Here is a 72089-nt window from a genome sequence, read left to right on the forward strand (position 1 = left end):
ATTGGAGAAGATGCTTACAGGTAGTTATGTATTCTGTAAGTAGTGATAGGATTTTTTTTATTGTGAACACTTTGGACTCGAGGCTCAAGGCTGTTTCAGTGGTGCAAATAATTGTAACAGTATTTCAATCTTTATTCACAGATACAAATGAGGTAGATCAGCCCTTTAAGCAAATTACTGTAATCTAATTGGGTGAACAGTGGATTCCTAAGGCTTATGACATAAACCGGATCTCTTTCTAGAATGTTATTAAATCTAATGATTCCATCTTATAAGATTTTATTAATGATGTTTGTTTTAATGTTAGTGCTATCTTTATCAATTATTTCATCTCATATTCTGTTATTTCACTGAATAATGGCTTGTGCAGTTACACTGTTCCATAAATGCAGAAACTGTGCAATCCATCTCTTTGATGTCAAATTCAGAAACCTTGATAAATTTAGCTACTGGTTCTGGGTTATTTATTTAATGATAACCCTTGTAACTTGCCTTGAAAAATATTATCTCAGTATAAAATTAATTTTAACAAAAATCCAGTGGTGGAAAGTCGCAAAATCCTTTTGCTTAAAAAGGTTAAAGTGATACAGTGTTTTTTCTGTGATGCATTCAGTTTATTTTGGTCGGTAACCAACTTGCAGTAGCTTCCATTGGGCATCAGAAACCTCAGGGAAAATTTCTTGCTCCACTTGATAACCCTTCTTTGGGTAATCTCGAATTCGTTCCAAAACAGCTGGAGAAAAATATATAACAAACTTAAAGCTGAACTAAAATCCTTTTTCACTGTATATATAAAATAAATGCAACATTAAGATGATGCCTATCCTGTAGATGTAAACAATTCCATGACGCTATTTAAAGAGAAGGGAGTTATCCCAGTATTGTGGCCAACATTCCTCCCTTACCTGATACCACCAAAAACAGAAGAACTAATCATTCATTTCACTTGTTGTTAGCAGGACCTTGCTATATGCAAATTAGCTGCCATATTTACCCACATGCCAAAAAGTAATTAATTGGACGTTAAGTGCTTTGGGACATTCTGATAGTTGCAATAAGCATCTTTCTTTTGTCACTTACCCCGAACTTAACAATTCAGCCAGATATTTCTCTTTCTCATTCACTCGTTACTCCTGCCCAATCTATTTATATCCTCTTCCTTTAGCTCAGCTATTTCAAAGCCTCCTGAATTTTTCTCTCATGCTCACTTTTAAAAACTGTGTGTGTTTTTGTCCTCTTATGTTTAAACTGTTGTATCTGCTTGGCACTCCCTATTACTCAGTGCAGTACCAAGGGAGTGCTGCTTTGTTGGAATCCTGTTATTTGAGTAAGAACTTAAACTGAGACTCCAGCTGTTCATTCTGGTGGTTTGGTTGAATGTCAGTTTCACACGGCACTATTCACTGAAGAGAAGGAAGGTTTCAATATCTGGCCAACAACATTCCTCCAGCAACACAACCAAAAATAGATTAACTGGTCATTAACCTCATTGCTGTTTGCAAATACCTTGATATATGCAAAATGGCTGCCATAGATACCCACATAACAACAGTTACTCCACAATGTAATTAATTCCATATGAAGTAGTTTGAGATATTTCTGAGACATATGATAAGAAGCTATGTAAATGTAAGTTCTTCTCCTTCTAAACTCGACCAAATTAGTCTGCCTTCACATTTCTAACCTTGAAAATTATCAATTTACTGAATACCCAGATCTTATCAACTTGCCCATTCCCTACTCCCATTAGTTTCTTCCAGTTTACTAGTACGAACATTGTGACAAGTTCTGGCTGTTGTGAAGAAAGAATGAAACTTAATAACATGTAAAGCCCACAGTAATGTTATGAGAGTGCTTCGACTTTTTTTTTAAAATATGTTTTTAAGGACTCATTTAAATTGTGGAAATGGATTCATTTGGAAGCCTGAAGAATTGCTGGACTTTGTTTTTTCACTGGGGTCATTGAAAGGACTCTTGACTGAAAACACTTACTGGAAGAATCAAGGAGTGTGAAAAACCTCTAATGGAGATCACCTGCCTTAAGATAAATAAACAGGAACCTTGGACTAAGGGGAGATGTTTACAGAGAAGCCACGTGTCAAGGTTTATGGAGGTCAAGAGGTTAACTTTCTGTTTGGGGTTTGGATTGTTTTCAGTTCAGTTGGGGTGTTATCTGTTTTGAAGACAGTTGGGGTTTTTGCCTGCCAAGGAAAAAGACACCCCCTGCTCATCTTTCCTGTACCTCTCTAAGAGACCCTGAGAAGTCCAATGTGTCAACTCCTCTTTCCTCCTGACTTTGGAAAAACCCTGTGATTCAAGTGTGTGCTGGCTGAAATCCCTGATGCCATATTTCTCCTGGAAAAACCTGCCAGATTAATTCACAACGCTGCTTGAAAAGAACTGCTCCAGAAAAGATCCCAGTGACCCGACACCATATACCTGGACACCAGGTCAAAAGGCACAACTTACTTCCTTCCATATCTTCTCTTTCTTCTTCAAGAATTAGCAAGCATTTGGTCAAAATATTCTTTTTTTTGTCTTTTTCTACGCAGAGAGAATTTCTGTATTTTTTCAGTGTGTGTGTGGGGGGGGGGGGGAGGCTTTTAAAAGAGAACTTTCATATTTCAATCTGTGTGTTAATGCTTCGCTTCATTACTGGATAAGCCTTGCTTTATAATAAACTGATAATTTTGTTGTTTATAAAAGAAATGTGGTTGGTGTAGTTTATTCTGGCATAAGGAATAGAGCATAGGATTGACTGTATTGGTAACTAGGTAAACATTTAAATATGTTGTGACCTGTGGAGAAGTAGAACCAGAAAAGACAGTGTACTCCTCACACCTCAGTTGTAACAGTAATTACAATTTATTTCCTTTCTGTAATAGTAATTGTACATTATGTTCTCCATTATAAATGAACCAGTTGTAGATCATGACTATGAAAAGGTGATCATGTGTCAATGAATTGTAGCTGTTACTATTGGAGTTTTCAATATTTAGATATTGACACTAGCTGGAGTATATTTCCAGGAGTGAGTCCTCCTCGTGATGTCATTTTCATGTATGATCCCACACAGTGAGTATCAGCAGACTAATTAATGATGTAGGGCATCATGGCCAAAATCAGTCTTGTTCTTGCCAATAGCCCAGACATGTAAACTGGGATTTTACCAGCCCTCTGGAGGTGGGCTGGGAGGCAGGAGGGCTGGTAAAATGGTGACGGAAGGAGTTGAGAGGGAAGTCCAAAGTCTTCCCACCACCACAGGATATTCCCAAAGGCAGAAACGGCAGCTGCTCGGTCAGCCACTTAATTAACAGGCCAATAACGGCCAGCTTACGCGCCTGCCAGCATTTTACAAGTGTCGAGAGGGCCCCCCGCCATGTGGGGAGACTGCCAGGTACATTGAGGTGGCCTCCCAGCAGCTTCCCGGGTGGTGGGGGCGGGGGGGGGGGCCTTCCTTTCTGGGTGCCCCGCTGCTGGAAGGGTTACCCCTCCCATCGCCGGGATAAAGTAACAGTTCATACTTATCTGCGAGGGCACCTCAAAATGGAGGCACCTCTCTTTACCCTTGCAGCCTCACCAGTGGCCATATCTGTTGGTGGCGCTGCCAAGTCTACAGAGCAGCCAGCCATCGTCCTTAATTGGATGGCGGTCCCGGCTGCGGCCCCTTAACTGGGACCCATGGCGGTGCTGGTAAAACTCCAGCCATAGATGTAGATTTACCCCCAGTGCAGACTCTGGGAGATGGCAGTTCCGTCAAGAAGCCTGGTCCACCTAGAATGCCAGAAGTTATTAGCTTTTGGCTCAGGCTGCGGGAGGAATACAGGAGCCCCAGGACAGTGTTCGGGCCACTGCAATATTGGGCAGCTTGCTTGGCTTTTTGGCTGGAATAAGGCAGATCTGTGAGGGTTCATCTGATTTTGGGAGGAGGGGGGGGGGGTCTCAGGCTTATCTTGTGTTGCCCAGGATAGTGGTTCTCCCCGCATGGCCCTAAGGAATACAGTAAAACTTATCATTGGACTCCTCTTTGGCTAGCCCACCAGCTGGCACTGGGGTTGGGGGGGTAGGGAAGTATGGGCACTGCATGCTCTGCCCAGTACTGTCCTAAAATGGCATATGAGGTTCAATGTGTGTCATAGCATCCTAATTTGCACATTAAAAAGTCCTACCACTTGACTCAGGCAGGCATACCAGCTGCACAGACCTGGGGGAAGATTGTAATGGCTACAACAACAGCAGGAATGGAATAAGTCATTGCCCATCATTTTCGGGGCACTACCATCCCATTTCCTGGGTAGAAAGCTGAAAAGCTTTACCAATTGTCTTTCCCGCATGAATCATTAGCTAGCAATCAGAAACAGGAAGCCTAAGTAATTCTTCCCCTTGCTGCCTCAAAGTAGCTAAGGTTAATCATAGCACCCCAACTGCCACTGAGATCAGTTAACTCATTAATTGAACCTGGGACCTTTCTGGTCTGTATAGCTCAGTAACACATCAGTTGGGTTTAGGAGACTTTCTAAGTCATCCAGTGTGAGGTAAAGGCTCGACCCGACCCGACCCAACCCGAACCCAATGGGACCCAACGACATGTGTTGGGTTCGGGTTGGGTCGGGTTGCACTTCCGGATCCGGCACGCGGGCTCAGGTCGGGCCGGGTTGGACACGCTCTATCACAGGTAAGTGGCTCCAATGTTAATTTAATTTTTGGACTAGAAAGGTGGTTTTGTTAGTTATTTTAAGCTTGTGCAGATCAGCAAGAAAGTGAAAAATGGAAGGTAAGTTAACTGATGGTCGGGTCAGGTTGGGCGCGGGAAAAAAAAAATGTAAGGACTCTGATCGGGTCGGGCTCGGATCAGATGTGGTTCTGTCGGGCTTGGCTCGGAGTTTTTTTTGCAGACCCGAGCAGGCCTTTCGTATGAGTTCTTTTTTTTACATGAAATATACTCTCTAAACCACAGCTTCAGAGACAATGGCTGCAATTTTACATCCCCCCCCTCAAATGAGTGGGCTTGGGGCTGCAGAAGGAGGGAGGCCGTAAAATTGAGTGGGAGGCGGGGTCCCCATTCCCAACGCCTTCTCGCCCCCGCTGCAATTTTACGTAGGGTGGTACCGGCGAGAAACAGCCTGCCTGCCCCAAGCCAATCAAGGCCCATTAGTGGCCAATTAACTGTCACTTAAGGGCCTCCTCCCACCGCCGCTGGTATTTTACCCGCGATGGCCAGATGGCAAATGCCACAAGAACATCTCTCCCCTCTTGCGAGCTGGGAGCCCTGCTGATCGGGCACCCTCTGCTCCAAGGAGGGCCACCCCTGAAGCCCCAACCGCCCCAAATGCACAACACTCCACCTACCTAACCAACCACCACCCTTGCCTCGCCAGGGCCTGGCTGATTGTCCCCAGCGAGGCCCCAAAAACTTACTACCTTTCGGGGACTGTCGTCCCTTCTTGCGGCCGTTGGCTGAGTGTAGTCCCAGCAGTGGCCACTGCTCCCAGTGGTACTGCTCGGACTGAGCTCTCAGCCCACTGATTGGCTAGCAGCCAAGGAGGTGGAAGTCTCGCCCAAGGCCAACTAAGGGCCTGGGGGCGAAAAATCTTGGCATGGCTCCCCAGGCCCAGTGGAGGTGGGCTCACCACCGACTTTTCAGCCGGTGTGTGGGGCCTCCCACTCTACTTAAATTCCAGCCAATATTTATTTAATGTTTAAAGATACATTAGAAAGTAGAAAGAGATCAGCATTCTCAGCTCCCATTAGCTGAGAGGACCTGCTCTCATACACTGATTGAAAACCTTGCTCCTCATGCCGCACTGCACATGTTTTCACTGTACATGTTTTCACATGTAAAATATCAACATAAGGGATTATGAAATTAGCACTAATGTTCATAGAATAGCAACTAATACTTTTGAAGAAGTTATTTTAGCTTGAAATCTCAGTTTGGAACCTTCAAATTTCCCAACTTACCTAACATGTACCCAATTAAGTTGTCCATATTGCCCACATGGCTGTTTGGGTATTCATCAAGTTCCACTGTCGGAGAAGTGACTACAGCCTGCACGTTCTCTTTGTCTTCTGGCCACTGTCGAAGGTAGGTAGCATAAACCCTACGCTCCATAAAAGGCTGTTGGACGAGAATAATCCTCTTCACTGGAAAAAAAAATAGAAAATTCACAAAAATATATCTGGACAACAACTTGCATTTATATAGTCCCTTTAAAGAGTGCCAAAATACTGCACCGAGGCAAAAGTGGACACAAGTATTGGACGGAGAGGAGGTAGTGAAGGTTACCAAAGCCATGGTCAAAGACATTAGTTTTAGTAAGGCTATTAAAAAGAGGGCAGAGTGGCAAGGTGAAGCAGGTTAGAAAGCATGTTCCAGAGTATGGCACCAGGATGAGTAGAGGCTGCCTGACCAAGGATGGAGCACAGAGAGGGAGATATAAAGGAAGTCCAAATCAGAAGAGTGGAGGACATATGATAGAACATGCAATTTCTAGGAGGTTGTACAAGTAAAGAAAATCAAGGTCTTGGAAGCTATTGTAGATGAAGCAAAATTTCACCATCTAAACCTGGGCCAACTGGCTATTTTGCCAATGGAATAAATGTGGTCTATTTTTGAAATGATTAATTGACATTCACAAACATTAACCTTTCATGGCCAAGATACAATATCCTAAGTAAATGGGCATTCCATGTCTTTCACACAGTGATGTGTTAATGTCAAGCTGGAGGAACCCTGCTCCAAGATGTTCCATGTTACAGTTTATTGTTAGATTACTAGCAGAGCTGCTAACATTAAATTAAGAACAAAAGCATATACCAAAAGCTTTTCTTGCTCATGAGCTGTGTTATCAGTCAATCAAAATCAAAGCCACAGCTACCTGGACGACACTTCCTCGCACCCCACTTTCTGCAAGGACTCGATTCCATTCTCCCAGTTTCTCCATCTCCGTCACATCTGTTCGGACGATGCAACCTTCCATACTAGCGCCTCCGATATATCTTCCTTTTTACTCAACTGAGAATTCCCCCATGGTGGTTGACAGGGCCCTCAACCGTGTCCGATCTGTTTCACGCAATTCTGCTCTCACCCATACCTCTCCCTCCCAGAACCATGATAAGTTTCCCCTTGTCATCACCTTCCACTCCACCAGCCTCCGTATTCAACAGATCATCCTCCACTATTTCCACCACCTTCGGCGTGATGCCACCACCAAACACATCTTCCCCTCCCCTCCCAGCATTCCGAAGGGACTGTTCCCTCCACGAGACCCTGGTCAACTCCTTAGTCACCCCAACCTCTCACCCCTCTCCTAATAGCAACTTTCTATTAAAGTGCAGGAGATGCAACACCTGCCCTTTTACCTCCTCCCTTCTCACCATCCAAGGCCCCAAACACTCCTTTCAAGTGAAACAGCAATTTACTTGTACTTCTTTCAACTTAGTATATTGTATTTACTGCTCGCGATGTGGGCTCCTCTGTATTGTGGAGACCAAATGCAGATAGGGTGACCACTTTGTGGAACACCTCCGTTCAGTCTGCAAGCATGACCCCAAGCTTCCCGTCATATGTCATTTCAATTCTCAACCTTGCTTCCACTCTGACCTCTCTGTCCTTAGCCTGCTACAGGATTCCTATGAAACTCAACGCAAGCTCGAGGAACAGCACCTCATCTTTCAATTGGGCACTTTACAGCCTTACAGGCTCAATACTGAGTTCAATAATTTTGGATCATAATTTCTGCTCCTATTTGTTTTCGTGTGTTTTGCTGGTTTGTTTTTTTCCCCTTCTTGTTTGTTTCTTAATCCATTGACTTTGTGTTTGCTCGACTGCTATCCTGCCATTCACACCTCATCCAGATATATCTTATGTTTCTTTACTTGTCCCATTTCCGCTCGCTTTGGCTTTGTACTATGAAACCTTTTGTTATTTAAACTCTCCTGCTATCAGAGACCTTCCCTTTAGTTCTTTTTCACCCGCACCACCCCTCCCCTCCCCTCCCCCACCCAACACCCACCCCCTTTCACTTGCTCAAAACCTAATTTTTGACAGTCTGATGAAAAGTCAGAGACCTGAAATGTTAACTCTGTTTATCTCTCCACAGATGCTGCCTGACCTGTTGTGTATTTCCAGCATTTACTGTTTTTGTGTTAAAGTTCTTAATTGTGACTCTGCTGTCTCCCACATTGTTGTTTCTTCCATTTTGGAACTGATTTCAACCATCCCTTTTATTTGTCTTTCATTGCTTTACATGACTTTATCTTCTAATGCGTTTTAATTGACCGATGATTGAGATGATCTTTGTCTGTCATTCAAGAATTTTTTCCAACCTCCTTCCAGCTTTTTAAACAGCTTGTTTTCAGTCTGTTGAAGTCAATAGTGTTTTTTGTGACAGCAGGCAACATTATCTGACTCTTAATTTAACCACTTCTTAGCCCATTTTTGTTTTGTTTGTTCCTAAAAGGAAGCTTGTTCATGAAGGACCTGCACCCAAAATGTTAATCCAATGTTTCGATGACAATGAACCTATCATGTGTGTTCAGCAATTTTTATTGTTGTTTTGTATCATTTTTTGATCTCTGGCCACTGGAAGTCAATATTTTTAGGAGTGTTATCGTCAGGAGCAGAGTGGCACTGCAGCCTTGAAATACAGTCCACTGCCCTTACATTTTTTGATGCTTTCTTTTGGATAATGTGTGTTAAAACATTGCATAAAATTATTACAGAAAAATCACAATGAAATCCTGCAGGTTTCTGTGTCGCTACCTTCTGGGTACAAAGGACTTATTGCAGAGATGATGGTGGGCAACTCCCACGATGACTGACTGACCTATGCCACACGCACACTTTTTTTAAATTTGATTTTTTACAATGGCCTGGATTTTGCTGTCAGCAATGAAGGAACAGTGCTGGCTGTTCACCTTGATCACAACTGCCCACAGAATTTTCGCAGGCTTCTCAATATAGATTTCCTCTAATCCACCTCTTTTCCAGTGCAGTGTCCCCTACATAGGATCTGTGACACATGTGAGCCGGGCAAGAAACAGAGTGATTCTTCAACCAGATTGAAGAATCCTCACTGAGACATGCAAAGTCCAAACCAGTTTTAAAGCACAAAATATAAATTAGATTTAAATGATATGCAGAAAGCAAAGTTTGGGAATTACAGATATGATTAAGGGAGAAAGATAGGAAACAGCCAGAAAAGTAAGAATTTTTTTTCAATCTCCAGTACTAATTTTCTTCTGAGGGAATAAGACTCCATGCTTGTAAAATTAATTTTTCAGGACCAGAGAGGTTGTTCAATAGTAATTATCACTTAATACACCATTAAAAACTCACTTACTCCTGAATGTACCCGCCCTAACTTTTTCAGCTGTTTTTAGTATGGAACAAGTGAGCAAATGTAGCACTTTTCTGCTGTTGCACTCAATTCAATGCCGAATCTATTGGCGAGGATTGCAACAACACAGTTGTGGAGGAGCAGGGTATCTCTGACAAAAACTTCCAGATTTCCGCATTTAACTGCGCAGGTGCAGATTCCAGCAGCTGCTGTCCAATTTACCCAGTAATAATAAGGAACACTGATGGTCTCACCGTTATTATTACCGCAAAATCTGGGATTAACTCTGCATCATGTCCTGAAGGATGTTGTCTGTATACAACAACATGATACTGAAACTGTGACATTAGTCCTCCATACCACCTGAAACCAGCTGTATGTCATCCTCTGTCTGCCACTGAATTATAGAAATTTACAGCACAGAAGGAAGCCATTTGGCCCATCATGTCCACACCAGCTGACAATAGCCATCCAGCCTAATCCGACTTTCCAGCTCTTGGTCCGTAGCCTTGTAGGTTATGGCACTTCAAGTGCATTTCCAAGTACTTTTTAAATGTTATGACAGTTTCTGCATCAACCACCCTTTCAGGCAGTAAGTTCCAGAACCTCACCACACTCTGTGAAAACATTCCCCCTCAAATCCTCCTACCACTTACCCTAAATCTATGTTCCTGGCGATGGATTCCTCAACCAAGAGGGGTGGGGCCTTCCTATGCACTCTATCTAGGCCCCTCAAAATTTTATATACACCAATTGGTCTCCCCTCAGCCTCCTCTGTTCCAAAGAAAACAACCCTAGCCTATCCAATCTTTCCTCATAACTAAAATTCTCCGGTCCAGACAACATCCTCGTAAATCACCTCTGTACCCTCTCTAGTGCAACCATACATTTCCTACAGTGTGGTGACCAGAACTGTATGTAGTACTCCAGTTATGGCCTAACTAGAGTGTTTTGTATAGTTCCAGCATAACCTCCCAGCTCTTATAGTCTATGCCTTGGAAAGTATCCCATATTCCTTCTTGACCACCTTATCAACCTGTAACTGCTGGCTACAGATCCTAGTTATTAACAATCTGTTAAAACACTTAAGTTCAACTTAAAAAACGAGAGCAGCACAATTACAATCTTGCCTTTTCTTTAGATAATTGACTCTTAGATATGCAATTTTGTTAACTCAACATCTATTCTATTTCCCTCCACAATTCTCCTAAGGTTGTTTACAATTGACCCTCAACAAAGCTTTAAGAGTCATTAACAAGCAATTTTTGTTCTACTAACTTCTATTTACATATTTAGGCAGAGGAAGAATTCTCAGAATATTGCTACAATTGGGAGAAAATTTTGGAACTGCTTTATACAGTCTTGCTGAACTGTTTGCTCACTTCTATTTGTTTTGTAAGAGATAAAGAAAAGTACGTTATAGGTTTGGAACTTGATTAGGATGAACCTGTGGCTGTTGTACAGCAAATGCCCCCTCTCTGCCCCTTTTAGTCATTGGGGTGACTCAACTTCAATGCAAAGATTTTTTTAAATTGTATATTTCATTATTTCAAATCCTACTAAACTATTGTAAGATAGCATCACAAGAACATGATATAATTTACATACATTTTTGTTTTTGAAATTATTTCAATGACCCCTCCCAATTATATCACAATATAATAATCTGAAAGGCCTATATACCTTATGGACTGTTCACTACTAGCTTCAATTTGTAATGATTATTTTCCTCCTCATAACCTGTGTAATCACTGATTTCATTGCAACTCCTCATGAAAATATATTGCTGCCATTTGGATTCTATGTTAGTCGATCAGAAAAAGTTTTGTATTCCTCGTCCAGTAGTTCCTGCTGTTTTCAGTTGTCACAAAGGTGTACAGCAGCTAGAGACTTAAATTTGGATTTGGTGACTTCCTTTCGGGAACATTTTCCTTTGACTCCCTCTAAATTTTTAAAGGACTACAGAATCTGATATATCTTTCATTAGATAAAAGGGATTATGTTTGAATTTAGCAGCCTCTCATTATGAAAAGCACAATTCATATTGTTTTGTGGTTCTTTGTTGTATGATTTCAAATGGAATGAATGTACATATCAAATAATAGAGATATTAAGTATTAAAAATTAATTAAATATTAAATAAAATATAAATGTTTTGGCTGTAGAATTGTCATTAATTAGAAATAATAAAAGCTCAGGTTGTTATATACCTGGGATGTTGTTTTCCTTCAGTGTTTGATATGCAAACCTTATATTCTCGCCTGTATTAGTGGCCTTTTTTTCCAATAGGATCTTGTCAACTGGCACACCCAGTTTAATCGCGGCTTCAGCAAAAACATCTGCCTCTGGTTGTTGCCATACTCCTGTTTTTAAAAGTCATATTTATGATGACAAGTGAGAGGAATAAATTTCTATATTTCATTAACAATAAGAAAATAGGTGTTTGCATTATTCATCTGTCAATTTCATTGTCACTATGACAAACTTAATTAAAAATGCAGTTAATGAAGTTAAAGTGTAAATGAAAGAAAGCAGCAATATCTGAAATCCAGGGCAGGATTCAAGGTGCTCGCATGAGTGGGTTGCGAGGTGGTGGGGGTGGGGGGAACTGTAGAATCTGGAGGGAAGGTGGGGGATGGAGGACCCGTCACCTTCCCGATGCCGTGCAATTTTATCAGCCTTCCCAGCCAATTGAGGCCCTTAAGTGGCCAATTAAGGATTGCGTAAGGACCTCTTCCCGCCGCTGCTGGCAGGGGCCCTCCTCTGTGTGGGGAGACCACCCAGGCAGCCTCCCTGGGGGCTCGGGGTGGCAGCCCTCTCAATCAGGCACCCTGTGGCCCATTGGGGCCCCCCCCCCTGCAAAACACCCCTCCACCCTCAACAACAACCCAGCCCCACCACCCCCCATTTCGCCAGGGTCTGCCGGTCTGACTGGCCCCAGCTACCCTGATTCCATTTACCTGGGTTCCAAGGTGGCGTCCATGATGCTGCTACAGGCCGGGTGCAGTCCCAGCTCCCCTTGGTGCTGCTGGGACTGAAGAGCTGCCTGCCCTCCAATTGGCCAACAGCTCCTGGAGGAGAGATCTCAGCCTGTAGAGGGACGGGAGCCCCGTGCCAGGCAGTGAATTGCCTGATGGGCACAGAACTGGGTCGGGGCTCCTGGAAATGGTTAAGATGGGGTTGCTCCCAGCTTTCCAGCCTACTGTCAGTGCCACCGCTGCTAGTATTAAATTCAGCCCCCTGTGTCACTAATGAGGCATATTGTATAGAAAGTAAGGAATATCTGTCAGTTATATCAACAAATGCAACAACTTGAATTTATATAGTGCCTTTAACATATTAAAGCATTCCAAGGTGCTTCACAGGAGCTTAATAAGGTAGTAATCCAGTCAATATATGTACTGGGCCTAATAGCTGTAAAATAAATGTTTACGTGTTTAACCATTATTGAAGACTCTTCTACATAGATTTTAGTTTTGTTTGTGCTACCTGCATCTATCAATGCAGATACTCTCTACCATTTCACATCATATTATTGATGCATGATGTTCACAATAGGATTAATGATTGTTTTGGACCAAATTTGTAGTAATGGATTGACAATGAAAATGGAATACTTAAAAACTGGGAAGAAAGAACTCGCATTTATATGGCATCTTTCAGGACCTCAGGACATCCTAAAGTACTTTACAGACAATGACATACTTTTGAAATGTGTTAGTTTAGTTTAGTTTAGAGATACAGCACCGAAACAGGCCCTTCGGCCCACCGAGTCTGTGCCGACCATCAACCACCCATTTATACTAATCCTACACTAATCCCATATTCCTACCACATCCCCACCTGTCCCTATATTTCCCTACCACCTACCTATACTAGGGGCAATTGCTAATGGCCAATTTACCTATCAACCTGCAAGTCTTTGGCATGTGGGAGGAAACCGGAGCACCCGGAGGAAACCCACGTAGACACAGGGAGAACTTGCAAACTCCACACAGGCAGTACCCAGAATTGAACCCGGGTCGCTGGAGCTGTGAGGCTGCGGTGCTAACCACTGCGCCGCCCTTACAGCTGTAACACAGGGAAACACAACAGCTAACATGTGCACAATAACGTTCCACAAACAACAATGACACAAATGACCAAATCATCTGTTTTTGGTGTTGGATGAGGGATAAATGTTGGCCAGGACACTGGAAGAATTCCCCATCTCTTTTTGAAATAGTGCCTGGGGACGGTAGCATCATGGCAATGTTACTGGTCTAGTAATCCAGAGGCCCAGACTGATATGCCAGAGACATGAGTTCAAATCCCAACATGGCAGCTGTGGGAATTTTAATTAAATTAATTAATAAATCCAGAATAAAATGCTAGATTCATTAATCATAAAACAATTGGATTTTGTAAAAAAAACATGTGGTTCATTAATGTCCTAAATGGAAGGAAATCTGCCATCCTTACCCGGTCTGGACTACACATGAAATGGTCTAGCAAACCATTCACTTGCATCAAATGGCTACAGGAAAAAAAAACACCGTGGGTGTGCCTACACCACATGAACTGCAGAGGTTCAAGAAGGTGGTTCACTGCCACCTTCTCAAGGGTAATTAGGGATGGGCAATAAATGCTAGCCTTGCTAGTGACGCTCACATCCCAAGAACGAATAAAAAAAAGGATGCCCTAAGAGGCCAGATAGGATCTCCATTTATATTTTAATGTAAAGTACAACATCTGACAGTGCAGCTTGCTCTCAGTACTACAATGAAGTGTTTGCCTAGATTATGCACTCAACTGTGGTGTGGGATTTGAACCCACAACCTTCTGCCTGAGAGGTGAGAAAGCTACCACTGAACTAAAGTGGATACCTAAATAATTGGTAGCTGCTTTGCAGAAAATGTAAAATTAATTATTGATTAGAACAGAATCTTGCATTAATTTTGGCCTGTCTAACCGAAATACTGGCATCTTAATTTTTTTAATGCAGTTATTAATTTTGTTAATTTTAAATATAATTGACAAAATGAATTTATTATCTTCTTCACCAATGATGTCGACAGTCCAGTAGGGTTAAATAAGGCATCTGATACAATGAGAATGCTTGTGAAGCACTCGTCCATTTTGTGAGCCTGTCTCAGAGCTGCAGGTGTTCTCAAACAGCAGCTGCTGAGAAGCTGGAGGATTATTGATTTACAGTGAAAGGTTATTCTTGAAATCAGGAATGCAACGTCTTCCACAGTGTCTTCTAGAAAAACAGGGAAATCTTCCGATTCCATGTTTAAAATTTTAAGCTTTTTTTTCAGTGTGATATGGAAGATTTGAATGTGCTGGGAAGTATTTGTTTCATGACATATATATATATATATATATATATATATCTTTCTTTTTCTTTTGGGCCTCCTTATCTCGAGAGACAATGGATACGCGCCTGGAGGTGGTCAGTGGTTTATATATATATATATATAGAAAGACAATACCTTAAATCAGAAGGTATTTGTAGTGATGTGCTTTTTTTGTAATTAATGTCTAATGATTTTGTTAAAGTACAGACTGAATTGCACAGTGAGAAAACAGAGAAACTTTTGCTAATCAATGCCTACCAGGCAGAGCGGCTCAAACTCTACTCTCTGCACCTTAATCTCGCAATATAAGTCCTTTCCCAGGGGTTGAAACTGCAGTTTATGGACTTAGTTTTAAATTTTATTTATCTTTTACTTTAAAAGCAGTATACTAAAGAATTATGTAAATAATTGATAACGTAGTCTTATCAACAGGTTGTGAAAATATCTATTACATTTGGGACGATTTTCAACTACTGGCCGCCTACTTCTTCCCTGAAAAAAGGGCAGCCAGCAGCTTGAAATCGATTGTTGGTGGTGGTGGGGGCGGGGTGCGGAGGGGAAGGAGATTAGCGGCTGTCATGGAGATTGCATTGTATCCATTGTCGTCTTGTTGCAACTTTCAGCTGGGCCTGTAATGGACAAACAGCCCAACTGCTTGATAAAGGCACGAGACTGTTTAAACATGCAAATCGGAGTCCTACGCTGGTTATTGGACCCCAAGTGCAATTTAGATACACAAATGGGTGCAATGAGCTTTGATGGCTGGATGCATTCGTCTCATCCCCGATTTTCATAAATAAGTTTATAAAATGCTGAGTTTAAGCAAATTTATTTACCATTTGTATATTTAGGAATAGTAGAAACTTGTTCATCTGTAAATTTTTGAATTTGAAGAGACACAACAAAACTTAAATAGAAATCTTTCAAACATTGTTCCTACAAACACAGCAGAACAATTCTAAGTGCAAAGAGGCAAACCTGTAACATCACACTACGAACTACAGCAGAAAAAGCAGTAATGACAGGAAAAAAAGTTATGCCACATATGCAATCGAACTACTATTTTATCTGGATATAATTAAGTAATATTTCTTACCCGCAGTATGGTTTCCCAGGTAACCAGTAAATAGTATCTGTGGAGCCCAATTTTCCAAGTAAAGATTTGCAGCTCTTTCAGCCACTCGAATATCATGACACCCCAGACCTATTATGACGTCACTCTGGAAACACAAAAGACACTCAAACAGCCTTCTTGCACTTACTATCAGCAGTCTCGACATCAATAGTAAAAGATTCTAAAAAAAACAATTTGAGTGTTATCAAAAAACACATTTTTTAATTCATTCTCGAGATGTGAGCATCGCTGGCAAGGTCAGGATTTACTGCCCATTCCTAATTGCGCTAGAGAAGGTAGTGGTCAGCTGCCTTCTTGAACTGCTGCAGTCCATATATTATAGGCACACCCACAATGCTTTCTGTAGCAGTTTGATACAACTGAGTGGCTTGTAGGCCATTTCAGAGGGCAGTTAAGAGTCAACCACATTGCTGTGGATCTGAGGTCGCGTGTAGGCCAGACCAGGTAAGGACAGCAGATTTCCTCCCCTGAAGGACATCAGGAACTAGATGGGTTTTTACAACAATCCAGTAAACGCATGATTATTATTAATGAGACTAGCATTTTATTTCAGATTTATTAATGGAATGTAAATTCCCCAGCTGCTGTGGTGGGATTTGAACTCACGCTGCTGAAGCATTAATCCAGGTCTCTGGATTACTAGTCCAGTAACATTACCACTATGAAACCGTTGAGAATAACGAACGGAAATTGAAGTGTATGCATCAGGACTGAAAATTTTACTTGTCAACTTAAAGCGATACGAGGTCATTGACCTGAAACTTTAACTCTGTTTCTCTCTCCACAGATGTTACCAGACCTGCTGAGTATTTCAAACATTTTTTGTTTTTATTTGACATTTCCAGATTCTGCAGTATCTTGCTTTTGTGTTTGAGTTACCTTCTCACTGGATTTGCTCAGTCAATCCCACCTGTACATTTCTCTCTTCATCGCGACTGTATCTTTGTCTCATTCGCTGCTTTCCTGTTGCCTCTTATTAACCCTTTGCACTGCGCAGCAGTTCCTCCACCCCTAACTGTCTAGATATCTGAAGATGCATTTTATTAGGGACTGAATAGTAAAGTAAGTCAGGAAACTATTCTTTCACCTCTGGTTCCTTGGTTTGAATTCTGCCCAGAAAAATGGCTAAAAAAAAAAATTTCCACCAGCTGAAAGAATACTACATGAGCTGAGTTTGTGCAATTTCATCTCATCCTCTTCATGGATATGGGGGATCACAGCATAAAACTGACCATAGCTTGACACTAAAAATGGAAATTTTCTACTTGCCTCATGCCACAAGTTTATATTGGGAAACGACACACCATTTGCTTGTGATTTTCTATCCAGACATAGCAAAGCAAAAAATCTCCCCTTAAAATTGGCAATGTCATTCAAACAGGATGGTGTAGGAAATGGAAATGGCACACCAAGGTAGCAGACGTTTCCAGAATGGGGCTAAGGCACATTGTTGGAATAGAACTTCACTTCTGTCCCATGCTATACCTGACCTGCAAATGCTTGATGTTACCATCAAGTGGAAAAGTGTTTCTCTCACCAGCATCAACCTCTCTCAATGTAATGAATACATAAACTCACCCAAAATATCCAAAACTTTATTCCTTTATGGGATTAATGTCTTCTAATTCTACCAATGGGAAGTTTTATTTCATACAGCACAATACAAAATAGATTCCTGCTTCTTCCTCCAGGAGTTTACACAATTATGAGGGGCATTGATAGGATAGATAGGAAGAAACTTTTTCCCTTAGCGGAGGGGTCAATAACCAGGGGGCATAGATTTAAGGTAAGGGGCAGGAGGTTTAGGAGGGGATTTGAGGAAAATAATTTTCACCCAGAGGGTGGTTGGAATCTGCATTGCACTGCCTGAAGGGGTGGTAGAGACAGGAACCCTCACAACATTTAAGAAGTATTTAGTTGAGCACTTGAAATGCCATAGCATACAAGGCTACGGGCCAAGTGCTGGAAAATGGGATTAGAATAGTTAAGTGCTTGATGGCCGGCACAGACATGATGGGCCGAAGGGCCTGTTTCTATGCTGTATAACTCTATGACTCCCTTCACAGAATATGATGAACATGACACCCTGGTGTGTATAATAGTTTTCTTGCTCAAATTGCATTCTTGCAATTGCCACATGTTTCAGAAACATCAATTCCCTTAAGCCACTAGGGTTAAGGTCTCTAAAACTGCAGCTATTTAGGTAAATATCTGGAATTAATATGGCATGACAAATACAGATAATCTTTCACATGTTAAACAAAAATAATTTGTATTTGCTTCTCTATGAATATTATTTTAACAGGATTTCATTTGAACAAAAATACGAGGTGTGGCAAAAGAAAGATGAGTTTTGTGCACATGTTTTGAGCTGTTTAAATGTGCCCATTTATGCTGGTGAAGGGTATGTGAGGAACCTCTAGTTTTATACATAACTTCTGTACACTACTGACTTTCTTTTCCATCTGTGCAAAACACTAACCAAGTCTGCCATGAAAACAAGAGTACAATAAACCATGCATATATATGATATTAATGGAGGTCAAAAGAATCTGCTATATAGCTGAGAAATTCATGATGGATGCTGAAATGATAGCCAATACAACATAGGGTCTGCTGACCCTGGAGGATTCTCAAGAACATGCACCAGTATACATCTATTTTTCACTAACCATCTTGAAGCTGAATTTGCTTTCTATGAGATTTGAACAACTTGAATCTTTAACAGATTAAAATGTTACAAGGCACTCCCTAGGAGCATTATCACACCAAACTGACTGTGCTAAACAAAGAGATATTAGGAGCAATGACTGAAAACTTAATGATGTAAGTTTTAAGGTGGGTCTGAAAGGGAAGAGAAGGGTGGAGAAGTGGAAAGGTTAAGGGAAGACATTTCAGAGCTTAGGACCTAGATGGCTGAAGACATAGTAGTAGGGCAAAAGGAGTGGGGGATGTGCAAGAGGCCAGAGTTGGAGGAATGCAGAATTCTTGGAGGTTTTCAAGGTTGAGGCGATTAAAGGATTTGAACATAAGGATGAGAATTTTAAGTTGGAGGCATTGTAGTTCAGCAAGCACTTGGCGCTATTTAGGATATAGGCAGCAGAGTTTTAGATCAGTTGAAGGCCATGGAGGGAGGAGGATGGGAGGCCAACTGAGAGAGCTTTGGAATAGTTAAGCCTGGAGGTGACAAAAGCATGGATGAAGGCTTTGGCAGCAGATGAGCTAAGGCAGGGTCAGAGACAAACGATGTTATGGAGGTGGAAGTAGTTCATCTTTATGATGTTATGTTACATTTAGCTCATGGTCAAGTAGCACACCGAGATTGCAAAGTCTGTTTCATCCAGAGATAGGGGGATGGAATTGGTTATGAGTGAATGGTGCTGGTGAAATAACTTTATAACAATTAATTAGAATGATTATCTTTGTAGCTGTGCCAATGCACCATTTGTCTTTCTGCCAGTCATTTACCAAGCTCTCCTACCTTTACAAGAGGTTGTCCCAATCGAAGGTAGTTCCATAACACTTGTGCCCATTGTTTGCAGTCATTATCCATGCCACTCACATCATCTCCATCAGCTAAAATAAACAACCAAACATTTTTCAGTGCACTGTTATTGAGGGAGTAGCATATGGAAGTTCCATTAGCCAGCAGTCCTATTGCAGCTACCAGTCTTGGATTAGTAGGTGTGGATGATAATGAGGAGCTATCCGATCTAAGATATACTGCCAACTATGCATAGCAATGGGTCACACTGACACAAAAGAGCTCCACAAGTGTGTGCTTGTATACATCTGTACTCCCCGGACAGCTAATTTTTGTTCCTGAATCAGGGGTGGGAGCATCGGCCTTCTCCATAGAGTAAAAACATTGAAACACCAGTTTACAAAGTATCCAAGAAATTTAACAGTCTTCTCTAACACTTTTAAAATGTGACTTTGCACTAGACTAGAGCTATAATTCACCTGAAGTGTGCTCACCCCTGTATGAGTTGGTCCCTGAATAAAGTTCACACTGCTTGGTTTTAATGTGCTCAGATTGTGACCTCACTTCCCAGCAATATTACTACTTTTAAATGAAAATATACACTTGCATCAAACGAACGACCCTCAAACTAAATATGTTTCAAGTAAGGAAGTAGCCATCTTAGCAACATTAGGACAGTAGTAATGGGGTTTATTTCAGTGACATGAAAAACTGGCCAACCTGGGCATTGCAACAAATTAGGTTTAAATTGGTGCCTAAAAACCCATTCAACATCAAAATGCAACCTTTAAATGCAAATTACAATGATATGGACTGGATTTTGTGGCCAGCAGCAAAGCAACAGTGCTCATCACTGATCTAGCAATCTCTGTGGCATGGATTTCCTCTCTCCCAATGTCAGTTTAAATCTGACACCAAGTCAAGGGGATCTCCAGGTGTCCCACAGCAGTGATGTCAGCAAGCAAGGTCAGCAGCCAATCACATTGAAGTGTTCTCAAAGACAGAAAAAAAAGTTAAAAGCAGATTATTACTACTTCTAATTTAAATTTTCAGACAGCAAAATATGATTGGATTAAGATAGAAGCTAAACATCATAAACAAACCTTAAAAATATTATTTTAAAATTATGTGGAATTTTGTATTATAATTGGAGAAATTTGACATTCCACAAATATATAATTAGCTTTTTAGGACCAGTAAAGGTGTTCAGCAGCAATTAGGAACTTAGTACACTGTAAAAAAAAAAGTTACACCTCATTCAGGTGTAACAGTTTCAGGGGTTTTACAGTGAGACTCAGAGTGAGAGTGGAACTTCACGTCAATTCACTAATTGCTTAGGGATTGCACTCAACAACCCATCCCGTGGAGAAGCATAAACTGACAGCAACTTCTGGATTTCCAAGTTATTCTGCGCATGTACAGACTCTCGAAGTTGCTGTCAGTTTCAGCGGAGTAATGAGGCAAAGGCTGGCAGTTTTGCTGTCAATACCATTGCAAAATCCTGGCCAATCGTCTCAAAATGCTTATTGGTGAGAAAGGTTTCCTGCAGTGCAACACCTCACTGAATCTCTTTACTGAAGAGATTCCCTGAATGTCTGCACATACCACGTTTAGCCTAATTTGCTGAATGTTGCAATTTTGCATAATGAGTCCCAGAGCCAGAGAAAATGTTGGTATCTAAATTAGAAATTACTTGCTGCAGTAAATCAGTTGCCCTCCTCATTGTATCACTTAAGTGTGCTATTGTGACAAAAATATGATGCACTACTCTTCCCCCTTCTGGAATTTTTTTTAAATTGCTACTTATTTTATTATGATAAACAAAATAATTCCAAACTAAAAAACAATTGTAGAAAATCAATAATGTGAAGTCAAAATATGTTTGTTCACAAGACCAATATTTATACCGAGGGAAGAGATTTTGCTGAACTCAAGCAGTCCTGTTTGAATGATTTCACCCCTGCATTGCGCTCTGTAACCTCCCGTAATTCATCAATGTGTAAAAATTCAGAAACCAAATTAATCTTAAGGTCTAATTTGTGCGAACGCACTAGGAAACAATAACATTTAATCCATTTACTCAATTCCTTTACCTGGTTATTGCTGGAATGGCACTGCTGGACACTGGTTCCAAGCTCTTCTCTCACGGCCAGGCATAGCATGATTCCTGCCGCCCGGGGTAAAGGCAGCATCTGCTTCCCTTTATTTGCATCAATAATACTGTCATCTGACCTGTCAGTGAGCGGAGGTGAGTTACCCTGATTTCAGCTCTTCCCATTCAGCGGCTCCTCAGCGCTACGCCCTATTCGTCTAGCCCGAAGAAGGATAATGTTGTTATTCAAGGGTGGGGGGACTCAAGAGCAAAAAAAAAGCCTTATTTTTGAATGTTCAACCTCTCCCACTACAGTAAATGTAAATAAACTCAAAAATTGGCAAAGCAAAAGAAACGTCAAAACAGTTATACGCAAGAAAAACAGAAGCTCATAAATATGTATGAGTGTTTTTATGTGACAAAGGATCCCATTAAGTCGTAACAATGCAGATAATTTATATGGTATTTTAAATCTTTTCATATACACCCATACAATTTTTTAAAAATTGCTATGTATTTTCATGAAATGTAAATCCAATGAGATTACACTTCTGGAGAAAGGGTGCAAATGTCTATTGTCTCATTCAAAATTACTCACATCATTGCATTGTGTTTGTAAAGGTCTTTTACACTCATGGCTTCACCCAGTACTTAATTATTTATTTTGACTGCTCTAGATTTGTTTTCCAACCTTGTTTGTGTCCTTGCATGATGGGCCTTGGCCTTTCTAAATTAAAACCTATTGAATTAAAGAGTCAGCAGCAGCAGGTATACAGAAATGATTAACAGAAAGCAGAGGTTAATTTTTTAATTTTAAAAAACTTGCATTTAAATAGCACCTTTCATGACCTCAGGGCATCCCAAACGTGCTTTACAGCTAATGAAGTACTTTGAAAGTCTAGTTCCTGTTGTAATGTAGAAAACGTGGCAAACAATTTGCATACAGCAAGCTCCCACAACCAGCAGTGATAATGACCAGGTATCAGTTTTTAATGATGTTGATTGAGGGATAAATATTGACCAGGACATCACGGAGAATTCTCCTGTTCTTCTTTGAAATAGTGCTATGCAATATTTTACGTTCACATGAAAGAGCACATGGGGCCTGAATTCAACATCTGAAAGACGGCACCTCTGACAGTGCAACACTCCCTCAGAACTGCACTGGAGCGTCAGACTAGATTTTTATGTCCGAGTCTCTGGAATGGGACTTGAACATGAGAGTGCTACCAACTGCACTATAGTAAATGGTTATTTCTTGATCAGTATTAGGACCTCTGCTCTTTTAGATATATATTAATGACCTAGACTTGTGTATAAAAGGCACAATTTCAAATTTGACCCAAAACTTGGAAATGTAGTAAACGGTGGGGAAGATATTAGCAGACTTCAAGATGAAGGACAGACTGATAAAATGGTCAGATACATGACAGATAAAACTAAATGCAAAGGTGTGAGAAGGTGCCTTTTGGGAGAACGTGGTGAAGCAACATAAAATAAATTGTACATTTTAGAGGGCGTGCAGGGAGATCTGGAGGTTCATATACACAAATCTTTGAAGGTGGCAGGACAAGATGATAAAGGCTGTTTAAAAGAATGCATATGGTTTCCTTGGCTTTATAAATAGAGGTATAGAGTACAAAAGCAAGTAAGTTATACTAAACCTTTATAAAATCACTGGTTAGGTCTCAGCTGGAGTACTGTGCTCAATTCTGGCACCATGATTTAGGAAGGATCTCAAGGCATTGGAGAGGGTACAAAGAAATTTACCAAATTATACCAGGGCTGAGGGACTTCAGTTATGTGTTGAGATTAGAGAAGCTACTAGTCTCATTGATCTTATAACAGAGAAGGCTAAGTAGAGTTTTAAGAGAAGTGTTCTAAATGATGAGAGGTTTTGAGAGTAAATAAGGAGAAACTGCTTCCACTGACTGGGTGGTTCAGTAACCAGAGAACAGGTTTAATAGACAGAACTAGGGAGAGATGAGGGGATTTTGTTCTTAAAACACAGCGGGTTATATGATCTGGCATGCACTGGCTGAAAGGGTGGTGGATGTAGGTTCAATAGTAACTTTCAGAAGGAAGTCAGATATTCTTGAAAAGGAAAAATTTGCAAGGGGCTATGTGGAAACAGTGAGGAAATGGGATTAATTGGATAGCTTTTTCAAAGAGCCAACACAGGCATGATGGGCCAAATGGCTTCCTTCAGTGCTTGAAAATTCTGATTCCAATAAGCTTTCAATTTTGAAAAGCTCATTAATGCTTTTGATCCAATTGTTCATCAAGGTTTTCTTAATTTTCTGGACTTCCTTTATCTTTGCATCATATTGGATTGGTACAATTTATTTAACCTGTTTTAACTGGAAATAAAAGCCTTAAAACATTGTCCATTTTCCTATTTATAGATACTATAAACTCCTTTGCCATTTGCAGCAATGCTAAAGATCCAAAACAAATTCTGAGTCAGTCCCCAATATGACTCATGAGAAGCGATGTGAGACTCCCTAGAGTAGGTCTTTACACTTTGCTTGGGTTTGACACCACATGCAGCATGACTCCAGTGCAGTGCCTAAATACATTTTAAAACTATTTCAGGGATTCCTTGGATCTCTTGGATATTTTCTTTTAAAAATAACCTATAGATAAATGTTTAGGCTGTACACACTTCTACATCTATTCAATATCAATTTCAAGTACATGTGCATGGACAGATCTCTCTCCTGGGTAAGAAAACTGGAGTTCCACTCAAGCTTTGTAAACTGGGTATTGCCTGGCTGGAACTCAGACTACCACTGCTGGTCTCTGACAGATCACAACAACTTATATTTACAAATAAAGAATGTACACTAAAGAATTGACATTACATTTCAACCAAAAAAAACATCACTTCAGGGACAGAAGTTAAAATAACTATCAGTCCATTCCTGAATTGTCTAAAAGCTGGCTTGTCAGGTGGATAAAATGGAACAGTCAAATTTCCATAATTCTCAACTAAAATTAAAACACATTAAATGCTCATTAATCTCATTGCTGCATGTGGTAAATTGCTGTACAAAAGATGACTGCCATGTTTGCCTATAGAACAAGGGTGTCCAACCTGTTTGCATGGGGGGGGGGGGGGGGGGGGGGTGGGCACATTACAATTTTTGTCCTACATAGGGGGCCGGTGAGAAAGTTTCAGGAAGATAAAGGTATTAGAAATGTTTCTTACTATAAATGAAAACAACAAAAAATGTGCATTTTTGTGAACAGGCTTTAAATGAGAAGACAAATAACTTACTTTCTCGTCACTATGTTGAACACTGATTTAGTGAGATACCTGGCATTGTTTTTGCTGGCACAAGTAGTCAATGTCTGCCCTACACTTGACGTAACAATGCTAAGCGATCTTGATCTCATTCTCTCCCCCCCTCTCCATATTCTGTGTCTAGCTCGCTCGCCTGCCCTCTGTGTCCGTCCAGCTCACCCGACTCCCCTCTGTGTCCGTCTAGCTCACTCGTCTTCCCTGTGTGTGTGTCTCTCTCTCTCTCCCCCTCTCCTCAGTGTCTATCTCTCTCTCCCTTGGTTGGTGCTGGTTTAAAGGGCTGTCTGATTTTCTCTGTGCGCTCCCTCAGCGCCGCTGTGCCCCACTTCTCTGTCTGTGTGCTCTCCCCTCGGCCTCTCACTCCCTCTACCCTGCAGCAGCCATTCTTATTCACTTGCTCACTCCCTGAACCACCCGAAAACAGCAGGGCTGGCCGATCCCAGCGCGCCTGGGCGGTGAACCGCCAATCATCTCACCCCGCCCAGGCAGCCTGCTGTCAGTGATACAGGATTGGCAGGCCGGATTCTGGCCCACGGCCATATGTTGAACAACCCTGCTATATAACAATGACTGCATTTCAAAGTAATTCATTGTACATGATGCTGTTTGAGAGGCGCGTTGAGACAATATAAAACCAAACACATGATAAAACACAAATTATTTGCAATACCCGTCAGTCACAAAGGAACACAAGAATTGCTCTACGCAAAAAGACCAAGGTTCATCTAGTTCACTGACCATCGTGTTGCAACAATAATGCAGTTGTTGACTAATCATTGCAATCAATCGCTATCAATTAGTCTACAACAGAGCCAGGCGTGAGGTAAGGAACCCCCCGCCCCACCCAATCCCAAAATGGTGGAAAGCTTTGTGAAGCATAGGCCCAAAGTCAACTGTTCCTCCCAATCATGCTTCATTTGCTAAATGTCATGCTTCAAATTATTCATATACTGTATTCTAAAAGATTATTTTCAGAAAGAAATCTACCCATTTTGCATGTGAATACATCAGTACTATTCCCAATCTTGGAGATAATATGCATTCCTGAAGAGAAATAGCATACAAAGGACCTTAAAGACTTCAACACTTCATATTAAAAACAAAGGAATCACACATTTGTTTTTGACAAGTATTATAATTTAAGTCAGATGTCTGTTTCTATTTAATTTTACCACTTGACTGGCATGCAACTTTCAATTTGTGCACTCTCCAGGTATCCATCATAAAGTTCCCTGAGTTGCATTAAAAGTTCTTCAACATTTGCACCAGTTAGAGCAGACACTGGGATTATTACACACTGTCTTAATTTTTCCTGAAGTAGAGGAAGATTGGTTTTGGACTCTGGAAGGTCTATCTTGTTCCCAATGACACAAAATGGTCTCTCTGACAATCTTCGCTCATACTGCTCCAGTTCATATTTTAAATCTTCCAGCTGCTGCCAGGGCTCTGGTGTTGACAGATCAAGCACAAACAGCAGAAAGCGGCAGCGTTCAATGTGTCTCAAAAAGGAAACTCCCAGGCCTTTGTTTCTGTGAGCACCTCTGATGATTCCAGGGATATCTGCAACTACAGAAAGAAAAAACATCTTTAAATGCACAGTAGCATCCTCTTCAGATTAGATTGCAATGTATAAACTGCTTATAAACAATTCTGTTCCGTTCTGTATTTAAATACAATAGTTAATGGCATAGAGCTACTGAATTTTGAATTTGTTGGAGGCATTTCTGGTTCAAAGCTCTAAAAGGCATATACCAACATCGAAAGCTACTTATTATTTTTAACAGGAAGATCTTTAAGTTGTAAATTTGTAAATGCACTTGTGCATTGTCCACTTTCTTCACCCCACCACTGGCAGCCATGCCTTCGGCCCTAAACCCCTTTGCTGCTCATTTCATTACAGTGCTTAAAACCTACATCTTGACCAAGTGTTTGGTCACCTTGCCTCTCCTAATGTCTCTGTCTTTCATCCAGGGCCTATATTTTTTCTGATTACACTCAAGAAGTGCCTTGGGACCTTTTGCTAAGACTTGAACAGCCATGGGAAATTTTCCAGAAAAGGAACAATGGAGGAGAATGGACAGTTGGCCAATGAACACCTGAGTAGTTGAAGAGTATAAGGAAAGTCGGCTCTAGTTGCAAGCACAAAGGACATCGTTAGTACTTTGACAAGAGTAATTTTGGTACTGTAGACGGAATGAACCAAACTGAAGTGTTCTTATTAAAATCAAGAAAATAGCTGCCAGCAGTTCATCCAAAATGTGTCCATGAGGCACAAGAACCAGTTCCTGGTGCTCCTTGGACCTCTTAGTTCGGCTGCACGCTGTCAAAAAGGGCCCAGACCAAAATCTGCCCCAGTAGTAGAAGGGCAAAGGCAGGGAGGGATGGTGGTGAACAGAACCGGTGAGAAGAAGAGCATTTAACAAGGTTCCACCTTGGAACAAAGGCTGATGTTTGAAACTGAACAAAATTCAAACTCGTAGATGGTCATTTGGGCAAGTTACAAAACAATAACTGGTATTCGTGGAAATAAACCCCACAAAGCAGTTCAGCATTCAAGAATACAGCAGAGCAGATTTGGGTGAAAAATAAACGGGATCCAAAATCTGAAGCACTCCTCCCCATGGATTCTGGCAACTATCAGACTTACTTGTTAAGAAGAGGAAAATGTATATTAAACGTTCAAGATAGCAGCAATTCTAAACCATTATTTAAAGCAACAAATAAGCAGTTTAAAAATACACTTGTAGAAACATGGTTTACCTGCAATCTGTTCAAAGTCTTGATACTGTATCACACCAACATGAGGATTTAATGTAGTAAATGGATAATCAGCTACGGCTGGCCGGGCATTTGAGATTGCTCGCAGAAGAGAAGATTTGCCAGCATTGGGAAAACCAACCTTACCACAATAGGAAATAACATTTAGTTTTCTTGTCAAGTGTTGCTGGCCCAAAATAAATGCATTGCAGCCATAGTAAAAAAAAAAAGTATTAAAAAGCATTCACAGATATCAACTGCCAATGACTTTAATAACTATTGAGAAAATTAACCCAAAAAAATTTTGCCGCAGTGATATGTTGAAAACATAGCAGCCTTGGTAAAAACTTTCACTTCCACTTTCTTATTTCATTAGATTCAGGATCAGCAAGGAAATTTTCTGATCGCCTGTTGGGTAAAGGCACCACCTGATGCAGTGGTAAGCTAAAGATCATAAAGTTTCATGTTCAGTTGCTGGTTTACACCTTTAGTAGACCCAATCATTGTGAATAAGATCATAAGAATCCCTACATTGCATCCCTTTTATGAGAATTTATAGTATGCCAGTATTGAGAAATTTTCGATTGGCTGATCTCTGGGACAGAATACAAACCTGGTTGCACTTAACATGAAGTGCAAGGAGCAGTCCCTCATCAGATGGTTAAGCAATACAGCCAAGGCTTGTAATATGTTAACATATGCAAGCCCGCCACTGAGGTAGGAAACACTATTGTTATTCCTAAAGGCTGGACTATTTAAAATCAAGGTCTGACTTTTCAAGAGAGAACCGGGGGCTATTAGATCAGAATTAACATTTTGTGATTAAGGCAGATGTTAGGTGTCAAGTTGGTATGCAAGTGACACAAATCTGGGGTGTGCACTAGATATTCTTTGTTTCAAGGTCTTTTGCTTAGCAGACCTCATATCCCCTATGATCCAAGTATACCTTGGTTGCCCAAAATCTAGTTATATGATATTGTTACTCCTTTCATTCACTCCAAGGTCCCTGATTGCGTGCACTGAGTATGCTGATCTCGGACATGCTCCCATATTAATTTCTCCTATTTTCTGTAAGGCAGACCGCTGAGCACTCTCGTGTGATGAGGACAATCACAAACCAACAAACAAGTTTATTTTGTATGGAATATGTGAACAGCCAGATTACTGTTTGCACAGCGAGTTTTACCTATTTCCCATCATTCCTCGTAACATCAAAAAGAATTACAGGCCACAGACGTTAATGCTTCAGGCTAGAGTTTCTGACAGCCCTTGTCTGGTTGTAAGGAAAACTAGATCCTTCTGTCTCTTTTGTTGTTCCACTTCAACTCTCTGCATTCCACAGACAGAGAAAGAGGAAGTCAAAAGCTTAATTGCTGCTTCTCCCTCAGTTGTTGGTGCTGAGGATTGGCTTGCCAAGCTGTCAATCAAAACTACCACTATGAATCAGACGGCTCCCCTCCTGTTGGTGTTGGTGCCATGCCAACCACATCATCTGACTAGCTAGGCTACTTCTGTACTATGCTGACACTACAGGTGCAAATATTTCTAAATGATGATGATCCCTATGATTTCAAACAGATACCTCAAGAGTATACTCAATTCTTTCAACCACTTGATCACAACCAATATCACTTTTGAAAAAAAAAATTCTCATCTTTGATCTCAATGCTAGTTGTGGAAACTTGTTGTTTCCTTATAACAGGTGCACTTGTATTCCATTGGCTGTAATGCGCATTAGGTCGCAATAGGTGCTATATAAATGCATGTTCTTTCATTACTTTATTCCACAGTGAAGTATGTTAAGAGCCAAGTCATTATAAGTTACTCAATGGGCTGATCTCACAATGGCTTTCACTTTGAATATCTAGAATGTACGTAGCCCAGAAACAAAATTGATCGATAATATTGTTTTTTTGAGGAATAGCAAGTTTTATTTAGTCAACCCTGACATCAGCAGCTCACCACAGGAGAAACGATGAAGGGGGGCACAGGGAGGAGGCAAAATAAGCCACAGGCTGCTCGTGTTCATTTCCTAGCAGGCAGCTAAGGCCTCGGGGCAGGACTTCATCCTGTTCTCTCAGCGAGGGATGGTGATGAAGGAAAACTCAAAAGAGGCAATTTTTAAAGTTCCATTTATCTGCAATTCAAAACAAGGTTCTTGTCTCCATTAAACCTAAAACCTCTTAAAACACATCAGTGTTGAAAAAGTTATTCAAGTTAACAGTTCAGGTGCAAATGCAATGATTCATAGGCAAATCATGTAGAATGGAAGTTGTAATCCCTTCAGACTTCATTAAAAAGAATGTTTTGGATAACATAACGCAGGGTGAAAATAGTTTTATTTTAAATCTTGGGTCTTTTACTAGTTAGGCAAAAGTTCAGTCAGACTTTGTCATAATGAATAATTTGAATGAGAAATCAGGCACACGTGTCAAATATCCACCACTTCAAACATGAAACCAAGTTGCACAAAGTGTTGCTTTGTATAGTTGACTGAGGTACCTTCAGTGAAGGCATTGTTCTACACTGTTGAAAATTGACAAAGGAAAGTAACTTTCATCTTTACATACCATCCCAGCATGAGCCATGGTCCTGAGCTCCAGCTGCAAGACGCGCTGCTGACCAGGCTGTCCTGGGGTTGCCGTCATCGGTGCTCGATTCTCATTGGACAGAAAGAAACGGTTGCCCTTGCCGCCAAGCCCACCATACGCTGCTACATATTCCTCTCCATGAGATGAGAGATCAGCAACTATCCTCCCATCTTTCTTGACCACAGTACCAAGAGGCACCTAAGGGCATAACCACAATTTAATTTAGCCAATAAAACCACAAAAGTATAACACATGGAAAAATGTTGGCTACTCACCATTACGGAAGAGTGAGCTGCATTTTTTCCGTAACAATTTTTACTTCCTCCAGATTCCCCATCATTGCCACGATAAAGTGATACAATGGCTGACAGTGATTTTATTTTTCGAGCAACTGAAAAATCAAAATTACTTGAAATTACAAAAGAACAAAATTTATCAAACAGAAAAAAATCATTTGGGGACTCAGATTTAATTCTAACAATTCAGGAAAACACTTAAGCTTTTGCTTTAGTTTATAGCTATCAGTTAATTTCACCGTCACCATCACAGCAGTGAGAATAAAACAATGACACATTCCCCTCCGGTGGGATGCACACCTCATATAACACAAGAACCCTGCTGCCTTTTGATCTACATGACCAAAACAACACTAATAGGACGCTATGCTGTGAAGTTTTGTCACTGTGGAAACCATTATTATTCAACAAATAAAACAAACTAAACAACCACTTCTTTGGCCCATTTTATTCTGGAAATACGGCCATAGATTTTTTTTGAATTATCCAAAAGTAGCTATGATAACATAAAAAAAAACTAAAAACAAGTTTACAATCTTTACACAAACAAAAACAGAAATGCTGGAAATACTCAGGTGGTCAGGCAGTATCTGTGGAGAATAAAAAAAAGTATTTCCAGCATTTTCTGTTTTTTTTTCAGACCTCCAGACTCCACAGCATTTTGCCTTTTTATTACAATTTTTACAGTGTACTGAAATCTCTAACAAGGAATCCTTCTAACTTATTTTCTATGATTTCTAACTTTTGGACTAGAAAGTTTATATATGCAAAAAGGAGTTTTTTTTTTAAAAAGCAAGAATTTCTAAATGAATAGATTTTTGACTAATCTACAATTACCTGGCATTTAGAATATGGCCGACCTCCATTAAACTGACGCCCTGTCTGCCCTCTCAGTGGATGTAAAGATCCCATAACACTATACAAGGAAGAGCAAAAGTGCTCTCCCAGTATCCTGGCCAATATTTAGCCTTCACTAACATCAATTAAAACGGATTATCATAACTTGTTGCGCAAAAATCTCAAGCCCTGAAGAGCACAAATATCTAGGTCTACATCTTTTATTGTAGTCTCGGTCAGTGTATGTTGTCAGATTTGGTCTCTCCCATAGCTTGCTACAACAGGAGAATATCGGGGTCATGATGTAAACGTATCTAACTTGACCCTGCTAAAACTGATTACCTAGTCGTTAATCTCGCTACTATTTGTGGAACCCTGCTGTGCACAAATTGGCTGTCACATTTCTTGACATTATAACAATAAATACACTGCAGAAATACTTTATTAGCTGTGCAGTGCCTTGGAACTTTCAAAGATCATGAAAGTTTCATGTTCTTTATATTCTTTAGAGCATGAACAAGATCTTTCCCATACAGCATAAACATATTCCACTATACGTACACTTTCTTTTGAATACTTAATTGACTGCAATTTTCTTACAAAATGACTATACAGTGGATGACACAATGACAATTTACACATAATGGTTAGTTGCTCAACAAACTCTGACAAACAACTTGAAACAGATAAAGCAAAATAAATAGGAACCTGCGCTGCTCATCCATAAAGAAAGGGGATCTCATAGAAACCTATAAAATTCTAACGGGACTAGACAGGTTAGATGCAGGGAGGATGTTCCCGATGGTTGGGGAGTCCAGAACCAGGGGTCACAGTCTCAGGATACAGGTTATGCCATTTAGAACCGAGATGAGGAGAAATTTCTTCACTCAGAAGGTGGTGAACCTGTGGAATTCTCTACTGCAGAAGGCAGTGGAGGCCAAGTCATTAAATATATTCAAGAAGGAGACAGACATGTTTCTTAATGCCAAAGGCATCAAGGGATATGGGGAGAAATTGGGAACAGGGTACTGAATTAGACGATCAGCCATGATCTTTTTTGAATGGCGAAGCAGGCCCGAAGGGTCGAATAGCCTACTCCTGCTCCTATTTTCTATGTTTCTAAAGTTCCTTTTTTCTTTTAAATCTTAGTTCTTTACCATTACAGTTACTGGATGTTAGTTTTGTTTTAAATGTTTTATGAAAATACTCAAAAGCAGTAATAAGCTAGTTAAGATATTATTGTCCTATGGAATTATGAAGAACAAACAGTCTCTTAAAAGACACACCAACTGTCAGGAGCTTCCTAAAGGCTGGGAGTTTATCCAGTAAATAACTGAGCCAAACAACCAGTTTCATGTGTAGAATTAGCAAATTTAAGTCACATCAATAGCTTCAATAAAGCTCAGCATATCCAGAGTGAAGGAGAGGAAAATCAACCAAGAATCATGCTCTTTATTGCTACAGTGACCCCTGCAGACAGGTGTGTGGACATTAGGATCAGGCTTGGTTATGATGCCCCCATAGCCAAACAGCCTGCTGACACTCACCATCAAGGCTCATGAATAAATAATGGACACTAGAGGTCAACCAACACCCATAAACTGTACCAAACAAAAGAAGCACAGACAACTGGTACAGCAATCTACCTTTTAAAATAACATGTCCTCCATCCCCTCCATTTCCACCATCAGGTCCTCCAAACTCTTTGCGGGGCTCACTGTGGAAAGTGCATGTTCCATCACCGCCTCTCCCTCCAAACACAGTGACTTTTCGCTGATCCACAAAGTACCGGGTCTAAATGATTAAAAAAAATTAGGGCTACAAACAATTTTACAATCTCAATTTTTTTTAAAAACCCTTCTTAAAGAGCAGAAAACTGTCTAAACATATGGATAAATAACCTCAACAGAAAATTACAGTAATATAATAAAAACAAAATACTGCAGATGCTGGAAATCTGAAATAAAAACAAGAAATGCTGGAACCACTCAGCAGGTCTGGCAGCATCTGTGGAAAGAGAAGCAGAGTTAACGTTTCGGGTCAGTGACCCTTCTTCGGAACTGACAAATATTAGAAAAGTCACAGGTTATAAGCAAGTGAGGTGGGGGTGGGGCAAGAGACAACAAAGGAGGTCTAGATTGGACCAGGCCACATAGCTGACCAAAAGGTCACGGAGCAAAGGCAAACAATATGTTAATGGTGTGTTGAAAGACAAAGCATTAGTACAGATTAGGTGTTAATACACTGAATATTGAACAGCAGCAAGTGCAAACCTGAAAAAAAAGTGGGTAAGCAAACTGAACAAACTAAGATGAAATGAAATAAATGCAAAAAAAAAGATTGTAAAAAATGCAAAAAAGAATGTAAAAAAAAGAAAAAAATAACTAAAAATGAAAGTAAAATGGGGGGCTGTCATGCTCTGAAATTATTGAACTCAATGTTCAGTCCGGCAGGCTGTAGTGTGCCTAATCGGTAGATGAGATGCTGTTCCTCGAGCTTGCGTTGATGTTCACTGGAACACTGCAGCAATCCCAGGACAGAGATGTGAGCATGAGAGCAGGGGGGAGTGTTGAAATGGCAAGCAACCGGAAGCTCAGGGTCCTGCTTGCGGACGGAGCGGAGATGTTCCGCAAAGCGGTCACCCAGTCTGCGCTTGGTTTCCCCAATGTAGAGCAGACCACATTGTGAGCAGCGAATACAGTATACTACATTGAAAGAAGTACAAGTAAATCGCTGCTTCACCTGAAAGGAGTGTTTGGGGCCTGGGATAGTGAGGAGAGAGGAGGTAAATGGGCAGGTATTACACCTCCTGCGATTGCAGGGGAAGGTGCCATGGGATGGGGACGAGGTGGTGGGGGTAACGGAGGAGTGGACCAGAGTGTCGCGGAAGGAACGATCCCTTCGGAATGCTGACAAGGAAAGGGAGGGGAAGATGCGACTGGTAGTGGCATCACGCTGGAGGTGGCGGAAATGGCGGAGGATGATCCTTTGGATATGGAGGCTGGTGGGATGAAAAGTGAGGACAAGGGGAACCCTGTCACGGTTCTGGGAAGGAGGGGGTGAGGGTAGAGGTGCGGGGAATGGGCCGGACACGGTTGAGGGCCCTGTCAACCACAGTGGGGGGAAATCCTCGGTTGAGGAAAAAGGTCATATCAGAAGCACCGTCATGGAAGGTTGCATCATCAGAGCAGATGCGTCGGAGACAGAGAAACTGGGAGAATGGAATGGAGTCCTTACAGGAGGTAGGGTGTGAAGAAGTGTAGTCGAGGTAGCTGTGGGAGTCGGTGGGCTTATAATGGATATTAGTAGACAACCTATCCCCAGAGATGGAGACAGAGAAGTCGAGGAAGGGAAGTGTCAGAGATGGACCATGTAAAGGTGAGAGAAGGGTGGAAATTGGAAGCAAAGTTGATAAAGTTTTCCAGTTCGGGGCGGGAGCAGGAAACGGCACCAATTCAGTCATCGATGTACCGGAAAAAGGGTTGGGGGAGGGGGCCTGAGTAGGACTGGAACAAAGAATGCTCGACATAACCCACAAAAACACAGGCATAACTAGGACCCATGCGGGTACCTATAGCAACACCTTTTACTTGAAGAAAGTGCGTGGAGTTGAAGGAGAAGTTGTTCAATGTGAGAACAAGTTCAGCCAGGCGGAGGAGGGTGGTGGTGTATGAGGACTGGTTGGGCCTCTGTTCCAGGAAGAAGCGGAGAGCCCTCAAACCATCCTGGTGGGGGATGGAGGTGTAGAGCGATTGGACGTCCATAGTGAAGAGGAGGCGGTTGGGACCAGGAAACTGGAAATTGTCAAAATGACGTAGGGCGTCAGAAGAGTTACAGTAATGGTCTTCCCTTTTTGTGACTGAACTTTCTGTATTCACATTTACTGAATTGTAGGCACTTACACTTTGATGTGGGCACAGAAACCTTAAACAATGCCCCGAATTTTGCGGTAATAACAATGGTCCTCCTTTTTGTCTTTCTTACGCAGTCCCTCAGGAACGAGGATGACTTTTTTCCACTCCAGGGTTGTGGGTCCTTAGGTGACTGAATAGTCCAATTCTGGATCCGCACACTCTGCCACAGATGGGGCAGGTGGTGTTTGGTGAGGCGATTGAACGGGATGCTTGAATTTCCGAATGCTCCTTCCGCTATTTGCACTTGATCGCTGCCTGGGCAGGTCGACTTTGTTTGAACTGGCTGGCACCTTCGCGGATGCTTCTCTTCTATTTTGGGCAGTCTTGGGCAAGACATTCCCATGAATCAGTGGAAATGTCACATTTTTTCAGGGAGGCTTTTTGACATCCTAGTAGCGTTTCCTCTGCCCTCCTGGTATCCTCTTGCCGTGACGAAGCTCAGAGCAGAAAGCTTATTTTGGCAGTCTTGTGACAGGCATATGGACGATGTGGCCTGCCCAATGTAACTGACTAGCCACGACCAGTGTCTCAATACTGGGGATGTTGGCCTGAGAGAGGACACTAATATTGGAGCGCCTGTCCTGCTACTGACACTGGTGAGGCTATCAGCACTCACCGTTATTAAGGAGTAAATTGGACAGCAACTTCCAGCATCTGCAGTTTGTGCAGTTAAACACTGAAATCAGGATGTTGCTGTCCGAGTTGCCCTGCTCCTCCTGAAGCTGAGCTACACCAGTACCTCACCAAGAGACTCGGTATTCAACTACATGAAAGGCCATGAGGTTGCAGGACTTACCTACTAGATACCCAATAAACATATTAGGAAAAAAGTTTGGTCTTTTCCATTCAAATTTAGCAGTGTGATAAATCTTAATTACTACCAAACAACCTCTTTGGCACTGAAGGTTACCTTTTATAAGTGTGGAGTCTCATTCCTTCACATTTTTCTTATTGGAGATTTTTTTTAAATTTAACTTTTGAAAAAACATTTTCTTTCTAATTTCTCTGTCTTAATCCCATCTTTCTTTCACTATCTTTATTTTGCTTTCTGTACACGATTTGCCATTGGATTAACTATTCTACCTTAAATTTCCTGCTTTAGATTCTGCATGTCTCAGTAAGGATTCTTCAATTTGATTGGTTACACCACATTATTTTGTCTGTGTCTCTAATAACTGCAATTTCCAGTGTAAAAGTCCACACGAAGTCTGTGGGCAAGATTAAGTTTAATGAATGGCTACCACTGTTCATTTGCTGACAACCACAAAATTTGGGCCATTACATGGCGAATAATTCCTTTTCCAATCACTCTAAATGCACATCTGTCAAATTTATCAAGGCATTTAAAGATTTTAAGAATGAAGGCTGATTAATATTACCAGTTTCTTTTCAGAAAGCTCCTTTTTCTTCCGGAGTCCTCGAGCCTTGGCATATCTTAAACAACTTGTAGTGAAATTTCGTACCAAAGTGTTGTTGACAGGAGAATATGACAACAGGTTACATGCCACATGTTGGCATAACCAAACACCTTCTACAGAAGTCTGCAGTGGAATCCACTTCCCCAGTGACAAGATCTGTCTTATGGACATGGTTGGCTGACAAACAGGAATTTAAAAAAACACAGATCAGTAATAGCTTGTATTTATATATCACCTTTAACATCGTAAAACATCACAAAGTACTTCATGGGAGCATTATCAAATAAAATTTGACAAAGCACATAAGGAGATATTAAGACAAATAACCAAAAGCTTGGACACAGGGCTAGGTTTTAAGGAGCATCTTAAAAGGAAGAGGGAGGTAGAGAAGTTTAAAGAGTGAATTCTAGAGGGTCGGTCCTAGGGAGCTGAAGGCCCGGCTGCCAATGGTGGAGCGAAGAAAAGTAGCGATGTGTAGGAGGCCAGAATTAGAAGAATGCAGAGATCAGGGAGAGTTGCAGGACTGGATCTGACAGAGACAGGAAGGGGGCGAGGCCATGGAGGGATTTTAATATATCGGATCATTTCAAGTTACAGCACAGAAACAGGTCATTCGGCCCATCAGTTTTTCTTCACAAGCCACCTTGTTTAATTCCACTCTTCTGCTTGCACACAGGAACTTCATAATTCTAAACCCATCACTGATAAATGAGCAGAAATCTCAAATGTATATGTATTCATCACACTTTAGTCACAGGTACAAAACTTCTGAATACATATCACATACAGGCTACTTCTATCAGATACAAACACAATACAGTATTGTAATTACCACTAAGAATTCCAGGCATCAGACTGTAAAAGTAAGCTCCATTCATTGCTTAAGGGCATCTCTACCAGACACAGGATTTCAGGTGATCAAGGTTGATCTCGCCTCACCCCAGCTCTGCACATTGTGCTATGTAAAAACATGTAATAAAAACCCAGCAAGCTACATTGTATAAACAACAGTGAAGTTGAAGGGCTAAATGGCTGTTTCTCATTTCTACCTTTTTTATATCAAATAGTTGATTAACCATTTTCAACAATAACTTACCAACTTTTTAAGACTCACGTTTTTGAGTATTTTCAAGAAGCATGGGTGACAAGTGGATTTGTCAAATAATATCACTTGGTCATTCACATTTACTGCTGTACAGACTCATATCCACAAAAAGGTTCAATACTGGAAAACTAGTCTTCGACTGTACAATTTTAATTTCTTCCAGTTACAAGTAGCCACTGGGCAGTTGTGTTAAGTGCCGAAAGAAGTTATTTAAATGCAGGTCTTTCCCCTTTCATATGGTCTAGTAGTTTAAAAGCAGATGTTTGTTCTCCCCCACAGGGCAGAATTTTTTTTCTCCTAGTAAACTGTTAAGAATTAAAATCATATTCCAGAATTGTTTTGAACTTTCCTAAAGCCTGGGCAACATTAACTGAGTATCTAGAGTAATCAATACAGTGATCCCTCCCTGTAATCCCCTCCCCTTTTTAGGCCACTCTCCACACGGGCGGGGTATTACGTGAGTTCGGGGATCCACATGCGGCCTCTCGTTCTCAAGCGGAATTCAGCAGCGCAGGTCTTTCTCCTCACAGCTGAGAGGAGGGCGGCGACTTCCAAACCCGAACCCGAGGCCAAAAAACAACAAACCTGGTAGCACTTTCCCACACTCACCAGCTTCTACTCACTACAACCGGGAACTGAGGGAGCGGGACAACCTCTGGCCACACCCACAACCGCCGCTGAGGGGGCGAGAACACCGTTGGTCACACCCACAACCGCCACTGAGGGGGCGGGATCATCGCTAGCCACAAATAGGCACTGAGGCGGGGCAGCCGCTGGCCACACCCACAACTGACACTGAGGGGCGGGACTACCTCTGGCCAAACCCACAAACGACCCGCCACTGAGATGGTGGGACAGCTGCTGGTCACACCCATAACCCACCAAGGAGGGGGCGGGACAGCTGCTGGCCACACCCATAACTCGCCACGGAGGGGGCGGGACTGCTGCTGGCCACACCCATAACATGCCACGGAGGGGGCGGGGCATCCGCTGGCCACACCTACACGCCGCTCAACAAGGCAGCTACATACTCCGCTATACTGGGGATCAGAGTATTTACACAGATACATTGTACACAAATCCCAGCAGCTGAACGGAGCATACTGAATGATCCAGGTTTACTGCTTTTAATTCGGGTTATCAGCATTCTGTATTCCTTTTTATCACAATATTGCTATTCCAAGTATTTTATGTTGACCATGATTGGCAGTTCTTTGATATATCAATTAAAATGTAGTTAGTACCCCCCCCCCCTTCTCAAAGACACACTAATAATGAACCAGAACAAAAACAAAAAATGTAAAGGAAACTTACCAAATCAAATCAAAATTACATTCTGTGGGGTGAAGCAGCTCTTCAGTCCCAATGGTGCAATATTGGCATTCCAGCTTTTTACATAGCTGCAACAACTCCAACCCCCAAATGGAAAAGGGCAGGAATATCATAAGTTTATCCATAATAAACCATTTTAATTGTTATGAAACTGAAGTTTACAGTTGAATGTCACAAAAGACTTAGGTCAAAAATTTTCAAATCAAAGTAGAATACAGGATTCAATTTAAATAAAGTAAATCCCACTGTTTCAGATTTTCATCACAAGATCATGCATAAAAACAAAAGCAGGGCCAAAATTGTGGGATTCACAACAAGCAGATCTTGCTGGAGTGGGCCCAGTTTGACATTTTTTTCTGCTCCCTTCAACTTAGAAATTTTCATGACAGCTGGTAACGGTGTATAAGATTCTGAGGGGTCTTGACAGGGTTGATGTGGAAAGGATGTTTCCTCTTGTGGGAGAATCTAGAACTAGGGGTCACTGTTTAAAAATAAGAGGTCGTTCATTTAAGACAGAGATGAGGAGAAATTTTTTCTCTCAGAGGGTCATGAGGCTTTGGAACTCTCTTCCTCAAAAGGGCAGTGGAAGCAGAGTCTTTGAATATTTTTAAGACAGAGGTAGATAGATTCTTGATAAGCAAGGGGGTGAATGGTTATTGGGGGTAGGTGGGAATGTGGAGTTGCGGTTACAATCAGATCAGCCATGATCATGTTGAATGGCGGAGCAGGCTCGAGGGGCCTACCTCTGCTCCTAATTCATATGTTCGTATGTTCATATGTTTGTAACGGGGTATCTGGAACCTCAGTGAACAACAGGACCAACAAATGTATCTATTAACCAATGAGATTTAAGCATAGAGAAAGTAACAGAAAAACAACAGAAAAAATGTGAATTAGCGTCAAATCAAGTACAGGAAGAGAAATAAAGGGAAAGATTAAGAGAGGATAAAAAGGGACAGAAAGAAAAGTAAGTTTTTTTATTGACCTTTCTAAAATCTGCAAGAACAATTTACTACTTGCTGGCTGATTTGCATAGTAATAACAGCATGTGTTGGTAACACGCCTTTATTTTATCAATCACGCAAACTAGCAGTAATTGTTTTGAGGCATTTAGCATCTGGACTTTGGTTTGTGAACCTCCAGGAGCTCATTCAAAAACTGGACTGTGCAGTTCAAAACCAGGTCAGCAAAAACCCTAACCCAACTGAATATACAAGTAATAGATTTTCTAAATAATTTTATTGCAAACTCAAATCTACAATACTACAAACAAATGTTTTTGGCATGATCAGGTGAGAAACGGTGAATATAAATGACAGTATTTTACACACAGACGTTTTACAGCAATTTTGTACTGTTAAAGTATAATACTTGTCTTTATCATGGTAGTTATAATTTCTTTATGGAAGGCAGCTTGCACACAATGCTATATTAATACACAGGCCTCATCTATGCCAAGCTGCAATCGCAAGATTAACAATACAGCAGACACTATTTAGCCAACACATTTTTTGTTCATTTTGTGATTTAAGGCTCATCAAATACTGAGATGCACACACTTGGTTGTAACCTGAAACAAGAATTCCATCTTTGTATAGATCATAGGTGAGGCCATATATAGAATAAGTGTGCAGTACAGAGTGCCATATCTTTAAAATGGAGAGTTCAAAGAGAAGCAACAAGTATGATTCTGGGACTTAAGAATCTAAATGTGAACAATGAATTACAGAGCTGAACTTTTATTAGAGAGAAGAACACAGCAGCCATAGACTATTTAGAACTGATTAGAATTAACTCACTGTGGCACAAGATTATATACAATTATATTCTGAAGATAGACAACAAACTGAAGTTATGTTTTCAAGTGCTTTCTGTCAGGGCGTGAGTGATAACAGAAATCTGTGTGCAATGACAGGTGAAGAACCACCAAAGACATAGTGCAACATTCTATTCAGCAAAGCAAGGAGAGATTGTTAGATGGCTCAGGACATCATTTTTTTTTTAAAAGAGGAAAAAGTAAATGTAAACCTCCCCACAATGTTGATTTATTCACATTTGGGAGATTGAACAAATATCCCCTGTTTAGAATGCTTGATCTTCCTAATGTTTTATTTAGTCTCTGCAGGTGGGCAACATTGGCAAAGCAGCATTCATTGCCCATTCCTAGTTGCCCCGAGGTAATGTGAGTTAATCATATGGAACTAGAACAGGTAGAGGTGGCAGAATCATTTTGATAAAAGGACATTTATGAAGCAGTTAGGTTTTAAAATAACAAACCAGCTTTTGTGGACAGTTCTTCCCAGTGCCACCCAACAAATTGCTTGATTTATTGAATTCAATTTCAGAACTTGCCATGTTTGGAGGTCCAGTACCATAAAAAAAAAATCACTCTACAACACCTAATGGACTTCTCAGAGCAAGGAATTCAATAGCCTATCAATCTTCAATTTTCCAGAATCAGAGTGTCTGTCTTTTTGTTGCTCCAAATTAACATTCTGAACTTTTACCACTGCAACCTGGAAGATCTGGTCTGCCACACATTATGAATTCATGCTTGAACCAAAACAAACATTTAGGACGTCACCTGGCATACAATATAACTGCCATGAAAAGTAAAGATAATCCCCACAAAGTCAGTGTTGTTTGCAGGGTTTATCCAGCCTGACATCCTTATAGAAATCTAGTGGATTACCACTTCATAATTTTGAGACAGAATCACCAGATGTCTTGTTTTGCCAAGAAGGTTAATTAAGTAATCAAACAAACCTATTCCATGAATTAAAACCAAAAAAGTGCAGGAAATACTCAGCAGGTCTGGCAGCATCTGTGGAGAGTGGAGCAAAGTTAACGTTTTAGGTCAGTGACCTTTCATCAGAACCATTTCATGAATATTTGCATGCGAGCAGCACATTAAAAATATAATTAACTCATTAATTTATTAGATTCCTTTTAAAATTAAAATGTAACAACTTTAAGTGGCAACATAAAATTTCTGGTACAGGCAAGACAATTCAACTCACTTGTACTTACAACAACTTCAACTTCTTTTGGTCACTAAATTCAAACAGCAATTGCCTCCACTAAACAGGTGCACAAACATCTACTCAACGTTTAGTGTTTTTAGATAATGATGAGAAGATAAAGACTTAACATATAACATTACAACAAGTTTCATCGAAAAATTTCAGTATTACTAAAATCTCAAGTTTTTTGTTTCGTAAAAACAAGCAGATGATTGTCACAGTACAATCTGTATTTTAGCTATTTGGCTGTTTAACAGCAAGACAAAAAACAACATTGGCTCTATCAGCAAATGAAATGCAAAATGTTCATGTGATTGTACATTGAAATACAAATTTTACAGCAAATAGTGTAACCATCAGTGCTCATTAAATCACGTGTCCTTACATTCCCAAATTGGACAAAGCTTCTCCAGTTACACAAGCTAGTGCACTCTGGAATTAATGTTTTTAATATTTACACAAAATGGTTGACTTTGGACTGTGTGTTTTAGAATCACTCCCTTGAGTATTTTTAGAACAAAGACCATACCTTTCTGGTTAAACAGGTAATCAAGTATGAATGTAAATGTAATACATATATTGTAATACTTCTCAAACTTCACCCCAACTGTTCCCAATCTCCTCTCATCCCTCCACCACCTGTGATGTTTCCTGGACCCTCCAGTTTGGAGGTTAATGTGGTCCAGTTTACTGATTTCTTTATAATTGATGCCAACACTGCTCCATTATTAGCACGAGTAGTCAGGCCCTTCCCTCCTATTAGTGTGGACTGATTAGTAATCGTAACCCACTAATCTACAGCCCTGCTGACAAATGATGGAACTTTTTTTGAATTCATTCATGGGATGTGGGCATCGCTGGCTAGGCCAGCATTTATTATCCATTCCTAATTGCCCTTAAGAAGGTGGTGGTGAGCCGCCTTCTTGAACCGCTGCAGTCCTTGCAGTGTCGGTACACCCACAGTTAGAAAGGGAGTTCCAGGATTTTGACCCAGCGACAGTCAAGGAACGGTGATATAGTTCCAAGTTAGGATGGCGTGTGGCTTGGAGGGGAACTTGCAGGTGGTGGTGTTCCCATGCATCTGCTGCCCTTGTCCTTCTAGGTGGTAGAGGTCACGGGTTTGGAAGGTGCTGTCGAAGGAGACTTGGTGAGTTGCTGCAGTGCATCTTGTAGATGGTACACACTGCTGCCACTGTGCATCAGTGGTGAAGGGAGTGAATGATGCAGGTGGTAGATGGGGTGCCAAGCAAGTGGGCTGCTTTATCCTGGATGGTGATGAGCTTCTTGAGTGTTGTTGGAGCTGCACCCATCCAGGCAAGTGGAGAGTATTCCATCACACTCCTGATGTGCCTGGTAGATGGTGGACAGGCACTGGGGAGTCAGGGGGTAAGTCATTCGCCGCAGAATTCCCAGCCTCTGACCTGCTTTTGTAGCCACAGTATTTATGTGGCTGGTCCAGTTCAGTTTCTGGTCAATGGTAACCCCCAGGATGTTAAAAACTTGTACATACAGCATGCAATCTTGGAACTCAACCCAGTGGTCTTCTGATGGAAGAAAGTCAGTGCTGTAGCCATTAGGCTACCAGGTCATCTGTGGCAAGGCTTTGTTTCTAATCTAGAACCAGTGCAGTCCTTAGGCCTGTACCAAGTCTTAAAAGCTGATGAAGGTAAGTTTCTACCACAGATAAACAACAAAAACACAAAATATATCAAAATTTGATTACTCAGCTGCAGTACAATTCCTACATGATGACTGTATGCAGGAAGACTTTTTTCTAGAGATTGAAAGTAGAAGTCATTATGGGCTCATCAACATTATCTGTTCATATTGGTAAACAGTGTTTTCAATATTCAGTTACTTAACCATTGTAAATACTCATAAATACAAAGTTCTTAGATACAATTGTTTTGGTGGTGTTTTTAAAAATCATGTTTGAGGAAATGTTATGTGAACACCACATTAGAACAAAAGAAATGATTGTTATTATTTCATGTATACATCACTCTCATTATGAATACTATCCTATCAACTGTTGAGATGCACCAACAGTCAACAGTTATATATTTCCTTCTGAGGGCCATTAATATCATGCCACATAACTCGCCATGTATTGACCTTTACACCATTTTCACCTAACTCAAATGATAGTTGCACTTACCCAGTGTTTCATTTGATTAAAAAACTGTGATCAATTATGAATAGCAACTTGCACATAAGCAATAGGAATTAAATATAGTATTAACTGCCTTCCTTATAGAAATCTAATGCGCAAACAGCAACTACCTCTGACAATTAAATCCTGTCTTGGATGTAATTTACCTATGCTTTAGGGCCAAGGTGACAATGTGCTTCCTCAAAACTACGTACAACTTAACATGTTGTGTTCCAATTAGACTTTGCTGAAAACACAAGTGGACTTTTAGTGATCTCTATCCAATACTCAGTTACTGCATTTAATATGGAAGAAACGAATCTTAGTGCAAATTTTAGTATAAATACGCAGGTGCTTAAATCCACAAGACAATTCACTGTTTCAGAGAGCACCTGCAAACTTATAAAACCAACCATCTTGTGTTTCCATGGTGGATCATTGGAAGTGCACTAGTATTGGGTTGAAATCCTATTAACAAACAGATGCAATTGTACAACAGTGCAACAATTTAAAACGTACAATATTCACAGCACCAAGTCTAAATCTATTACGCATTGGCTTGTCATTGGTAGTGCAATGTTACTATTCACCATGAAAAGAATGAAAATTTCTACAACATCCAGAAGTTGCTTTGAGCTACCTCTCAAACATGAAATATGACAGTCCATGCTTCATTTTAGTCTGTAAAAATCAATGAAGGATGTTGTGCATACATGACTGTTTTCAGAGATGGCAATCAGCTGTTTCCTATTGCTGGTAGTTTCCGTACTGTGCCTGCAAGGAAGGAAAAAAAATCAATAAATTAATAAAACTGATGAGAAGAAAACTGATATAAAAGGAGTACAGATTTAAGTTAAATACTTTTCTAAATGCCTTATTAATTCGCTTAAAGCTGCAGTTCCTTTGCTGCACATTTCACAGCTTGGTTGTATGCTCACTATTAATATAAAGTCAGTAAGTCACTAACAAAAATCAAACAAACACAGTCCTCGAGAATTCTACAATGCCTATTACATGCTGTTGTAAATTTTCAGCTTAAACTTAAACCACCAGTTCCATCCTTTGCTCCAAGGTATAAAACCTCAATCTCAAACTGTACTTATCACGTACATGGCCTGATGAAAAAAAAGTACAGAATTAGCAAAAACCATTGCAGTCCATTTATCTTATCCCCATGCTTAGGAAACATCTGATTCTATGTTACCAGTCACATGCCTAAAATAAAATATTTGAATTTTAAAAATTCTGCATTATATGCAAATCAGTAATTGTGGTACATCATCGATGAGAAAGATAATGGGTGAAATCTTAAGCTCTTTAAAAATAATGGTGGGTTAGGACCATTTCAGGGTCCCAGCCCCACACTTGCTGGCAGCATGCCCCTGGCGTGATCTTCTAGAAGGCGGCCTCCCAATTGGCCGCCTCTTTGTCCGCCATCCAATTAAGGATGGTGGGCAGGTTCCTGAGGCTGCAGGCCCAATCAGGGGCTTGCAGCCTTGGAAGCACGGCGCCCCCCTACCCCCCAGACAGAGGTGCGTCCTGCCGCTAGAAGATGGGGACAGCAAAGGTGCCTCCATCTTGAGGCACCGGCTGAGGACGTTTCCATTCTGCAAAAATTAACAGCTGTCAGGCCGCCACAGTGGGGGGAGAACCATAGGATGGCCTGCGGCTGCAACTGTGGCCCACTGATCCCTGCAGCTTCCACCCTGCTTCCAGCAAGACTGGCCAGAGGTAGGAACTCGTCGGCCCACCAACCTGACACCCTCTCACTCTGCATTCCTCCCAGTCCTGCCGTCAAACAAGGGCATAGGGGGAAAAAACAGTGCTCCTGATCATTATTCAGTGATCCCTGCTAGAAAATTGTGCATTTGCACATGTTTGATGAGAAAAGGATTTGGTGTGGCTGTGATCTCCTACCCTCAACAGCTATGTCCTTTTTTAAAAAAAAAATAAATTCAAATTCTCAAACTGCCATTGTTGGATTTAAACCCACATTCTCTGGATTGTTAGTCCAGGCCTTTGAATTACTAGTTCAGTAACATTACCACTACACTACCACACCCTCATAAATATATTACTGTTAAAATGTCGATCTAATGTTGGTGGAGTATTATAAGCAGTTATATCTTCTTCATATGAACATTTCCAGCTTTTTCCATAGCATTTGCCTGTCGAAAATTCCTATTGCAGATAGTTTAAACATTGTTGGCTATTAATATACCAGAATTTTCTTTGTAGTAATTTGATACAACTGAGTGGTCACTTTTGTGCAGCTGATCCTTCCCAATTAAACTTTGTTTTTTCTCTTGCTGCTTTCCGATGAAGGTCATTTCCAAACCAAAAGTGCATGCAACAACTTTCAACAGCTGTTCAGAGGTACACAACAGCATGAAACACCCTTCAACTGCCTCCTCCGATAGGCTTCGCCAAGATCAAGAACTTACCATTTAGTGAACTTATCCTTTTCTTCTGTGATGCAAAATGATGGAAGAACGTGCTCTCCTGTCCCACTCTTGAAAGGTCCTTCCCCCCATCCTATATCATTCAATTAGAAGGACAGCCAGGAAATCTGCTTGCAAAGTTCTGCAAATGTTGCTCTATAACACACCAGTTGATGGGGATGCCCCCTTAGTATGCTTCCCTTCTAGGCAAAGTCATTTACACTCTTTACCTTTCCTAGCAGCTTGTTAACTCTGGAAACGCACTGTGTGAAGAAATGGTAGTTCCAAGCCCAAATTACACAATTCTTTAGCACAGCGTGTTGGAATACTGCACCAGTAATTTTAAAAAGTTAGGCTGACCAAAATAAGTACTACACTGCAAACATCTATATTTAATTTAATTGTGCTATCCAGCCACTGAATTGAATCTGGGACCAACGGTAAATTCTTCTTTTCGTTGGGCTGTATAAATGTTCATAATGTTTAGCTTATATGACAGCACTGGGGATTTTCAATATGGTAGGCAAAGAACTGCCAGGGAGATGGGAGTGGATCAAATTTCTACAGGTATAAATGAAAAGATATACATGGGACAGTTAAAGGTTGTTAAATACATAAAGACATTTATATTTACCATTTACAAAAGTTTGGTCAAAATTACTGTCGGTTTTTTTTGTTACTTGAGGTCCTTGATTTGATTACAGATTTTAGAATATTCCACAAGTAACTTAAATGGCACAAGCACCAGTGCTTTGTTTTCACAGAGCATCACACACAGCAATTCTAAAAGCAAGAGAAAACCTATGAGGAAATAACCTACTTTCAATAGGCATCTTTGAAAACTTTATTGCATACACGAAAAGCAAAAAGTCACCATTTCTCACTGATTTCACACAACCACACCACACGTCATTTACAGTTTCTCAATAAATCAAGTTTGATAAAGTCCAGTCAAAATAGAAATTTCCAAAAAAAAACCCTAAAATCTAATCATCTGTGACCTGTTGCCTTATGTAAAATAAGCTACTTGTTTAGTGGCTGACATAATCTTAAATAGGGTCACTCAGCAGTTTATATTCACAACTCACTGCATGCTCTGCATGACTGAACTATGATGTAATTTTGATAATGAATTACTATACCATATTTTTAATCCATCAGATTTTTCTGAAAAAGGATTTTAAAAAGACACAAAACGAATGCATGTTGCTCAAATCATGGTCCTAAAATGAATCTCATTTCCCCATTCAGTTTATTTTGAATCCTGTTAATTTCCAGTGAACCACTTATTCCAAATAAGGATATGCAAATGTTTTTATAACAATTTCTCTTCTTCCACAGATTCATTAGGTGCAGCCAGAAAACAGGGGAAACATTAGATCAGAACACGTCCTCTAAAATAGTCCCTATAGCACTTTCAGTCATCATTTTCAAAGGGTTCCTGAGGGCCAAAATACAAAAGAAATGAACACCTTTCAAAGCTTGCTATCCTTTTACAATATTCCATAACAAACATAGATCACCTGGCTGGAAATCCCCATCTCTCAAAAGGCGATTAACAAGAAATTAGCATTTCAGCAAAAAAAAAGAATTTAAGGATTCAGGAAGGCACATACAGCAGAACCAAGCATACCAAGGATTAAGGATTGTGTCTGGATAGTCCCACCAACATGACCATACAAATGGATCACCGAAAAGAACCTTAGATTAGCACCTTACGCATGGCTGCCCTAATTTCCTAGAATGACAAAAAAACCTTTGGGCAGGATTTTCCATGCGGGCTTCTGAACCCTGCCATCAGGCTGAAATGTGGGTAAGAAGCCCGCACTGTGCGGGAAACAATGAATCACTCACTGTGATTTTCCCCAGTGGGCAATTAATAGCTAGAGGGCGGGCTCACTGTCCAATTAAGGACGGCATACAGGCTTTCGAAGCTAGCGAGCCAATCAGAGGAGGAGCAGCAGCCTGCAATGGCAAGTAAGTGCGGGAGAGGGCGCTTCTAAATGGAGGCGTCCTCATTCCAACTTTCTTGAAATTTAAATTAACAAGTGGGCTTTGCAGCTGGGCCTCCACTGTTGTAGGGAAGCGGGGGGCAGCTGCTCTACAGGGCAGCTTGTGGCTGCTACAGCACATTGGCCTTCCTGGAGCACTGGCCCACTCTCCCCCACCGGTCTGCCGCGGTGGAACTTGCACGCTGGCCAGCTGCGCTATTTTCAGCGTCCGCTGCCTCCGATCCTGACACCAGCGGGAGCTAAAAATCAAGCCCTTTGTTTCTACATTATAAGCACTGTGTATTTCAATGGAAGAAACTGAAGGTGCCAGATAAAACTTTGGCACCATGATTTCACAAAGTACAGTCCAGTGAACTTAGATACACATTTTGATTTAAAAAAGCATGAGATCCAAAGAATGTCCTATTCTTATGTCAAACAAAGATGCAAAATTTCTTCATAAAGTACATTGCACACAACCCCTTCACATTCAAATGCAATAAACTCAAGATAACACAAGTGCCTTAGTTCAAGTGGCTCAGACAGTGTGCAAGAGAATCAGAGTCAAATCCAGAGGAGGGGAAGAGAAGGGAGAAAAAAGGATCTTAGTTTCAGTGAGTCCTTAATTCTGTGCACCAAAGAGCGTCCTTCAACTTACTTCAATGATAATGACATTAATATGAATTTTTAGCAAGTTTGACAGATTTGTAGATGGACAAAGGATTATCTTAGTTGGAAATACCGCCTCTCTCCTAAAAGGTGATTATAAAAGGAAGTAGCATGTCTGGAAAATAAACGACATCATTGGGACATTGCACCCTATGTCATTATAGGCCTGGCACTTGTGGAAAAACCTCTTTGAAAAGGTTTTAGAAAGTATTAGAAGGCATCCAATTCTGTGTGGCATGGTTTTGGTCAAAGTGGTAAACAGGAAAATTGAACTACAAATGAGAAGATTTGTCTCTTCGAACCACAATGGTAAACATTGGGTGCTGCTTGGCCAGCAGTGGTTGCTCAGGAATACAATGTGTTGGTGAATTTTCAGCTACAAAAAATGCTTATTATGTCTTCTGGTTCCCATAAATTAGAAATAATCACACTTCAGACTTAAAAATGCTGGAGCTCTTTGCGTATTTCATACAGCTCATCATGCTGCTTGGTAAAGACTCCTAGACCAGTGTAGTGTTACATGTCACATGATTCCAGTACAGTGAATGTGGCATATTGGAACAGACTTACACATAACAATTACTTCCTAGCTCTTTGAATGATGTACAATATATAATATCCTCTATTTTTTTCAAAAAAGAAACATAATGCCTCTATATCAATATAACTGCTCCAATTTTTAAAAATTCTTTCATGGGATGTGGGTGTCACTGGCAAGGCCAGCATTTGTTGTCCATCCCTAATTGCCCTTGACGACTGAGTTGCTTGCTAGGCCATTTCAGAGGACGGTTAGAGTCAACCATATTGCTGTTGGTCTGAAGTCGCTTGCAGGCCAGACCAGGTAAGGATGGCAGATTTCCTTCCCTAAAGGACATTAGTGAACCAGGTGGGTTTTTACAACAATCGATGATAGTAATGATGCCATGAAACTGAGACTAGCTTTCAATTCCAGATTTTTATTAATTAATTGAATTTATTAATTGAAATTAAATTCCACCTGCTGCCATAGTGGGATTTGAACCATTAGCCTGGGTCTCTGGATCACTAGTTCTGAGACGTTACCACTAGGCCACCACCTCCCGCGATATTTTTTTCTAAACTAAAGATTAACAATTGGCTTTTCGAAATAGACTGAACCCATTTTAGAGTCTTTTATAGCTTGTTTTCTTTTCTACAAATATTCACGGTATCGCTTAGGTGGAAAGATGCTGTGCTTGTAGATTTGGCATTTGTCACTCAGTGGGGAGTTTGCATGCTGCACAGGTAATGTTGTGCGTGTTTCTCCTGCTGTTGTAGGAGTCGTACTTGCTGTTGCTAACGTTGTGCCACTTGCTGGCGGCATTGTTGATGTTGTTTCCCTTGCTAGTGATGTTTCTGGTGTTGTTGATGATTGTTTCTGTTTTTCCATCTCAAGTGTAGGTTGAATATGGTCTCTGTTCCTTCCCATTTGCCTTCTGGTTTCAGTCTCAATAGTGTATGACCTTGGAGTCTCAGCTTCACCATGAACTTTTGTTGGGCTCCAGGTTTTCATGATTAGATCCTGTACATGTAAAATTTGTCCTTTCAACAGCTCAGGTAGGGAGTTAGCATGCTGGTTGAAGTGTTGACCTCCTTCTACCTGTGCTTCAGTGAGTTGTTGTCTCACTTCCTCCTGGTCACTTGGAGGATGTATTTTGCTTGGCCAAGTTGTCTTATACTTCCTTCCATTCAACAGCTCTGCAGGTGATTTCATATCAGCCTTGAGACATGTGGATTGGAGTGACAGTAAGGCAATGTTTGGGTCTTGCTTCATCTCTCGGCATTTCACAAGGGTTCTTTTGATGGTCTGGGTGTGTCTTTCTATAAACCCATGTCCCCGTGGGTAGTGCGTTGATAAGGTGATGATGTTGAACCCATACTGTTAAGGGAATTCCTTAAATTTTCTGGATGTGAATTGGGTACCGTTGTCACATAGTAATCTTTCAGAAATCCCTTGGTTAGCGAACAAAACTCATACTGCTGAGAGGGTTGTTGTGGCTCTCAAGTCTTTCCCCTTATAGATAAAAGGGAACTTTGTGTAGTACTCTGTGACTATGATACCATTCTTGATTATATGTGAATAAATCAGTTCCTACAGTCTGCCATGGTCTGGGCGATACTTCAATAGCTATCATCTCCCCTTTCTGCTGTGTGTTTCTGTACTTCTGTCATACATTGGATGTAGACATCATATTTTCAATGTCTTTATGTATGCCTATCCAGTACACAGCTGATCTGCCTCTGAGCTTACACTTCTCCATTCCTATGTAGCCTTCATGTATCTTCTGGAGAAGTTTTCCCTGCATTGTTTTGGGTAATTATTCTGAATCCAGCTAGCAGAACACCATCTTCTAGTGAGATGACATCTCTGATAGACCAATACTGCCATATTGCTGGCTGTGTTTGCTGTATCATGTCAGGCCATCCCTGGATTGCTTGCTAAAAGAACATCTTTAACTCCTCATCTTTTCTGGTCTCAGCTCTAATTTGATTCCATTTTGGTGGTGTTACATTCACTAGGTGATGAATCTTTATACCTAGAACTTCTCTCTGGTGTTTCTCCTGTGGTGACAACTGATGATACCTGCCAGCACCATTTCTCTTCCTGGCTTGTATTTCAGAGTGAATTTGTTACTCTACAGTCTCAAGAGTAACCTCTACAGTCTTGCTGGTGCTTTACATAGATTTTTCTTGTAGATTTGCTCCAGTGGACGATGATCACTTTCTACTATGAACTTTCTCCTGTAGAGATATGTGTGGAACTTCTCACATCCATACACGACTGCCAAAAGCTCTCTTTCTATGTTGGCATATCTGGTCTCAGCTGAGGTTAGAGCTTTGGATGTGAATGCTATTGGCTTTCCCTTTTGTACCAGGGCTGTTCCCAGTCCTTTTGTTGAAGCATAGAGGAGTATAAAAAGTGTAGGGGTGAAGTAAAAAAAAGACATTAGGAAAGCAAAGAAAGGACATGAAAAAATATTGGCAGGTAAAATCAAGGAAAACCCAAAGATGTTTTATCAGTACATTAAGAGCAAGAGGATAACTAAGGAAAGGGTAGGGCCTATCAGAGATGGATAAGGTAATTTATGCATGGATGCAGAAGATGTGGGCAGGGTTCTTAATGAGTACTTTGTCTCTGTCTTCATAAAGGAGAGGGATGATGCAGGCACTGTAGTTAAAGAGGAGGAGTGTGAAAATTAGATACGACAAGCATAATGAGAGAGAAAGTACTAGAGGGTCTGACATCCTTGAAAGTGGATACATCACCATGGCCAGATGGATTGCATCCCAGGCTGTTAAAGGAAGTCAGGGAGGAAACAGCAGATGCTCTGAGGATCATCTTCAAATCTGTATTTTTTGGTGATGTTTGGAAACTGTTTGGCAATGTAATTTTTACAGATTTTTATGAATAAAGTATATTTTGGAAATAAAAAAAAAATAAAAAAAAATCTTCAAATCTTCACTAGATACAGGCGAGGTACCAGAGGATTGGAGGTCTGCTAACATTATATCGTTTAAAAAGGGTGCGAGGGATAGGCCAAATAATTATAGGTTGGTCAGGCTGACCTCAGTGGTGGGCAAATTATTAGAATCAATTCTGAGAGATAGGATAAACTGTCACTTAGAAAGGCATAGATTAATCAGAGATAGTCAGCATGGATTTGTTAAGGGAAGGTCGTTTCTTACTAACTTAATTGAATTTTTTGAGGACGTAACAAGGAGGATTGATGAGGGTAGTGCAGTGGATGTTGTCTACATGGAATTTAGTAAGGCATCCGACAAGGACCCACATGGCAGACTGGTCAGAAAAGTAGAAGCCCATAGGATACAGGGGAATGTGGCGAGTTGGACCCAAAATTGGATCAGTGACTGGAAACAAAGGGTAATGGTCGACAGATGTTTTTGCGAATGGAAAGCAGTTTCCAGTGGCATTCCACAGGGCTCGGTGTTGGGTCCCTTGCTGTTTGTGGTCATATATTAATGACTTGGACTTAAATATGGGAGGCAAGATTGGAAAATTTGCAGATGACACGAAAATTGGCCATGTAGTTGATAGTGAAGAGGATAGCTGTAGACTCCAGAATGATATCAAGACTTTGGTTGAGTGGGTGGAAATGTGGCAAATGGAATTCAAGTGTGAGGTAATGCATTTGGGGAAGGCAAACAAAGTGAAGGAATACACAATAAAACGGGAGGATACTGCGACGGGTATAGGAAGTGAGAAACCTTGGAGTGCATGTCCATAGGTCCCTGAAAGTGGCAGGACATTTATTTTTTTTATTCATTCATGGGAAGTGGGCGTCACTGGCCAGGCCAGCATTTATTACCCATCCCTAATTTCCCTTGAGAAGGTGGTGGTGAGCTGCCTTCTTGAACCACTGCAGTCCATGTGAAGTAGGTACACCCACAGTGCTGTTAGGAAGGGAGTTCCAGGATTTTGACCCAGTGACAGTGAAGGAACGGTGATATAGTTCCAAGTCAGGATGTTGTGTGACTTGGACGGGAACTTGCAGGTGGTGGTGTTCCCATGAATCTGCTGCTCTTGTCCTTCGAGGTGGTAGAGGTCGCGGGTTTGGAAGGTGCTGTCTAAGGAGCCTTGGTGCGTTGCTGCAGTGCATCTTGTAGATGGTACACACTGCTGCCACTGTGCGTCGGTGGTGGAGGGAGTGAATGTTTGTGGATGGTGTGTCAATCAAGCGGGCTGCTTTGTCCTGGATGGTGTCGAGCTTCTTGAGTGTTGTTGGAGCTGCTCCCATCCAGGCAAGTGGAGCGTATTCCATCACACTCCTGACTTGTGCCTTGTAGATGGTGGACAGGCTTTGGGGAGTCAGGAGGTGAGTTACTCGCCACAGGATTCCTAGCTTCTGACCTGCTCTTGTAGCCACAGTATTTATATGGCTATTCCAGTTCAGTTTCTGGTCAATGGTAGCCCCTAGGATGTTGATAGTCGGGGATTCAGCAATGGTAATGCCATTGAATGTCAAGGGGAGATGGTTAGATTCTCTCTTGTTGGAGATGGTCATTGCCTGGCACTTGTGTGGCGCAAATGGCACTTGCCACTTATCAGCCCAAACCTGGATATTGTCCAGGTCTTGTTGCATTTCTACACAGACTGCTTCAGTATTTGAGGAGTCACGAATGGTGCTGAACATTGTGCAATCATCAGCGAACATCCCCACTTCTGACCTTATGGTTGAAGGAAGATCATTGATGAAGCAGCTGAAGATGGTTGGGTCTACGACACTACCTTGAGGAACTCCTGCAGTGATGTCCTGGAGCTCAGATGATTGACCCCCAACAACCACAGCCATCTTCCTTTGCGCTAGGTATGACTCTATCCAGCAGAGAGTTTTCCCCCTGATTCCCATTGACTCCAGTTTTGCTAGGGCTCCTTGATGCCGTACTCGGTCAAAAATGCTGCCTTGATGTCAAGGGCAGTCACTCTCACCTCACCTCTTGAGTTCAGCTCTTTTGTCCATGTTTGAACCAAGGCTGTAATGAGGTCAGGTGCTGAGTGCCCCTGTCAGAACCCAAACTGGGTATCACTGAGCAGGTTATTGCTAAATGTGCTATTGTATGCTAAATATGCTATGTCGATAATGTTTTGTAGAAGCCATATGGAATGCTTTCCTTTATTGGCCGAGGTATAGAGTACAAAAGCAGGAACTGTATAAAATGCTTGTTAGGCCACAGCTGGAGTATTGCGTACAGTTTTGGTCACCTCATTACAGGAATTGCTGTGGAGAGAGTACAAAGGAGATTTACAAGAATGTTGCCAGGGCTTGAAAATTGCAGCTATGAGGAAAGATTGGAAAGGCTTGGGTTGTTTCCCTCAGAACAAAGGAGGCTGAGGGGTGACTTAAATGAGGCGTTCAAAATTATGAGGGGCCTAGATAGAGTAGACAGGAAGGACCCGTTTCCCCTCGTGGACAGGTCAATTACCAGGGGGCACAGATTTAAGCTGATTGTGACATGAGGAAAAACTTTTTCACCCAGAGGGTGGTGAGTGTCTGGAATTCACTGCCAGGAATGGTGGTGGAGGCAGAAACCCTCAACTCATTTAAATATCACCTGGACCTGCACCTGAAGTGCTGTAACCAGCAAGGCTACGGACCAGGCACTGGAAGGTGGGATTAGATTGGGTGGCTAGTTTTTTCAGCCGGTACAGACACGATGGGCTGAATGGCCTCTTTCTGTGCCATAAATTTTCTATGGTTCTATGGTTCATCTACTTGCAGAGTGACGTGTTTCTTTCTGTTGTAGAATGACAGACTTGTCTCCTTGCGTACTACCTTTTGGGTTTGTTGAAACTCCTGTCATGTGACTCTGACCATTGATACTCCACATCTTCTTTCATCAGCTCCTGCAAGTTTGCCGTGTATTCTGACATGTGCAGAATGAAGGAGTTCATGTATTTAATCAAGCCAAAGAAACTTCTCAAGTCCCACATTTCTTGGGATTTCCATCCCAGAGATAGCGGAGATTCTTTCAGGACTCGGCTTGATTCTGTCAGGCATGTACACCATTCCAAAGAACTGGTACTCTGACAGTTTCACAATGCATTTATCTGCATTTAGCTTGATTCCAACTTTCCTGGTTCTCTCCATGGCTTCATGTAGATGGCAGTCATGATCCTTTCCATCTACACTCTTTCTCTTTTGGGCCTCCTCATCTCGAGAGACAATGGATACGCGCCTGGAGGTGGTCAGTGGTTTGTGAAGCAGCGCCTGGAGTGGCTATAAAGGCCAATTCTGGAGTGACAGGCTCTTCCACAGGTGCTGCAGAGAAATTTGTTTGTTGGGGCTGTTGCACAGTTGGCTCTCCCCTTGCGCCTCTGTCTTTTTTCCTGCCAACTACTAAGTCTCTTCGACTCGCCACAATTTAGCCCTGTCTTTATGGCTGCCCGCCAGCTCTGGCGAATGCTGGCAACTGACTCCCACGACTTGTGATCAATGTCACACGATTTCATGTCGCGTTTGCAGACGTCTTTATAACGGAGACATGGACGGCCGGTGGGTCTGATACCAGTGGCGAGCTCGCTGTACAATGTGTCTTTGGGGATCCTGCCATCTTCCATGCGGCTCACATGGCCAAGCCATCTCAAGCGCCGCTGACTCAGTAGTGTGTATAAGCTGGGGATGTTGGCCGCTTCAAGGACTTCTGTGTTGGAGATATAGTCCTGCCACCTGATGCCAAGTATTCTCCGAAGGCAGCGAAGATGGAATGAATTGAGACGTCGCTCTTGGCTGGCATACGTTGTCCAGGCCTCGCTGCCGTAGAGCAAGGTACTGAGGACACAGGCCTGATACACTCGGACTTTTGTGTTCCGTGTCAGTGCGCCATTTTCCCACACTCTCTTGGCCAGTCTGAACATAGCAGTGGAAGCCTTACCCATGCGCTTGTTGATTTCTGCATCTAGAGACAGGTTACTGGTGATAGTTGAGCCTAGGTAGGTGAACTCTTGAACCACTTCCAGAGCGTGGTCGCCAATATTGATGGATGGAGCATTTCTGACATCCTGCCCCATGATGTTCGTTTTCTTGAGGCTGATGGTTAGGCCAAATTCATTGCAGGCAGACGCAAAACTGTCGATGAGACTCTGCAGGCATTCTTCAGTGTGAGATGTTAAAGCAGCATCGTCAGCAAAGAGGAGTTCTCTGATGAGGACTTTCCGTACTTTGGACTTCGCTCTTAGACGGGCAAGGTTGAACAACCTGCCCCCTGATCTTGTGTGGAGGAAAATTCCTTCTTCAGAGGATTTGAACGCATGTGAAAGCAGCAGGGAGAAGAAAATCCCAAAAAGTGTGGGTGCGAGAACACAGCCCTGTTTCACACCACTCAGGATAGGAAAGGGCTCTGATGAGGAGCCACCATGTTGAATTGTGCCTTTCATATTGTCATGGAATGAGGTGATGATACTTAGTAGCTTTGGTGGACATCCGATCTTTTCTAGTAGTCTGAAGAGACCACGTCTGCTGACGAGGTCAAAGGCTTTGGTGAGATCAATGAAAGCAATGTAGAGGGGCATCTGTTGTTCACGGCATTTCTCCTGTATCTGACGAAGGGAGAACAGCATGTCAATAGTCGATCTCTCTGCACGAAAGCCACACTGTGCCTCAGGGTAGACGCGCTCGGCCAGCTTCTGGAGCCTGTTCAGAGCGACTCGAGCAAAGACTTTCCCCACTATGCTGAGCAGGGAGATTCCACGGTAGTTGTTGCAGTCACCGCGGTCACCTTTGTTTTTATAGAGGGTGATGATGTTGGCATCGCGCATGTCCTGGGGTACTGCTCCCTCGTCCCAGCACAGGCATAGCAGTTCATGTAGTGCTGAGAGTATAGCAGGCTTGGCACTCTTGATTATTTCAGGGGTAATGCTGTCCTTCCCAGGGGCTTTTCCGCTGGCTAGGGAATCAATGGCATCACTGAGTTCCGATTTGGTTGGCTGTATGTCCAGCTCATCCATGACTGGTAGAGGCTGGGCTGCATTGAGGGCAGTCTCAGTGACAGCATTCTCCCTGGAGTACAGTTCTAGGTAGTGCTCAACCCAGCGGTCCATCTGTTTGCGTTGGTCAGTGATTATGTCCCCCGATTTAGATTTGAGGGGGGTGATCTTCTTGATGGTTGGCCCAAGAGCTCTCTTCATGCCATCATACATTCCTCTGATGTTTCCGGTGTCTGAGGCCAGCTGAATATGGCTGCATAGGTGTTGCCAGTAGTCGTTTGCGCAACGCCTAGCTGTTCTTTGTGCAGTACTTCTGGCTGCTTTAAGTGCTGCGGATGTTAAATCGCTGGGGGCTTTCTTGTAGTTCAAAAGTGCAATGCGCTTAGCGGCTATGACAGGTTCCAGCTCTTCATTATGAGATTGGAACCAGTCTGCATTTCTCTTCGCACTTTTGCCGTAGGTGGTCAAAGCTGACTCATAGATGGCGTCTCTGATGTGGGCCCACTTGGTCTCAGCATCCCCTGTGGGAGTGTTTTGAAGGGCTGTTACAAGTGAATTTAGAAATTTTTGTAACAGCTGTGGGTGAGAAATTCTGCTCGTGTTGATGCGCGGGTGGCCCTTCTGCTTGGAATGATGCAACTTCTTTGGTCTGAGTCTAACCTTGCTGCACACCAGGGAGTGGTCGGTGTCGCAGTCCGCACTGTGGAAGCTGCGTGTGATTTGAACACTGTTTAAGGCGGCTCGCCTTGTGACAATGAGGTCTAGCTGGTGCCAACGACGTGATCTTGGGTGCCTCCATGAAACCTGGTGACAGGGTTTAGTGTGAAAGAACGAGTTGGTGATGCAGAGGTTATGATAGGTACACAACTCAAGCAGTCTCTGCCCGTTCTCATTCATCCTTCCAACGCCATAGCGCCCAAGGCAGGAGGGCCATGAGTCATGGTCGGCCCCAACCCCAACCCATCTACACTATATATCTGATATCATCAGCTATGTCTAATGCTCCCTTACATCCTCAGTATGTCTCATCTACTTTCTGCTGGGACACATGTTAGCTCATTTTGAGGCCAAAAGGTAAATGCAGGGATTTGTACCGTCCAACGGGTGTGTTGAATGTTGTAAACAGTGAAGATTTCTCGTCAAGTTTCATGTTCCAGTAGCCATTTCTTTTTTTTAGAGATACATCACTGAAACAGGCCCTTCGGCCCACCGAGTCTGTGCCAACCATCAACCACCCATTTATACTAATCCTACACTAATCCCATATTCCTACCACATCCCCACCTGTCCCTATATTTCCCTACCACCTACCTATACTAGGGGCGATTTATAATGGCCAATTTACCTACCGACCTGCAAGTCTTTTGGCTTGTGGGAGGAAACCGGAGCACCCGGAGAAAACCCACGCAGACACAGGGAGAACTTACAAACTCCACACAGGCAGGACCCAGAATTAAACCCGGGTCGCTGGAGCTGTGAGGCTGCAGTGCTAACCACTGCACCACTGTGCCGCCCTTTTTCTTGCTGAAAAATTTGCTCCTGCTTGTGCCGGTGTGATCTCTTCCAGTGTTGGAATAGGGTAATGATTCCTCTTTATTGCTTGGTTAAGATCTTTGGGATCCAGGCAAATTCTTAGCCGTACATTTGGCTTCTCTCTCACCACAACAGAATTTACGCAATCTGTAGGCTCTGTGACTCTGATGATCACTTTCTTTTCTTCCATCTCTTGGAGCTCTCTTTCAAGCTTTCCTTTTAATTCTACTGGTACTTTACATGGGGGATGAATCACTGGTTTCATCGCTGGGTCAATAGTAATGTGATACTCAAAATCTTCAAAGCATCCAACCGTCGCATCAAAACACTCTGGGTACATTTGGACTAGATCTTCTTTGTTTCTGATCGATGGGTGTACTATCTTCAACCCTCAGTGTCGCCCCCTTCTCCTCATGGTTTATTGAGATAATCTGTAGCTCTTCACAACTGCTCAACCCCAGGATGACAGGACCATCCGTATCAGTGATGTAGCACATACAGTTAACATCTTTTCCTTTGTGTCTTCCTACCTGTTGAATCTCTGTTCCCCTGTATGTCGTTAGCATGACATTGTTTGGTTTCAGAGCATCTTTCCTTGGATAACCATTTTCTTCCAAATTTTCGGGAAAGATCCTCTGGTATAGTCTGAGTGGGATGATGTTACTCTGTGTTCTGATATCAATCTTTACCTCCAGATTTATCGTTGAGGGCTTATTTCTCACCCTCTCTTGATCTGAATGGTTGTGTCAATTTCTTTTCTCTGGGAACTGACACATTCAGACATTTCATGCAGTTGTATGGGTCCTATGTCTATCATGTTCTCAAACTCATCGTCATCTTCCAGGGTATGAATGTTTTGGTTTCTTTTTCTGTTCATTCGCCCTGTTGCTCTATCCCTGGTGACTCGCCTACCACCTTCTTCCTTTGTTCTGCACATCTTTTCCCTGTGATTGGCCTTTCTGCAAGCTGTGAAATTGATCCATATGCGGGACATTTCCTTTGTGAATTCATGCGGTTGTCCACAGCCTCCTGCACGTCTTTTTCTCTGTCTGGTGTGCATTCTTTTGTTGCTAGTTCACTGCATCAACCCTGCGGCCTTTTTCTTGGCTCAGCTGAAGGCTAGCTGTTTGGGTATTCACAGTCTTCATCTGTCTGTTCGTGGCTTCATGTGCTCTGGCAGGGTCTACAGCCGGCAATATTGTGAGCTTGTCCTTTCCAATTAGAGCTTTCTGTACTTCAGGGTGTGCAGAATCCCAAATTAGCTGATCTATCAGCTTTTCATCTGTGTCCTTAAATTTACATTTCCTGGCTGCATTTTTCAATCTTGTTACAAAATTGTCAATAGGCTCACCTAATTGCTGACTGAGTCCTTGAAATTCATATCGGTAGATCCAATTATTTGATTTTGGCTGGAGATGGGTGCTGAATTTTTCAAAGATTTTGACTGCTTTTCTGCTGCCTTCTTCACTCAGCTCCCAGCTGTTAAACAAATTTACTCCTTTATCTTCTGCCCACAGAAGCATATAACAGATCCCCTTCTCTTCGCTAATGCCTTTTAGAAAAATACTGAATATCAATCTGCACTTTTGCTAAAACTTCTCAAATGCCTCTATGACATCATCAGATTTGCAATTCATTATCGGCTGTGGCGGTAAATTCATTGATGTGCTGGCTGTCATTTTGTTTTCACACAATTCACTCAGGTCAGCAGCTGAGGCCAAAACATTGTATGTTTTCAAGAAGGAGTTAGATATAGCTCTTGGGGTGAAAAGGATCAAAGGATATGGGGGGAAGCGGGAACAGGTTACTGAATTGAATGATCAGCCATGATCATAATGAATGGCGGAGCAGGCTCGAAGAGCCGAATGGCCTACTCCTGCTCCTATTTTTCTATGTTTCTTCTGTCTCTCTCTGGCACTAATTTGTGTTGATTTTTTTCAATATAATTCAGCACTAAATTTGTTTAAAAAGTTTTAGGCTTAGCCACCATATTATGTCTTCTGGTTCCCATAAGTTAGAAATAATTGCACTTTAGGCTTAAAAACGCTGGAGCTCTTGGTTTATTTCATAGAGCTCACCATGCTGCTTGGTAAAGACTCCTAGACCCGTGTAGTGTTATGCATCAGATGACTCCAGTACAGCAGTGTATGTAGCACACTGGAACACACTTGCACATAACAATTATTTCCTAGCTAATTAGTTTCTAGCTCTTTATGAATGATATACAATATATAACAGTGTTTTAAAGTTCTACATTCAAAATTACAAAAAATAGCTTCCATCGTCGAACCCCTATATATTGCTGCAGTTTGATACTGAGGGGTCAAACTCCCTCAGCTCTTCTGGCACAGACCTACTGTAACTCTAAGTCAGAAGATTCACAAATTAGGCCAAGATCCAGAAAAGTCAACTATTCCCTGTTGGCCTTGCAAGGGACAGAGCTTCCATCTGCTCCAAATAAGGGTATCAAAGTAGGAGGGTACAAAACTGGTGACCTTAAATGTCAGCCAAAGTGATGACTATTGTGACTGAATGTTTACAACCTGGTCTGAAAGCAGGCTGCACTGTCTCCAATATGAACCTCTCACAATATCTCCAGTATCAAGACTCGCCTTGGCAGAGGCCCAGAAGCAAACCTGGTGCATTTTGGGACAGTTTAATTGGCAACTCTACTGATCAACCACTGGATATTGGAAGTATTGGAAAAATCGAACATTCCCTTCTCCCTCAACCCACACACTTCCTACGCACCCTAGAAATAAAAGAAAATGTAACAGATGTTCAGTCAGTTCCAAGCCTGCCAAGTGAGTCAGTGAAATGACAAGTTTGTGAAGAAATTTATCCTTGGGTTCGATAGCTGGTGACGTTTCAGAGAAAAAGACTGTCCAAGAAAGGTACATGTTTTGCAGGCCACTACAAAGGGTCAGCGTGGCATTTAAAAATATATATATTTTCCTATTTACCATGTGATTCAGAAGTCAAGGTGTATTAAGATCAGATTTGTTATAGTTGTTACTTAGTACATTTTGTTATGATACAGTAGTTTTTTTTCCTTTCCCAGGAAGTATGCAGTATTTCTTTAAGGCTGTAAAAGGATCAGTACTGCTTTAAGGCAACAAGTTCCAGAGACTGTGAGCAAGGAAAATGCATTCTGGTTGCCCTTGGATACAGCCACTCAGAGACTGAGGATCGAGAGATACAATGTTGCAATTTAATTTTGAATTGGCTTATAGTTGTAACAGGCTGTTCTAACACAGACAGACAGCTGGACCAGCATGAATGGAACAGAGATCTCTGATAGTTTAAACTGAAGGAAGGTGAATTTTGGACTGATCACTTTTTCACCCCTCAAAATCCTAAGCCAAATTGATTCACTGAAGTGTTTGCAAGTTGTTGATTGGCTGAGGTCATCACTGGATGAAAGAGAAGTTGACGTTTTGGATGTTGGACATTTTTGTATCCCCATCGGACGGCTGCGAGGACTTCAAGCAACCTTGAACTGTTCCACATTGGAAGATTTCACTTCTGCAGGAGCATAAATCTGCAAGAACACTAATTTTTTCTATTTTAAATGAGTTTACATCTTAGTAGTGTTTAAGAATTTAATTTTTCTAACTAAATAGTTAATTTGTTGATCTAAAGACACTTGGTTTGGTTAGCCTCATTCGGGGGTAAATAAATGGTCAATTTGGCTGTGGTTTTCTTTCAGTTGGAAAGTTTAAAGTGATATGTTAGGCGATCTGTGGAGTGGTGGGACTGATGTGACACTGCGTTACTCCCACCGCAATCAGAATTGTATATTTTGACTGGGGACTTTGTCTTGAGCGGTCAGTCATAACAATTTACTACTTGACTCTAAAATACAGCAGGTTGACAATTCTTATCTGGTCTCATCTTGCTAAAGAGTTAGTCATTCCATCTTTAAGAAGATGATTAGAGAGTCACAGCCAAGGACATGTGAGAATCATGATATCCAATTCGTATAACAAGGGGATTTCATTGTTACACCCCAATAGCAGACAATATGCTATTGTATATTTAAATATTGGATAGTAAAAATAAAGTCCTGATCATGAGGGATGCTGGTCTGCTATCCCAAGAGAATATCTGAGGGAGATCTGAAATCTGTAATAGAGGCCGTAATTAGAGAAAGCTGCCAAAACCAATGGGCACCTAGAAAACAAGGAATATGGAAATGCCTTACATTGGTATTGTTCTCCTTTTTCATTTTCTTTATGAGTTAGTGATCCTTGTATGAAAATTTGCAACTTTGGCATCTGCAAATCCAACCCAGATTCCCGGTGATCTTTGAAAGGGTACCGCCCTGAAATACGCCTTCAGAAATGGACTAAATTTCTCCCATATTTTTTAGAGCTGTTTTTTCTGGACTGATTGGACCAATAAAAAGAGAGCACAATGCTCAGATACTTCTGGGTTTGGTGAGCCATCAGCCATCTGGTCTTTACATTCTCAGACTTTGTCCGGGAAAATTGAATTTTGAGTGTAAACCCAGAAATTACAGGGCCTCTGCTCTTCCTCGATGAATGCCTACGTGAGGGAAAGCTACAGGAAAAGAAACCCATTTGGAAGATTGCATTCAGTTTTCACCAGCAGGATATAAAGTCATAGAGTCATAGGGCTGAATTTATGGGCCCCCCTGAGGTAGGGAACAGAAGCAAGAGGTGGGGAGGGGGCCCGACAATACCGGCACTGGCCGGTGTGTCAGTTTCAAGATGCAGTTCCCGGTGCCGGCAATGTTCACCAGGGCAGCAGGAGGGCGGGAGAGCGTTACTGTGTGCCTCCCGACTGAGGACAATTAAAGTACTTAAGAAGGTTGTTAGAGCTTGTTAGAGGGGGAGGTTGAATTTTTAAAAGGGCGTATGAGTTTCAGGTGCTGTCTGATGCTGATTAGCAAAAGGGAGGCAGGGTACAGAGTGGGGAGCCAGTCATGGCTGCCCCAGGGAACCACTCTGGCCCCTTAAGAATGTCTGTGGGGCAAAGGGGAACTTGGCCTTTGAAAAGCTGGTGCCTCAGGTGCAAAGAGTGGGCACAGCACTCAGGCACTGAACAAGGTCATCACCCCCAATGGCATCACGGGGGCAGAAGAGTTGGGGGCAAGGCTGCCAATCATAACAGGGCAGCTACCTGTCCAAAAGTAAGCTGCAGCTGGCAATGGGGGCACGATTGTCAGATTTTGGGTTCAGTGGTGATGAAGGGCAACAGCCACCTCAAGAAGGGCAGAATCTTGAGCAGCAGGAGGACAAAGGAGAGGAAAAAGGGGCAGGAGGGCAATGGACGCCATACCCTCACCACAGGATCTACCACTAAAGATGGAGTTACCTGGAGATGACCAAGACCCAATGCTGCAGGAGACTCTTCAGGCAGATGACCGAGGACATCTGTGCCCTCGTCGCCGAAGACCTTGTACCTCACATCATGCATGCTCTCCTTGCCCTGCCAGTAGCAGCCAAAGTCACTGTGCCCTTGAATTTATTTGCCTCTGGCTCCTTCCATGGATCAGCTCTGGATCATGGTGACATCTCACAAACAGCAACACACCACTGCATCTTGCAGTGCACTGATGTCCTGTTTGCCAGAGTTGGACAGTATATATATTTCATGAAAAACATGGCCTCGCAGGGACAGTGGGTTTTGTTGCCTTCGCTGGATTCCCCCAGGTGCTGGGCATGATTGCTAGCACCCATTTGGCCATCAAGGCATCCAGCGGCCGGCCAGTGAGATCCATCAACAGGAAGGGTGTGCACTCCCCCAACGTTCAACTGGTCTATGACCACAACAAGAGCTTTCTCCATGTGTGTGCTTGCTTTCCTGGCAGCTGCCATGACTCCTTCATCCTCCGCCAGTCCAGGCTGCCTCAGATCTTCACTCTAATGCCACAAAGTACATGGATGGATCCTCAGGGAAAAGGGAAATCCCTTGAAGAGATGGCTACTCAACCCTCTATAGTAGGCCAGACAGAGGCACAGAGATGATACAACCAATACCACCTGACCACGAGGACAACCATTGAGCAGGCCATCGGGCTTCTAAAGATGCCATTTTGGTGCCTGGACTGATCGGGTGGGGCCCTCCAATACCCTCCTGCAAGGGCCTCATACGAACATACATACGAACATAAGAATTAGGAGCAGGAGTAGGCCACTTGGCCCTTCGAACCTGCTCTGCCATTCAATAAGTTCGTGGCTGAACGGATTACTCCACATTTCCACCTACCCCGATAACCTTCCACCCGTTGCTTATCAGGAATCTATCTACTTCTTCCTTAAAAATATTCAAAGACTCTGCTTCCACCGCCTTTTGAGGAAGAGAATTCCAAAGACTCACAACCCTCAGAAAAAATTTCTCCTCATCTCTGTCTTAAATGGGTGACCTCTTATTTTTAAACAGTGACCCCTAGTTCTAGATTCTCCCACAAGGGAGAAAATCCTTTCTACATTCACCCTGTCAAGACCCTTCAGAATCTTGTATGTTTCAATCAAGTCACCTCTTACTCTTCTAAATTCCAGCAGATACAAGCCTAGCCTGTCCAATCTTTCCTCGTTAGACAGCCTGCCCATTCCAGGTATTAGTCTCGTAAACCTTCTCTGTACTGCCTCCAACAGACTTACATCCTTCCTTAAATGAGGAGACCGGTACTGCACACAATACGCTAGATGTGGTCTCACCAATGCCCTGTATAGCTAAAGCATAACCTCCCTACTTTTATATTCAATTCCCCTTGCGAAAAATGATAATATTCTATTAGCTTTCCTAATTACGTGTTGTACCTGCATACTAACTTTTTGCGATTCATGCACTAGGATACCCAAATCCCTTTGCATCTCAGAGCTCTTCAATCTCTCACCATTTAGATAATATGCTTCTTCTTTATTCTTCCTGCCAAAGTGGACAATTTCACACTTTCCCACATTATACTCCACTTGCCAGGTCTTTGCCCACTCACTTAACTTATCTATATCCCTTTGTAGCCCCCTTATGTCCTTTTGACAAGTTACTTTCCTACCTATCTTTGTGTCATCAGCAAATTTAGCAACCATACCTATGGTCCCTTCATCCAAGTCATTTATATAAATTGTAAAAAAGTTGAGGCCCCAGCACAGATCCCTGTGGTACACCACTCATTACTTCTTGCCAACCAGAAAATGACCCATTTATGCCTACTCTCGGTTTCCTGTTAACTAGCCAATCTTCTATTCATAGCAATACGTTACCCCCTACACCATGAGCTTTTATTTTCTGCAATAATCTTTTCTTTGATGTGGCACCTTATGAAATGCCTTCTGGAAATCTACGTACAATACATCCACCGGTTCCCCTTTATCTACAGCACATGTAATTCCCTCAAAGAACTCCAATAAATTGGTTAAACATGATTTCCCTTTCACAAAACCATGCTGACTCTGCCTGATTACCTCAAATTTTTCTAAATGCCATGCTATAACATCTTTAATAATAGCTTCTAACATTTTCCCTTAGACAGATGTTAAGCTAACTGGCCTGTAGTTTCCTGCTTTCTGTTTCCCTCCCTTTTTGAATGAAGGAGTTACATTCGCTATCTTCCAATCTAATGGAACCTTCCCCGAATCTAAGGAATTTTGGAAAATTAAAATTAACTCATCAACTATCTCACTAGCCACTTCTTTTAACACCCAAGGATGAAGTCCATCAGGATCCAGGGACTTGTCAGCCCGCAGCTCCAACAATTTGTTCAGTACCACTTCCCTGGTGATTGTAATTTTCTTGAGTTCCTCCCTCCCTTCCATTTCCTGATTGTGGTGGTCTGCTGTGTTCTGCATAACATGGCCTTCCAGAGAGGTGTGGACCTTGAGGATGGACCTGGAAGGAGACAGCTCATCGGGGGAGAATCAAGAGCTGGAGGTGAGAGAGGAGGAGGAATTGGAGGTGCAGGGAGATGACAGTGAACAGAGAGGTGCCCCTGCTGCACAATAAGATAGCCAGGCATGGTTCGGGGTGCAAAGGACTTGTGAGGATGAACACCAGGGATTTCCTGATCCAGGAATGTTTCAACGGAGCCCCTCTGATCCAGGTTGAACAGCATGGCAAGGGAGGTGAGTCTGAGATAACTGTGTTAAACACATGCATTGAAGATGTAGCCTGGAACATTTAATCATTAACTGCCAATGAAGGAAGCATATCTGCCCAGAAGCTTTGACCTCACTGTGGTGGATCCCATTATGTCTTTCCGCACCTCATACCACTTTTCCTGTCACAGCAGCAATAAAAGGAGTCCCAGATGACTGGCTTAAAGGGTCATCATTTGTACCGGACAAAGAGAGGAACATAAGATCACACTCTAGTGACCAACTCAGTGCTCCGCGCGACCTAATGGCCTTCTCCTGCTACCCTTTGGGAAGAGGGCCTCTCTCCTCTCCTTCACGGCCTCCAACATTACATCCAGGTCAACATCGATGAAGGGAGGGGCAGCCCTGCCCTGGGTGCCAGGCCTCCGGCTCTCGTGTAACATCTCGTTTCCTTCGGGTGCTGTAGATGGCTTTGGCATAGTCAGTACATCTCTCCCTTAGAACCACCAGCAGCCTTGGTGGTGGCTGCCAAAGGGAGTCTAAATCAGTCCCCCACTTCACCTGACTCAGTGTAGGGCCCATAAAAGACCAAAAAGGTAACCTATGTGTAGGAGCGGAGGATATTGGTATGGTTCTAAATTAATACATTGCGTCTGTCTTTGCAAAATAGGGGAACGATGCAGATATTGTAGTTAAGGAGGAAGAGTGTGAAGTATTGGATATGATTAACATAGGGAAGAATGTATTAATGGGATTAGCATCCTTGAAAGTTTATAAATCACTAGGGCTATATAAAATGTATCCTAGCCTGTTAAAAGAAGCAAGAGAGGAAATAGCAGAGGGTCTGACCATCATTTTCCAGTTGTCACTGGATACAGGTGTGGTGCTGGAGGATTGGAGAATTGTTAACGTTGTACCTCTGTTTAAAAAGGGAGCGAAGGATAGACTGAATAATTACAGGCCACTCAGACTAACCTCAGTAGTGGGAATATTATTGGAATCTATTCTGAGAGACAGGATAAACTGTCACTTAGAAAGGCACAGGATAAACTGTCACTTAGAAAGGCACAGGATAATCAAGGAGAGTCGGCATGGATTTGTTAAGGGTAGATCTTATTTGACCAACTTGATCAAATTTTTGAAAAAGTATCAAGGAAGACAGATGAGGGTAGTGCAGCTGATGTGGTCTGAATGGATTTTAGCAAGGCTTTTGACAAGGTCCCACATGGCAGGCTGGTTAAAAATATTAAGTCCCATGGGATCCAGGGAAATGCAGCAAGGTGGATACAAAATTGGCTCAGTGGCAGGAAACAAAGGGTAATTGTTGACGGCTGTTTTAGCTACTGGAGGGCTGTTTCCAGTGGCGTTCCACAGGGCTCAGTACTGGGTCCCCTGCTTTTTGTGGTGTATATTATTGATTTGGACACAAATGTAGAGGGCATGATTAAAAAGTTTGCAGACGACACAAAGATTGGCCATGTGGTAGATAGTGAGGAGGATAGCTGTAGGAAGATATTGATGGTCTGGTCAGATGGGCAGAAAAGTGGCAAATGGAATTCAACTTGAAACAGTGTGAGATGATGCATTTGGTGAGGTCAAACAAGGCAAAGGAATACACAATTAATGGGAAAATATTGAGAAGTATAGAGGAAGTAAGGGGCCTTGCAGTGATCCTTGAACATAGCAGGACAGGTCGATAAGGTGGTTTAAGGCGGCATATGGAATCCTTTCCTTTATTAGCTGAGGTTCAGAATACAAGAGCAGGGAGGTTATGCTGGAACTGTATAACTCATTGGTCAGGCCACAACTTGGAGTACTGTGTGTAGTTCTGGTCATCTCATTACAGAAAGGGTGTAATTGCACTAGAGAGGGTACAGAGGAGATTTACGAGGATGTTGCCAGGACTGGAAAAATGCAGCTATGAGGAAAGATTGGATAGGCTGGGGTTGTTCTCCTTGGAACAGTGAAGGCTGAGGGGGGATCTGATTGAAATGTACAAAATTTTGAGGATCCTGGATCGAGTGGAGGTGAAGGGTCTATTCACCTTAGCAGAGAGGTCAGTGATGAGGGGGCATTGATTTAAAGTGATTGGTAGAAAAATTAGAGGGGAGATGAGGAAAAACTTTTTCACCCAGAGGGTGGTGATGGTCTGGAACTCAATGCCTGAAAGGGTAGTTCAGGCAGAGACCCTCACCTCATTCAAAAGGAGTCTGGATTTGCACCTCAAGTGCCATAATCTGCAGGGGTATGGACCAAATGCTGGAAGGTGGGATTAGAATGGGCACCAATTTTTTCAGCCGGTACAGACATGATGGGCCAAGTGGCCTCTTTCTGTGCCTTAAACTTTCTATGATTCATCTCCGTTCGCACCCGACTAGCTCTAAGTGGACAAGGAACCCATCTCCATATCAATTACGGACTCACCCCCATGAAAATCAGGACTTTAATCAGTTTCCCACCTGAGGCGGGTTCCTGACCCAAAAACAATCTCAACTCCCATTTCCCGCCTCTGTAGCAAAAATTCAGAAGCACAGAAGGAGGCCATTCAGCCCATCAAGTCCATGCCAGCTGTCTGGAGTGCAATCCAGTCAGTCCCATTCCTCTGCTCTATCCCTGTTGACCTGCAAGTATATTTCCCTCAAGTGCCCATCCAATTTCCTTTTGAAATCATTCATCATCTTCGCTTCTCCCATTCTCACCGGCAGCAAGTTCCTAGTCATTACCACTCGCTGTGTAAAAAAGTTCGTCTTCACATCCCCCCCTGCATCTCTTCCCCAAAACCTTAAATCTATGTCCTCTAGTCCTTGTACACTCAGCTAATTGAAACAGCCTTTCTTTGTCTACCTTATCTAAATCTGTCATAATCTCGATTAAATCTCTCCTCCATCTCCTTTGCTCCAAGAAGAACAAACCCAGCTTCTCCAACCTAACCTTGTAGCTAAAATCCCTCATCCCTGGAACCATTCTGGTAAATCTTGTCTGCACCCTGTTAATGATCTTCACATCCTTCCTAAATTGTGGTGACCAGATCTGGATGCTATAATCTAGTTGTGGCTTCTCCAGAGCTTTCTTTTAAAACGTACCTGGACATGTGCCTGAAGTGCTGTAACCTGCAAGGCTATGGACCAGATGCTGGAAGATGGAATTAGATTGGGCACCAATTTTTTGCTGGCATGGACACGATGGGCTGAATGGCCTCCTTCTGTGCTGTAATCTTTCTATGGTTCTATTGTTATAAAGGTTCAGCATACCTTTCCTGCTTTTGTACTCAATAAACCCAAGATCCCAAAGCTTTGTTAGATACCCTCTCAGCATGTCCTGCCATCTTCAAGGATCTGTGCACATGGACCCCAAGATCCCTCTGTCCCTGCACACTCTTTAGAACTATGCCATTATTGCCTCTCCCTATCCCTTCTGCCAAAATGCGTCACCTCACACTTGTCTGTATTAAATTCCATCTGACAATCAGCTAGTCTATCTGTGTCATGTTGCAGTTGATTTGTGTCTTCCTCACTGTTTTTGCCATACCTCCAAGTTTAGTATCGTTGGCAAATTTTGAAATTTTACTCTGTATTCCAAGATCCAAGTCATTTACATATATCAAAAAGGCAGTAGTCCTAGTACTAAACCTTGGGGAACACAACTGTCTATCATTCTACAGTTTGAAAAACAACCATTTACCACGACTCACTGTTTTCTGTCCTTAAGCCAATTTTTTATCCAAGCTGACCCTCCTATTCATGAGCCTCAATTTTGGTAGCCCACCTTTTATGAGATACTTTGTCAAATGCTTTCCTAAAATCCATGTAGACAACATCCGTTGCATTCCCTTCATCAACCTTCTCTGTTACTTCATCAAAAAATTCTATTGAATTAATCAAGCACAATCTGCCTTTTACAAATACATATTGGCTCTCCTTAATTAACATAAACCTCTCCAAGCGCCTGTTGATTTTTTCCCCCTAATTATTGTTTCTAAAACCTTACCCACCACTGAAGTTAAACTGACCGCCTGTTGTTATTAGGAATATCCGAATACCCTTTCTTGAATAAGGACGTCATATTTTCTACTCTCCAATCCTCTGGCACTTCCTCCATATCTAGGGAAGATTATGGCAAGCCCTTCCGCTATCTCCACGCCCACTTCCTTTAGTAACCTGGGATGCAAGCTATCCAGACCAGGCAACTTATTCACTCTAAGCATTGCCAGCTTTCCAGTAAATCCTGCCTCTCAATTTTCACTCCATCCATTACTATTTCTGCTTCTACTGATATTTTATCCATATCCTCTTTGTAAACACTAATGTGAAGTACTCATTAATTATTCTAGCCTTGCCCTGCACTTCTAAGTGTATACCACCTTCTTTGTCCCTAATATGCCCCACCCCGCCTCTTCTTACCCACTTACTATTTACAGCCAGTAGAAGATTTTTGGATTTCCTTTTATGTTAACTGCCATTCTAATCTCATATTCTCTCTTTGCCAGTCTTCTTTTCCTCTTCATTTCCCCTCTCACCTTATTGTATTTGGCTTGGTTCTTGCTTGAATAATTCACCTGACATACATCATAAACCCCCTTTTTATGTTTCATCATCTTCTTTATCTCCTTCGTCATCCAAGGAGCTCTGGCTTTGGTTCCCTTACCTTTGCCCCTTGTCAGAATGTACCTAACCTGTACCTGAAATATCTTCTCTTTAAAGATCACCCATTGTTCAGTTACTATTATTCCAGTCACTCTTTGGTTCCATTTTACCCTCGCTAGATCCCCTCTCATCCTGTTGAAGTTAGCCCTCTTCCAACTTAGAAGTTCT

At 42.0% G+C, this 72089-nt stretch overlaps 2 protein-coding genes across 8 annotated transcripts; both read right to left on the reverse strand.

Moving 5' to 3' along the window:
- Positions 1-534: 534 nt before the first annotated feature.
- Positions 535-21746, reverse strand: LOC137378229 (uncharacterized protein SCO4629-like). Its single transcript, XM_068048453.1, has 6 exons — positions 21393-21746; positions 19297-19391; positions 15777-15900; positions 11552-11704; positions 5962-6144; positions 535-733 (listed from the first exon to the last, which is right to left on the reverse strand). Exons 2-6 carry the CDS (start codon positions 19366-19368, stop codon positions 615-617), a joined length of 651 nt encoding a protein of 216 aa, XP_067904554.1. The 5' UTR covers positions 19369-19391; positions 21393-21746; the 3' UTR covers positions 535-614.
- Positions 21747-22184: 438 nt separating this feature from the next.
- On the reverse strand, positions 22185-38291 carry mtg2 (mitochondrial ribosome-associated GTPase 2). 7 transcript variants are annotated; one of them, XM_068048449.1, is made up of 8 exons: positions 38071-38273; positions 37341-37466; positions 36470-36685; positions 32823-32970; positions 30319-30434; positions 30023-30241; positions 27456-27594; positions 22185-26261 (listed from the first exon to the last, which is right to left on the reverse strand). In XM_068048449.1, exons 3-8 carry the CDS (start codon positions 36677-36679, stop codon positions 25864-25866), a joined length of 1230 nt encoding a protein of 409 aa, XP_067904550.1. In that variant the 5' UTR covers positions 36680-36685; positions 37341-37466; positions 38071-38273; the 3' UTR covers positions 22185-25863. The 7 variants fall into 7 exon arrangements, with proteins under 7 accessions (XP_067904550.1, XP_067904549.1, XP_067904553.1 ...); XM_068048448.1 differs by having other exon boundaries at positions 37605-38273; XM_068048452.1 differs by having other exon boundaries at positions 38223-38241.
- Between the last annotated feature and the right edge of the window lie 33798 nt (positions 38292-72089).

The sequence above is a fragment of the Heterodontus francisci genome, chromosome 16 (assembly GCF_036365525.1).
Source record: "Heterodontus francisci isolate sHetFra1 chromosome 16, sHetFra1.hap1, whole genome shotgun sequence".
Taxonomy (NCBI): Eukaryota; Metazoa; Chordata; class Chondrichthyes; order Heterodontiformes; family Heterodontidae; genus Heterodontus; species Heterodontus francisci.

Bases quoted from the DNA above. Each gene is read 5' to 3' on its own strand.
- LOC137378229 (XM_068048453.1), bottom strand. From the start codon at position 19,368: ATGGATAATGACTGCAAACAATGGGCACAAGTGTTATGGAACTACCTT. The intron at 15,901-19,296 runs GTAGGAGAGCTT...TTGTGTTTCCAG, and splicing joins TGGGACAACCTCTTGTAAAG to AGTGACGTCATAATAGGTCT. The intron at 11,705-15,776 runs GTAAGAAATATT...TTTTAAAAACAG, and splicing joins CCTGGGAAACCATACTGCGG to GAGTATGGCAACAACCAGAG.
- mtg2 (XM_068048451.1), bottom strand. From the start codon at position 36,679: ATGTCCATAAGACAGATCTTGTCACTGGGGAAGTGGATTCCACTGCAG. The intron at 27,595-30,022 runs GTATGTAAAGAT...TATTGTGGTAAG, and splicing joins CCATGGCTCATGCTGGGATG to GTTGGTTTTCCCAATGCTGG. The intron at 26,262-27,455 runs GTAAACCATGTT...TTCTTTCTGTAG, and splicing joins AGACTTTGAACAGATTGCAG to TTGCAGATATCCCTGGAATC.